The sequence below is a fragment of the Paroedura picta genome, chromosome 1 (genome assembly GCF_049243985.1).
Source record: "Paroedura picta isolate Pp20150507F chromosome 1, Ppicta_v3.0, whole genome shotgun sequence".
Taxonomy (NCBI): domain Eukaryota; kingdom Metazoa; phylum Chordata; class Lepidosauria; order Squamata; family Gekkonidae; genus Paroedura; species Paroedura picta.
The window spans coordinates 4,045,753-4,115,826 of record NC_135369.1 but is presented as its reverse complement, the minus strand read 5'-3'; the positions used below and the strand labels follow the sequence as shown (position 1 = coordinate 4,115,826).

Sequence of the window (70,074 nt, the reverse complement as noted above, 5' to 3'; positions counted from 1 at the left end):
AAAGCCGTCCACAGAGTTCTTCCACTCCACTCCCCTAGTCTAGTGTCCGTTGCATTCCTTAATGCAATGGGCTTGGCCCCTTGTACAATGAATAAAACTTGGTTGGTCTTAAAGGTGCCACTGGACTCCAAATTTGTGTGTGCTGCTTCAGACCAACATTATTATTATTATTATTATTATTATTATTATTATTATTATTATTATTATTGTTGTTGTTGTTGTTGTTGTTGTTGTTGTTGTTGTTATTATTATTATTATTATTATTATTATTATGTTTCGATTTATTTCCCACCTCTTCCGGAGACTCGAGGCGGGTGACAATGATCTTAACCCCATTAAAACCCATTAAAAACCCCGTTAAAATATTAATACCAACATGGTTGGACTTAAATTTTGCTCCTTTGCTTCAGACCAACACAAATATCCAACTGAAATTGCACATTGTTTGGAGGGTTAAGAAATAATATGAGTTTCATTGGATTTAGTCCATTAAATCTTCATCAGGATGATTGTAGAGGGGTGGGGGGGGGGATATATTTCTGAAGCTAAAAGTTTTCTGTGGGCTGGATCCATCCACTCTTCTCAGCCACGTGCCGGGCCTTTCTCTGGTGCAAGAAACCTTACTCTTATAGAAGGGGCCAAAAGAACCTTGAGTTGGAGGAAGGAACCACATTGAGCTAAATGGCGTCACCTAGCCATTGAAAGCATTAGCCATTTAATTAGCCATTTAATCTTGGTGGCCTGGAAGCACCTTTTAAAGTTCTTAAATGAACAGAGTCATTGTGTGAGCCCAGCATTCTGGATATCTATTGATCTGCCCAGATGTAGAACACCAATTTGTTTGGGGTTCCTCCACTTGCCTTTTCACCTCACCGTCCTTGGCAAGGAGTTCAGGATGGGGCTGCACATTTTTTAGCACGGATCTTCTCCTTCTGCCAGGTGGCTTCGTCCTTCTGGAAGAGGAGACCTTTGATGTGAAGGGGAACTGGGAGAGACCCACCCAAGCAGCCCCCATGGGGTACGACTTCTGCATTCAGCCAAGGCACAACGTCATGATGAGCAGTGAAGCAGGGATCCCAAAATACTTCCTCATGGGATTCAACCCAGCTGACCTGAGGAAAGGTAAGGCCCTGCTGCATGGAAATGCAGATGTTTATGTATTTATTTATTTATAGAGACAGAAGCACCGCACTGGAAAGGAACTCCAGGGTCATTCAGTCAAATCCCCCTCCCCCCAGGCAGGAAATTTCCCTGGCCTTTGGACACTCTGTTACAGAGTGCTGGACTGGAGCGCACATTGGCCTGATTCAAGAGAGCTTCTCAGATGTTCCCTCAGTTACCTTCCCTCTCTACACCCCCAGCCGAATGCCTTTCTTCCCAGTGCAGATCACCTTTCATTGCTCTTCTGTCCTGAGAACGTGTGAGCAGGGGGTGGACTAGATGGCCTGCATGGCCCCTTCCCACTCTAGGATTCTAGGAGTCTAGTTCAGCAGTGGAATGGGCTGCCTAAGGAGGTGGGGAGCTCCCCCTCACTGGCTGTCTTCAAGCAGCGGCTGGACAGATCCTTCTCCTGGATGCTTGAGGCTGATCCTGCACTGAGCAGGGGGCTGGACTAGATGGCCTTTATGGCCCCTTCCCACTCTAGGATTCTAGGAGTCTAGTTCAGCAGTGGAATGGGCTGCCTAAGGAGGTGGGGAGCTCCCCCTCACTGGCTGTCTTCAAGCAGCGGCTGGACAGATCCTTCTCCTGGATGCTGGAGGCTGATCCTGCACTGAGCAGGGGGCTGGACTAGATGGCCTTTATGGCCCCTTCCCACTCTAGGATTCTAGGAGTCTAGTTCAGCAGTGGAAGGGGCTGCCTAAGGAGGTGGGGAGCCTCCCCCTCAGTGGCCGTCTTCCAGCAGCAGCTGGACAGATCCTTCTCCTGGGTGCTTGAGGCTGATCCTGCCCTGAGCAGGGGGTGGGACTAGATGGCCTGCATGGCCCCTTCCCACTCTAGGATTCTATGGGTCTAGTTCAGCCGTGGAAGGGGCTGCCTAAGGAGGTGGGGAGCTCCCCCTCACTGGCCGTCTTCAAGCAGCGGCTGGACTGATCCTTCTCCTGGATGCTGGAGGCTGATCCTGCACTGAGCAGGGGGTGGGACTAGATGGCCTGCAGGGCCCCTTCCCACTCTAGGATTCTAGGAGTCTAGTTCAGCAGGGGAAGGGGCTGCCTAAGGAGGTGGGGAGCTCCCCCTCACTGGCCGTCTTCAAGCAGCGGCTGGACTGATCCTTCTCCTGGATGCTGGAGGCTGATCCTGCACTGAGCAGGGGGTGGGACTAGATGGCCTGCAGGGCCCCTTCCCACTCTAGGATTCTAGGAGTCTAGTTCAGCAGTGGAAGGGGCTGCCTCAGGAGGTGGGGAGCTCCCCCTCACTGGCCGTCTTCAAGCAGCGGCTGGACTGATCCTTCTCCTGGATGCTGGAGGCTGATCCTGCACTGAGCAGGGGGTGGGACTAGATGGCCTGCAGGGCCCCTTCCCACTCTAGGATTCTAGGAGTCCAGTTCAGCAGTGGAAGGGGCTGCCTAAGGAGGTGGGGAGCTCCCCCTCACTGGCCGTCTTCAGGCAGCGGCTGGACAGATCCTTCTCCTGGATGCTTGAGGCTGATCCTGCCCTGAGCAGGGGGTGGACTAGATGGCCTGCATGGCCCCTTCCCACTCTAGGATTCTAGGAGTCTAGTTCAGCAGTGGAAGGGGCTGCCTAAGGAGGTGGGGAGCTCCCCCTCACTGGCCGTCTTCAAGCAGCGGCTGGACAGATCCTTCTCCTGGATGCTGGAGGCTGATCCTGCACTGAACAGGGGGTGGGACTAGATGGCCTGCATGGCCCCTTCCCACTCTAGGATTCCAGGAGTCTAGTTCAGCAGTGGAAGGGGCTGCCTAAGGAGGTGGGGAGCTCCCCCTCACTGGCCGTCTTCAAGCAGCGGCTGGACAGATCCTTCTCCTGGATGCTGGAGGCTGATCCTGCACTGAACAGGGGGTGGGACTAGATGGCCTGCATGGCCCCTTCCCACTCTAGGATTCCAGGAGTCTAGTTCAGCAGTGGAAGGGGCTGCCTAAGGAGGTGGGGAGCTCCCCCTCACTGGCCGTCTTCAAGCAGCGGCTGGACAGATCCTTCTCCTGGATGCTGGAGGCTGATCCTGCACTGAGCAGGGGGTGGACTAGATGGCCTGCATGGCCCCTTCCCACTCTAGGATTCTAGGAGTCCAGTTCAGCAGTGGAAGGGGCTTCCTAAGGAGGTGGGGAGCTCCCCCTCACTGGCCGTCTTCAAGCAGCGGCTGGACAGATCCTTCTCCTGGATGCTGGAGGCTGATCGTGCACTGAGCAGGGGGTGGGACTAGATGGCCTCTACGGACCCTTCCCACTCTGGGATTCTAGGAGTCTAGTTCAGCCATGGAAGGAGCTGCCTAAGGAGGTGGGGAGCTCCCCCTCACTGGCCGTCTTCCAGCAGCAGCTGGACAGATCCTTCTCCTGGGTGCTTGAGGCTGATCCTGCCCTGAGCAGGGGGTGGGACTAGATGGCCTGCATGGCCCCTTCCCACTCTAGGATTCTAGGAGTCCAGTTCAGCAGTGGAAGGGGCTGCCTAAGGAGGTGGGGAGCTCCCCCTCACTGGCCGTCTTCAAGCAGCGGCTGGACAGATCCTTCTCCTGGATGCTGGAGGCTGATCGTGCACTGAGCAGGGGGTGGGACTAGATGGCCTCTACGGACCCTTCCCACTCTGGGATTCTAGGAGTCTAGTTCAGCCATGGAAGGAGCTGCCTAAGGAGGTGGGGAGCTCCCCCTCACTGGCCGTCTTCCAGCAGCAGCTGGACAGATCCTTCTCCTGGGTGCTTGAGGCTGATCCTGCCCTGAGCAGGGGGTGGGACTGGATGGCCTCTATGGCCCCTTCCCAGTCTAGGACTGCATGATGATCTTAACTAGTGTTCCAGGCTGTCTCTTCCCATGGAAGACCAGTCTTGTTTAGCAACGCCTCATCTGACTGGCCATGGCTCTTCTAGAGTTCAGACAGGGCTCCCTAGACCAAGAACAGCAGCCTGAACACAAAGCAACATTCTCATGGGTGTTTTAGGCATTGTGGCAGGAACGGTGCCTGCATGTTTGTTTCCATTGCAAAGACTTTAGGGGCTGCAATCTCCATCAACAGCCCTGACCCAAATGGCCTTGTTTGTCGGGTCTCTGAAATGAAACAGGGTCAGCCTTGGTTAGTGCTTGGATGGGAGACCATCAAGGGAGAGGACACGCAGTAATGGGTTTAAACTACAAGTATAACGATATAGGCTAGATATCAGGAAAAAGTTTTTCACAGTCAAGAGTAGTTCAGCAGTGGAATAGGCTGCCTAAGGAGGTGGTGAGCTCCCCCTCCCTGGCAGTCTTCAAGCAAAGGTTGGATACACACTTTCCTTGGATGCTTTAGGATGCTTAGGGCTGATCCTGCGTTGAGTAAGGGGTTGGACTAGATGGCCTCTATGGCCCCTTCCAACTCTATGATTCTATGAGTCCTGGGGCCCCACGTAGAGTCAAGCAACAGCAACCCACCTCTTTTCATCTCATCTCCTGACCTGGAAGGCAAACTTAATCTTGTCGTATCTCAGAAACAAAGAAGGTCAACCCTGGCTAGTATTTTCATGGAAGATCACCAAGAAATCTCTGGTTCACTATACAGACAGGCCTTGAAACAGAACCACCAGGGCCAGAATGGTTTCTCAGTGACTAGGAGCCATCTGTGGTGGATCACAGCAGCTCACCAGGTCTCTGGCCTTCTTCCCTGTCCATCTCCAGGGCGTTATGGTCGTGCCGTGAATGTCTGGGACTGGACCACCCGCTGCCTTATCCAGTCCATCGATTTAGGGGAGGACTCTGCCCCTTTTGTAATCCGGTTCCTGCACAACCCCAATGCAGCACATGGATTTGTGGCCTGCATACTCCAGGGCTCCGTCCATCACTTCTACAAGACACAGGTGAATGTCAGCAAGTGTCCTTAGATGGCAATAAAGTCGGCCAGCTGAGTTCTCTTGCCTGAAGTGGGTGTGAGTGTGTGTGGGGTGGACATTCCCAGTTACTCAAGTTCACCAACACCCAGGATTTCATTCCTGATCTTTAGCTGATAATAGAGGTGGTAAATCTTGTAGAGTATGTGTTAGCAGGGTAAATAAGTCATAGATATGCACACACTGTATTTTAGGATAAAGGAGATAAAAGGATTTATTTATGGAACGGCATACTGTGATAGGGCAGAGGAGAGATAGGGACAGGCGTCTGCTCTACATGGCTACGTAAGAAAAAGAGGCTGGGAAGCTTCCATGAAGAAGGAGGGAACTGCCCTAAGAGAAATTGAAAGGGTACAGAGGAGAGCGACGAAGATGATCTGGGGCCAAGGGACCAAGCCCTATGAAGATAGGTTGAGGGGCTTGGGAATGTTCAGCCTGGAGAAAAGGAGGTTGAGAGGGGACATGATAGCCCTCTTTAAGTATTTGAAAGGTTGTCACTTGGAGGAGGGAAGGATGCTGTTTCTGCTGGCTGCAGAGGAGAGGACACGCAGTAATGGGTTTAAACTTCAAGTACAACGATATAGGCTAGATATCAGGAAAAAGTTTTTCACAGTCAGAGTAGTTCAGCAGTGGAATAGGTTGCCTAAGGAGGTGGTGAGCTCCCCCTCACTGGCCGTCTTCAAGCAAAGGCTGGATACACACTTTTCTTGGATGCTTTAGGATGCTTAGGGCTAATCCTGCGTTGAGCAGGGGGTTGGACTAGATGGCCTGCATGGCCCCTTCCCACTCTATGATTCTGTGATTCTATGATTCTAATCAGTCTAAGGTCAGACAAGAAAGCACACTTAGTAAGTAGAAAGGTCCTGAACTCTCTGACCTAACAGTCTTCTTGCTGCCCCCTTCAGGGTCTTACTCTCTTCTTATCTTTGTATACCAGACATTGTCTGTTCCAACAACATGGGGGGCTACTACCTGGCATTCAGTATTTTGAAAAAAGTGGGGGTAGGGGTCATGTGGGCCTTTTGCCAAGTAAGGTTTCTGATTAGTCCAGTGTACAAGGTTTCAGACTCACTTCTTCAGATCCATCTGTCCTTATATCACTTTCTAGCTGTATCTGAATTATTGGGCAGTGAGCTTAATTATGTAATTTCTGTACCGCCTCATGTGCTGTGTGAATGCTAATGCTATTTGGTTTCTTTCCTGTGGTTCTAAACTTCTAAATTCGCAATGCATTGCTTATTGATTTTGTCATCTGTACTGGCTCACTCTTCACCACCCGCCTTGAGTCCCTGTGAGGAAGGAGGACTATAGATAAATTAAAAGAATATATGACCTCTATGAGCCTCTTGTGGCACAGGGTGGTAAGGCAGCCGACATTCTGTCTGAAGCTCTGACCATGAGGCTGGGAGTTCGATCCCAGCAGCCGGCTCAAGGTCGACTCAGCCTTCCATCCTTCCGAGGTCGGTAAAATGAGGACCAGCTTGCTGCTGGGGGGTAAACGGTCATGACTGGGGAAGGCACTGGCAAACCACCCCGTATTGAGTCTGCCATGAAAAGGCTGGAGGGCATCACCCCAAGGGTCAGGCATGACTCGGTGCTTGCACAGGGGATACCTTTACCTTTAACCTTATATGATCTCTATTTCTTCCACAGGATGGAAGTTGGACAGCAGAGAAAGTGATCCAAATTCCAAACAAGTGTGTGTCAGGATGGATATTACCTGAAATGCCAGGTTAGTCATAGAATCCTAGAATCACAGAGTTGGAAGGGACCCCTGGGTCATCTAGTCCAACCCCCTGCACTATGCAGTTTGCAAACTGCAGGTGGTTTTAGGAACCCCTTTTGGTAGCTTAGTGGAGAAGATAGGAAACTGTGCCCCCTGCTGGAAGAGCAGAGACTCTTTCTTGTGTCATTCATTCTCTTCACAGTGCACCCTAAGAGAGAGTATTTGGTTACACTCACGACATCATTGTATTGGTCTCCCTTGGCTTTGTCTTCCACACTTAAGTACTGGTTTTTCAGACCCTCCACATCCTGTTGTCCTCCAGATGTTCACCTTCCAGTCAGTCCTCCAATTTGCTCCAGTCTTTTATCATACCTGCGTTGACATGCTTTCTCTGGCAAGAACCTCCTGCCCACATTGGCACCATTTTCCCTGTTGGGTCATCAGTGAGCTTTTGACTGTATTTTGAGGATAACTGAGTTGTGATATTGCTATAGAACCATAACGCTATAGTGCTATAGCAGCTAGGAATTATTTAAAAGAATGCTGTGCTTCGGTTGGAAGGGGGAGGAATGGTAGCTACAGGGGAAGGAAAGGATGTAAGTAACTTTAATCTGGATGCTCCGTTGCTGTTGCCAATCTCTCTTCATTCTAGTATTGCTAACCTCCAGGTTACAACTGGAGTCCAGGCTACAGCAATGTGGAAGGGATGGCTGTTGGGGAGGGGAGCTGAAATCTACTACATTACACAGCACTGAGGTCCCTCCCTTATCTGGGGACCTATTCCCTTCCCAAACTCCACCCCCAAATCTTCAAGACTCCCCAGAAGGGAGTCGACGGGGATGTGGTAACTCATCCCTCTCTGCTACCCTCTGTGTCCGGTTCTACAAGAAGGAGTGCAGCCATTGAAGGGCCGTCCCCTGTAGCCCCACCCTGACAATGCAGCGGGCCAGAAGCTTGAGGTTGATCACATCGAAAGCGGCCAATGGATCAAACATCGTGAGAATGGCTGAACCACCCTGATCCAGCTGGCGACAGCCCACTTTCATTACGGCATTGTGTTCAGACCAGAGAATCAATGCTGCTGGTCCCTTTTTAGAAATTCATTTAAGTAAAAATTATTCAGGCACTTAAATATTATACTCTTAATTTTCAAAAAGATTATCAGTTGAGTGCCTTTGTTCTCACAAATTCACTACAAAACCCATCATGACGTGCGGTTTCCATACCTGGTCTTGAAATTAAAATCTGCTAGCTATTACAATAAAAGAGGAGGCATCAATGTTCTCACCTTCTCCTCCTCCAGCCATGACCAGCTACATTGTCACTTCCTTGGACGATCGGTTCTTGTACGTGAGCTGCTTCCTACATGGCGACATCCGTCAGTATGACATCACTGACCCTCATTGCCCCCGGCTTGTAGGTCAGGTAAGCGTCTTCATTCAAGGTTCCTTCTCTCTCTGGTGGGAGAGGCAGGCAAGCATTTGAGGTTGCATATCAGCATTAAAATCCTCTTGGATAAGAGGACAGCCCATAACCAAGTCATTTAGCATCTACTAGGTATGTAGAAGGCTCAGTCCCTGGCATTTCCAGGTAAACGGACCAGGCAGATGTGATAGACATCTTCCTGAGACCTGGGACAGCCCTGCCAGTCAGAGTAGGCAATGCTGACCGTGGTGGACCCAGGGTTTGATTCGGTATATGGCAGCTTCATTTTTCTGGGGAAGGGCTATGGGTCAGTGGCAGAGCCTCTGCTTGGCACCCAGAAGGGCCCATATTCATTCTTTTGCCTCCCCAGTTAAAAGGCCAGTCAGTATCTGTGGAAGACCTCCACCTGAGACCCCAGCAAGGGTTTCGAAGTCTCAGCAGGGAAGACTGAAAAGGTGGCGGACTTGTTAGATGGTGGAAAGTCAGTGGATTTTGTTTACATGGATTTCAGTAAGGTTTTTAAGGAGGAGGAGAAGGAGGAGGAGGAGGAGGAGGAGGAGGAGGAGGAGGAGGAGGAGGAGGAGGAGGAGATGATGATGATGATGATTCCCCATGACGTTCTGAAGGGTAAACTGGAGGACTGTAGACTAGATTTTTGGATGGTTACGTAGATATGTCTAGAAAACCGTACCCAAAGAGTGGTTATCTATGGCAGAGATGCCCAACCCCCGGTCCAGAGACCGGTACCAGTCCGTCGATCAGTCAGTACTGGGCCACAGCTCCTCCTTGTCCTCCTCCCAGGCTACTGCCTCGGGGGCTGCCCTGCCATGCTGCTGCTGGTTCACCATTGGTGCTTTCCAGCGGCCACCATGGATGGGGCTCCCCCTCGGCATGGCAATGCGCAGCTGCTGCTGGCAGTGCCCCCCAGCGGCCAGTGGGAAGTCAGGGGCGCTGGTGGGAAAGCAAGTGGAGCAGGGGCTCTGGCAGTGGCAACGACGTCCCTCGGCAAAAGACTACCCCCCTGGGCCTCAATAAAATTGTCAAGCATTGACCAGTCCCCAGTGATAAAAAGGTTGGGGACCACTGGTCTATGGTATGCTCTATCGCTGTCATGGGGTGACTATCTCCACTTTGACCTGCCTGTGAGCAATCTCTTGCTTGCAAAGGAAAGGAGGAAGAGGGGAAGTAATTCTGGGTCACCCTTCAAGTATCATACCGAGAAATGGAAGTTATCAGGTTGAATGAAGAGGATTCTATTTGCTAAAAGAATCCTCTTCTATTTGTTCCTGGGAAAAGACCATTGTTAGTTGAATGGATCTGCTGGATCCAACACTTTTTCTGCATTCTCATTTTAATTTCTTGCATGACCCTACTGCTTTGGGGTTTCTTATTCTTTTCCACATGTGTTTTGCTTTCCCTAGCATTCAATTCAATATCACATCGCTGTACGTCCAGCTTATTTCCAAGCCGTTTTAAAGTGTCGGGAAATATGCCGTACATACAGCAATGCAATATTGAATCAACCACTAGAGGGAGCAAAACACTTATGGAAAAGAATATTCAAATGGGTCGCCGTGTCGGTCTGAAGTAGCACAATTAAATCAGAGACCAGTAGCACCTTGAACCCATCTGTAGATCACTGGAATTGACACTTTTATTTCTGACATGTCTTCGTGAACTACATATGGGGGTCTGATTGGCTGGTTTGGCAGAGAGTTATCTTGTGGCTGTGTTTGGATGCTGTGACACAGTTTACTAATGTAACAGGATTAACCTTTGCTTATATATTCCTACTGTTATGGTGGTCAGTTCATAGTCTGAGGAAGATTGCTTGCACTCAAAAGCTCACGCCTTGAATAAATCTTTGTTGGTCTTAAAGTTGCTACTAGACTCTGATTTTATGTAAAAGAAAAAACCCTGAAGCAAAGATGGCCAAACTTTAGCTCTATGGATGTCCGGTGCAGGGACTCTAGTCCCTGGGTAATTCTAGTCCATGGACATCTGGAGAGCCATCCCTGCTAAAGAGAGATAGGTGACAAAAGTGAAAATACATAAGAACCATTGGTCATTATTTCAGTCCTTTTAACACCGTCTTTCCACTTGAACCATGGTTGTGAGAAACTCGTAATATGCTATTCTGCATCTCATTATCTCAGCATTTTACAGCCCCTCTGAACCACTGTCTCTTGCTTTTGACCAATTGTCTCTTTTTTTGGGGGGGGGGGGGAATCTTTGTGTCCTCACAGGTCTTTGTGGGGGGCAGCATACCCAAAGGCGGGGTGGTCAAAGTCCTTGAAGATCAAGAGCTGGACTGCCAACCTGATCCTTTTGTCATCCAAGTGAGTCAATCACAAACAGAGGGTGGGAAGGTTAACAGTTCTAGCTTGGGAAGTCCTTGGGATTTTGGGGTGGAGACGGAGGAGACTGGGGTTGGGGTGGTGGAGGACCCTCCCTGTGGTACAATGCTTTAGAGTACCTCCTTAAAAGCATTAATTTTCTCAAACTGAACTGATTTTGGGAATACTCCATTCCCTACTAGGAGGCGCGTGACCCTAATAAGTGAGCAGTACTTCCCCTCTACTGGGATCCTTAAGGTACTGAGTCTCAACTACCACAAATACTGAACAGAATGGGTTACAAACCCTTGAATTCTTTGTTTATTGGATTCATGCATTTAGTCACCTTTCTACATTATAGGCTTACACTGTAGAGAAATCCCAATACAACAAGAAAAATAAATTGTTAATTTTAAATGTCAGAACCGTTTTGATCCGCTGTCAACAGTTGTGAGCAGCCCCAAGCCCTTGGGGAAGGGCAGCCTATAAGGTTGAGCATAAATAAAATAAACAAACTATCTTCATCTGCTTCCTAAAGGCCAAGAGCGAGGGAACCAGGCTCACCTCCCTCGGAAGATTGTTCTGTAATCGTGGGGCTGACACCAAAAAGGCCATCTCTCATCTACCCACCAGTTGAGCTATTTTGTGGATGGACTAATCAAGAGGGCCTCTCCTCATTATCTCAGATCTTCGGGAAAACTTCTCCAAAGTCCCTCACATCTCTCCCTTGATTTTTTTTTTTTTTTGCCCCCAGACCAAAACTCATCTATAATGACCCCCAGAGGGTTTGGAAGGCAGGAGAAGAAGAAGAAGAAGAGTTGGTTCTTATATGCCGCTTTTCCCTACCCGAAGGAGGCTCAAAGCGGCTTCCAGTCGCCTTCCCATTCCTCTCCCCACAACAGACACCCTGTGGGGTGGGTGAGGCTGAGAGAGCCCTGAGATTACTGAAGAAGAAGAAGAAGAGTTGGTTCTTCTATGCCGCTTTTCTCTCCCCGAAGGAGTCTCAAAGTGGCTTACAATCACCTTCCCTTTCCTCTCCCCACAATAGACACCCTGTGAGGGAGGGGAGGCTGAGAGAGCCCTGAGATTACTGAAGAAGAAGAAGAGTTGGTTCTTATATGCCGCTTTTCCCTACCCGAAGGAGGCTCAACGCGGCTTCCAGTCGCCTTCCCATTCCTCTCCCCACAACAGACACCCTGTAGGGTGGGTGAGGCTGAGAGAGCCCTGATATCACTGCCCGGTCAGAACAGTTTTATCAGTGCCGTGGCAAGCCCAAGGTCACCCAGCTGGTTACATGTGTGGGAGCGCAGAATCGAACCTGCACTCCTAACCACTACACCAAACATGGCCTGTCATTGTCTGCTTCTGTCCCATGACCCTATTATTCTGCGCCATGGCTCTGATGTTCCTCGGAGGTCTCCCATCATACTAATCTGAAATGACACATTTAAGCTTCCGAGATCTGACAATATCATGCCAGTTTGGGCTACCCAGGCCAGGGATCCACCTTGTTTTAACTCAAAATAATCTCATGGTACCAGCAAATCCAGCAGGTCCTCCGACCTGAACTTTTCTCATGTGGTCTTTCCTCCTATCTGCCCTCTGGATCTCTTCAACCTGCCCCCTGTTCTCTCCCTATTTTAGGGAAGGAGAGTCTATGGGGGACCCCAAAAGCTTCAGCTCAGTTTGGACGGCAAGCGACTTTATGTCACGTACAGTCTGTGCACTCCTTGGGACATGCAGTTTTACCCTGAGTTGGTCAGGTAAGAAATCTTGACCCCTTTCCCTGTGTCCAGCTCTCTGCCCTCTTCACTCACCACTTCTTTACCTGGACTTCTATTTCCTTCCTTCTTTAGGGAAGGATCCGTCATGCTGCAGATCGACGTGGACACGGAACGTGGAGGCCTGTGCGTGAACCAAGACTTCCTGGTGGATTTCGGGAACGAACCCTTTGGGCCTGCCCGGGCTCACGATATGCGTTATCCTGCGGGAGACTGCAGCTCTGATATCTGGGTCTAGGTGGGGAGCATGGAGGTCTGCTCCAATGGGAGCTGTGGGGAAGGCTTGGGGTTCTTCTCGATCCAATAGTTTGTTTGTTTGTTTTTTATGTACATTTTGCTGCTTGGTGGCATGAAAGCTTCTAACTGTGGGCTGGGAAATTCTCTCTAGGACTTTTATTCCTCCTAGACTTGATGGTATACCATAGAGTCTACCCACCAAAGCTGCCATTTCCTCCCTGGGGGACTGAAGAAAAGAAGAGCTGGGCTTTTTATACGCCACTTTTTGCTACCCAAAGGCGTCCTAGAGCACCTTTCCCCTTTTCTCCCTACAACAGGCATCCTGTGAGGTAGTTGGGGATGAAAGAGTTCTAGGGAAACTACTCTGTGAAAAGAACTTTGAGAGAACTATGACTGACCCAAAGTCATCCAGCTGACCCCATGTGGGCGAGGAGTGGGGGAATCAAACCCAGTTCTCCAGATTAGAGGTTACTGTTCTTTAACAGTAATGGGGAGATACCTTGTAATTCAGAGAGATTGCCTGAATCCACCTGGGTGAAAATAACTGAGTGGAAAAATCACTTAGTTTGTTTCTCTGTCAAGGGCTCTTGGTTTTCCAAACGCTGCACTTAATGCAATAAAATATTTTCTTCCATATTGCTTGGAGGTCTGTGTCTTTCTCAATTTTCAAAGCCACAGAAATGCCCCTTCTCCCTTAAAATATTGCTGTCGTCAGGCTCGCTGCTGGAGAGTAGATGCAGCCTGCCATGCATGTCTCTTCTCTGCAATTCACTGAACATTTGATACCTACTATGCAAGGTTGTTGTGCAGAATAAACGGGTCAGAAAAACTACAAAAAAGGCACTTTTGTTTCTTTTATGAATATATTTATTGCATTGCCATTTTTTCTCTCTGTTTTGTTGTGCAGACGAAACTGGGTTCTGTTTTGGGTGTTCTTTTGCCTCCTGTTTCACCTCCACGACAACCCTGTGCAGTAGGCCTCAGGTGCTTCATCTTAAATATTTCTTCTGCGCCTTAAATATTTCTTCTGCACAACAATGTGCACCCTCCAAATCGGCTCTTTCTGCCTGGGGAGCTGATCTTTGTATTCTGGAGATGAGCTGTATTTCCTGGAGCTCTCCAGGCACCACCTGGAGGTTGGCTACTCCTTGGTTGGAAATATTCCTTGAGGTTTGGAGGTTGGATCTCAAAAGGATGCAATGCCTCAGAGACCTACCCTTCTGGAGAGGAGGAATTTTGGCCTGCACAGCTGATCATTATAGTCAAGAGATGAGCAGCAATAGTAGAGGCATCCCTTACCAGCAACAGTTTATATTTTTTGGAGCAAACAGACAGACAGACCAATCAGATAGTAAATAGGATGATAGAGGCTTGCAGGCTGAGGCTGGGGTGGAGTGGCACGGGCGTGTCCCACTTACTCTATGGGCTCTGTCCAGCCCTTACCAGCAAGTTTGTCTTTTTTTGGCGCAAACAGAAAGACAGACAGACTAGCAAGGATCCTGCGTGCCTGGAAAGTGCAAGAAGATCTAAATAAGAAATATTTAGACTCTGTAATGGTAAATGGTGAACAAGCAACTGGCTGGAGAGACATGAGGGCTGAAGTGACTTTGGTCAATCTTGGCCTGATAAATAAAAATCACGATTTGCCACGAAGGTCCTATGAAATCAAAGGCATAAGTAGCCTAGAATTACAAGTGGATTTAGCTTGGGAGTTTTCATACAAAGGGTTTACAGGAAAGTAGTGTTAAAAGTGACATCTTCAGAGACTTTCCATCGGATGAAGAAACACAGTGAAAGCTTCAGTGCCTTTCCGTCGGATGAAGAATCACACCAAGTTTAGGAAACAGCAAGGTTTATTTAACCAAAACACGGTTTCCAAAGCGTGCAGAGAAGCTCAGGGCAGTCCCGGAACCACTCTGAAATCTGCCTCACAGGGCAATCCATCTTAAGCACACACCTGACTCTGTCCAATTGACCAGTAGGTCATTGGGCTCACATTCTCATCCTATCACGCTACGCTTCTAACTTTCGATGCAGAACTTTACACTTATCATTATTAAATTGCATCTTGTTCTCACTGTTTACATTTCCTCCAAGTGACAACCTTTCAAATACTTAAAGAGGGCTATCATGTCCCCTCTCAACCTCCTTTTCTCCAGGCTGAACATTCCCAAGTCCCTCAACCTATCTTCATAGGGCTTGGTCCCTTGGCCCCAGATCATCCTCGTCGCTCTCCTCTGTACCCTTTCAATTTTATCGACGTCCTTCTTGAAGTGAGGCCTCCAGAACTGCACACAGTACTCCAGGTGTGGTCTGACCAGTGCCGTAAACAATGGGACTATGACATCTTGTGATTTTGGTGTGATGCCCCTGTTGATACAGCCCAATCAGCCCAATCACAGTCAACAGATGGGTCAGATGTTGTCCATTTCACTGCCGTCCACCAAATTTCAGGGGCTTTCCGCACCGGGATCCTTATAGCAAATTGTTTGCTGAACGAAAAATCGCCATTTTAAATAGTGGAATTCGTCGTTATGCATACCTGACTTTGTAGTGGAATCCAGTTGCGTTTCTATCGTTTCCCACAGGCTTCCGGTCTCAGCAAAAATCGCTAGAAAGGAAGCGCTCTTGCCAAGCTCGTCCCGCCCCTGGCCGTCAAGCAGCCAATGGGCAGCCATTAGCATGCTCCCAAACAGCCCCTTTCCCTTTAAGAAAGGTTTAAAAAAAAAAAAAAACAACACCCATTGCAATGAATCTGTGTTGATTCGTTGCAACGGAGAGACCCATCCAGCAGGCAGGTGTGTTTGAGCTGTCGTTTCATCGTTGCCACGCTCCTCCCGAGTAAACCCCCCCCCCCTCACGGGCCCGATTTTCGGCCAAAAACAGTGTGAAAAATAAAGGGAAAATACATCAGCAAACGGGCTTCTCTGTGCTTAGTGACTAAACAGCTCTGGGGAGGGACTGAAGCCGGGGAAGCCTCTAAACAGAGGCTCGCTGGTGGGTTGAGCCCCGCTCGCTCGGAGAAAAAAAAATGGCTATCGCTTTGCCGGAAGATCAGAGGAGAGAGCCAGGGGGAGGGACTTTGTAGAAACCACAACAATAGTAACGCACAGAACTTTCCCGCTAGTGTTGCAGATTGCTTGCAGGAGTGTAGCGCTTTCCGGAGGGTGAATCCACTTTTGGGGATTTCCCTGAAAGCGCTACAAGGAAGCGCTTTTTGCGGATCGGTTTCATAGAATCATAGAATCATAGAATCATAGAGCTGGAAGGGGCCATACAGGCCATCTAGTCCAACCCCCTGCTCAACGCAGGATTAGCCCTAAGCATCCTAAAGCATCCAAGAAAAGTGTGTATCCAACCTTTGCTTGAAGACTTCCAGTGAGGGGGAGCTCACCACCTCCTTAGGCAGCCTATTCCACTGCTGAACTACTCTGACTGTGAAAAACTTTTTCCTGATATCTAGCCTATATCGTTGTACTTGAAGTTTAAACCCATTACTGCGTGTCCTCTCCTCTGCAGCCAGCAGAAACAGCATCCTGCCCTCCTCCAAGTGACAACCTTTCAAATACTTAAAGAGGGCTATCATGTCCCCTCTCAACCTCCTTTTCTCCAGGCTGAACATTCCCAAGTCCCTCAACCTATCTTCATAGGGCTTGGTCCCTTGTCCCCAGATCATCTTCGTCGCTCTCCTCTGTACCCTTTCAATTTTATCTACGTCCTTCTTGAAGTGAGGCCTCCAGAACTGCACACAGTACTCCAGGTGTGGTCTGACCAGTGCCGTATACAATGGGACTATGACATCTTGTGATTTTGATGTGATGCCTCTGTTGATACAGCCCAAAATGGCATTTGCCTTTTTTACCGCTGCATCACACTGCCTGCTCATGTTTAGTTTACAATCCACAAGTACCCCAAGGTCTCGTTCACACACAGTGCTACCTAGAAGTGTATCCCCCATCCAGTAGGCATGCTTTTCATTTTTCTGACCCAGATGCAGAACTTTACACTTATCTTTATTAAATTGCATCTTGTTCTCATTTGCCCATTTTCCCATTGTGTTCAGATCTCGTTGAACTCTGTCTCTATCTTCCGGAGTATTTGCCAGTCCTCCCAATTTGGTGTCATCTGCAAACTTGATGAGTAGTCCCTCCACCCCCTCATCTAGATCATTAATAAATATGTTAAAAAGTACCGGGCCGAGCACCGAGCCCTGAGGTACCCCGCTACTCACCTCTCTCCAGTCTGATGAAACACCATTGACAACAACTCTTTGAGTGCGGTTCTCTAACCAATTCCCTATCCACCTAACTATCTGAAAATCCAGATTGCAGTCCTTCAACTTATCCATCAGAACATCATGGGGAACCTTGTCAAAAGCTTTACTAAAATCCAAGTAAATGACATCAACCGAATTTCCCCGATCCAGCAAACCTGTTACTTGGTCAAAAAAGGAAACTAGGTTGGTCTGGCAGGACCTGTTGGAGACAAAGTGTGTGTGGCAGATTTCAGGTGTGTGGCAGATTGTTAACGATGTTGTGCATAATGGCAAATCAGTAGCGTTTTCAATTGGCAACCATTGTGCGATTTTGAAGGCGTGCAAAAAGCCCCTCAGTTTTCAGGGCCTGTACAACTGTGCTAGCTCCTGTGCTAGCCCTGGGAGCTCATTCGACCAAGTGGGGGTCAGGAAAGAGAATGACTTGGCCATGGTTGTGGCCAAGTGGGCTTACTTGGGGCCAGGGAGCACCAGCCAGTTGGGGTTGGCTGAATGTAGTTCTCTTTCGGGTGACATAGGCAGAAAGGCTGACGCTCAGGTACACTGGGTCCAGACCACATATGGCCTTGAAGGCAATTACTAAGACTTTAACCATGATCTCTGATTCAACTAGTAACCAGGGCAGCTGTTGGTGTATGGGCCAGATGTTTGCCCTAGATGGGTCATCTAGTCCAACCCCCTGCACTATGCAGGACACTCCCAACCCTCTCGCTCCTCCACTGTCACCTGCCACCCCCTTGAACCTTCACAGAATCAGCCTCTCCGTCAGATGGCTCTCCAGCCTCTGCTTAAAAATCTCCAAAGAAGGAGAACCCGCCACCTCCCGAGGAAGCCTGTTCCACTGAGGAACCACTCTGACTGTCAGGAACGACTTCCAGATGTATAGACAGAATTTTTTTTGAATTAATTTCACCCCATTGGTTCTGGTCTGTCCCTCTGGGGCAAGAGAGAACAACTTTGCTCCATTCTCTGTATGGCAGCCTTTTTTCAAAAACGTTAATAGCAAGAAAAAACATCTCTAAAGTAAGCTTTCTCCTGGTGGCCCTGGAGGGGTTCCCAAATGTGTGGTAATAATTTATTTATTGATATATATTTTTATTTGTTAAACACTTATTGGGAGATATGACCATATATGGTGACATCAACTTGCCCTCCTCCCAAAATGGCCAATGATGGGCCATGTGATTTTTTACATTTTTAATCTGTTGTCATTTGACCTTTATGACACAAATTTGAAGATTTTGTGTTGAGTTTTTATCTCCCCTCTTTTGCTCTTTGCATCTTTATCACCCTCACGTGCAGGCGGGCAATCCGAGATGTTTCTGTTTGTTTGTTGATGTTTATTGAATTTCTGTATCAGCTATTCCCAAGCCAGCTGGCTCATGGCAGTTTAAAACAAGATAAAAACATTAGACGGCAAGAACATCCTCTCACTGATAATAAATTTCAATTCCCATATCTCAATTCGATCCATCTGTTCGTGCACCTCCCAGTTCATCGACCTCCAGCATTGTCTACCTTCCATGCTTTGGCTCTCCAGCATCATCTTCTGTCCACAGTCCGGCTCCTCGACCCCAGCTGTACTGGACCGTACTCCCCACATGGCTCTACAGTAAACTCTGACACCCCTAGCTCCCAACCTCACAGACTGGATTCTGACCTTTGGCAGGCTCTCTACTCCGCCTCAACCACCCAGCTGTGTTGGTGAAGCCAGGCAGGGCAGTAGAGAAGCCCTGGGATGCTGGGTCATCTAGTCCAACCCCCTGCACTGTGCAGGACACTCACAACCCTGTCGCTCACCCACTGTCACCTGCCACCCCCTTGAGCCTTCACAGAATCAGCCGTCAGATGGCTCTCCAGCCTCTGCTTAAAAATCTCCAAAGATGGAGAACCCACCACCTCCCGAGGAAGCCTGTTCCACTGAGAAACCACTCTGACTGTCAGGAACTTCTTCCGGAGGTTTAGATGGAATTTTCCTACCTAAACGCAGAACTTTACCTTTGTCCCTATTGAATTTCATTTTATTTTGTTTAGGCCAGTTCTCAAGCCTCTCAAGATCATCCTATATTCTGTTTCAATCTTCGGTTGTGCTTGCTACCCCTCCCAGTTTAGTATCATCTGAAAATTTAATATGTACCCCTCTAATCCCTCATCTAAATCATTTATAAATATGTTGAACAACACAGGCCCCAGGACAGATCCTTGGGGTACTCCACTTGTCTCTCTTCTCCAAGAAGATGCTGAACCATTAAGAAGCACCCTTTCAGTACGATCTGTCAGTTATCAATCCAACAATCCATACTGCATTTTACCAACTTGTCAACAAGAATATCATGTGGAACCTTGGTTCCAAGGTAGTCACTTTCTCAAAAAAGATATAAGTTTGGTCTGACATGACGTGTTCTTGCAAAACCCATGAAATCACAGCACTCTGTTCCAGCTACTCAAGGATTGACTGTTTAATTATTTGTTCCAAAATATTGCCAGCTACAGATGTCAAGTTGATGGGTCAGTAGTTAACCAGATCCTCCCTTTTTCCCCTTTCTTGAAAATGGTGACAACATTCTCCCACCTCCAATCATCTGGCACCTCACCTATTTTCCAAGAAGTGTCAAAAATAGAGAAACTGGTTGGCCCCTGTGTGAGATGGGAGGCTGGACTATATGGAGCCCTCCCTGGTATGACCCAGCAGGGCTCTTCTGAGGGTCTTCTCAGCGGAAGGCCTCAGCCTCTCTGCTCTGTGGTTGGCCCTGAAGAGGAACTGAAGAGGAACTGGCTGGCCCCTGTGTGAGATAGGATCCTGGCCTAAATTGGCCTCTGCTCTAATCCAGCAGGGCTCTTCAGAGGTTCTTATGCTGTAGCTGAAGACTGAAGCTGTGGCTCTGTGGTTGAGCATCTGATCAGTGTGCAGAAGGACCCAGGTTCAATCCTCAGCATCTCCATCTAAAGAACCGGGCAGGAGGAGGTGATGTGAAAGAGCTCTGCCTATGATCCCGGACAGCCGCTCACAGTTTGAGTAGGCAATACTGAACTTGATGGACTGAGGGTCTGATTCAGAAGAAGGCCGCTGCACATGGCCCTGGCTACCTGCTCAGAAGGTACTCAGCAGTGGGGGACCAATACAATTTTTCTTCCTTTTTCTTTTGAAAGTGGCCATGAGAATGAGCCAGCTGGACCACCCCGAATGTTGAGAAAGACACAGACATCGACGTGGTTTAGAGAAAAATGTTTTATTGCGCTGGTTCTCCTTTCGACACAGATGTGTCTTGAACCTATTTTTCCCCATTCCTAGGAAGCCACACTTGAATTGCATTGGGTGCTACATGCATTAAAGACAAGAGCCCTTGATAGGGACATGAACAGTCTTTCTCTCTCTCAGGACTTCAGCAGCAATGGAATCAGCTGACTCCTTTGAGAGTCCCGGGGCCTAGGAATGCCACCCTTCAGGAATATACAAGCAGGGAGATCTCCCAGAATTCCAAGCTCGCTCCACACTATGGAGATGAGTTCCCCTGGAGGAAAAGGTAGCTGTGGTGGGCAGACTGTATAGCTTACCAGTGAGTCTAGGAGAAATGGAAGTCCTAGAGTGCCATCACACCCCTGCTGAACTTCCTCACCAAACTCCACCCTCCTCAGGATCTACCCCACAGTCTCTAGCAACCCTAGAAAGCTTCAGATGTGGATTTTAAGAAGCAAATGAACAGAGAAGACCCCCAAGCTGCCATGTGCATGCCTTCTCCTTGGCCTGTCCAATGCTAGGACAGGACTTCATGTTCCCCACCTAGACCCAGATATCCGAGGTGCAATCCCCCCCAGGATAATGCATATCATGCGCCCGGGCAGCCCCATAGGGTTCCTTCCCAAAATCAACCAGGAAATCTTTGTTCACGGATAGACCTCCATTTTCCGTGTTCACATCGATCTGCAGCATGACAGAACCTTCCCTGAAGAAGGAAGGAAACAGAGTCCAGCTGATGAACAAATGTCGAAAGTAGAGGAGAGAGGCCCGGCCTCAGGAATAAGGTTCCTTACCTGATCAATTCGGGGTAAAACTGCTGGTCCCAAGCAGTAAATGAGCTGGTGGTGGCATAAAGTCTCTTTCCATCCAAGCTGAGCTGAAGCGTTAGGGGTCCCCCGTAGACTCTTCTTCCCTAAAAGATAGTGGAACCACACAGCAAGCTGAAGAGATAAGACCCGCAGAAGAGCCCTGCTGGGTCAAGCCAGAGAGGGTCCATCTAGTCCAACATTCTGCCTCACACAGGGGCCAGCCAGTTCCTCTGGAGAGCCCACAGTGGGGCACAGAGTCCATTCCCTGATTATTATAATAACATAGGAAGAGCCCAACTGGATCAGACAAGGGGGGCATCTAGTCCAGCATCATATCTCACACAGCAGTTGACCAGTTTATCTGGAGGGCCAACAAAAGGATATAGAGTCCGAAGCCGTCATAAGAACCTCAGAAGAGCCCTGCTTGATCAGACCAAGGAGGGTCCATCTAGTCCAGCCTCCCATCTCACACAGTGACCAACCAGTTCCTCTGGAGGGCCAGCCACAGGGCAGAGACGCTGAGGCCTTCCCCAGATGTTGCCTCCTGGCTTTGGGATTCTGAGGCTTACTGCCTCTTAATGTGGAGGTTCCCCTCAGTCACCATGGTTAGTAGCTATTGATTGACAGATCCTCCAGGAATCTATCTGACCCCCTTTGAAAGCACAGCCTCTGCTGCATCCTCTGTCAGTGAATTCCACACTGTGATCACCTTCTGTGTCAAGAAGGAATAGAGATGTTGATGACAAAAGCAGGGGAGACTGCATGGAACATATTGGGATGCTTGGACCCAATAGATTCAAATGAGTAGCTGTGTTGGTCTGAAGTAGCCCAATAAAATCAGAGGCCAGTATCTGATTTTATTATATCAGGGTCAGTAATGCAGGTGTCACAAGAAATGAAGGGGGTGGGGGGAGACGTTTTGGTAGCAAATTGGGGATTCAGGGGTCCAGGCCTGATTTGTGTTTTAAAAAGCCCAACCAAGGAAAAGGCTGAGACTGGGCTGTCTCAAGCAGCTAGATAGGGGACTACTGGAATGGGAGACCTCCAAGGCATACTAGAGTCATGGCACAGAGGCAGGTAATGGCAATATCATTGAGTGTAGGAAAATGGAAGTCCTAGAGGTCCATTTTGACCCACACTCTTCCGCCTTCATCCCCCAATCTCCAGGAACTTCCAAACCCAGAGCTGGTAACGGTCCCACCCAAGCTCACTCCCCCCCACCACCATCCCAATCCATTTGTAATTTACTCACCTGGATGATTAAAGGATCAGGTTGGCAGTCCAGCTCTGGATCTTTAAGGACTTTGACCACCCCGCCTTTTACGATGCTGCCCCCCAGAAAGACCTGTGGGCAAACCAAGATCCCCCCACCGCCCCAAAAGAGAGGATCAGTCTGATGCAAGAGCCAGTGGGTCAATGGAGGGGAAGGAGAAGAAGAGTTGGTTTTCATGCCCCACTTTTCATGGCCCGAAGAAGTCTTAAAGCAGCTGGCAATTGCCTTCCCTTCCTCTTCCAACAGTCAGAACCAGGTTGGTTCTGTCAAATGGTTGTGGTCCTAATGTATACGTTTTCATCATCCCCCCTCCTTCATCCTGCGTACATTTGCCACTATGGGCCTTTGCTGTGTGAATTACCCAACTTTTGTATTGTAAATCATATTGGCATTTTTTGATGCATCGGTGTATAAAAGCTGTGGAATCTCCAGTTCTCGCCTGGAGATATCCAGGTCTGGACTAGTTCTAATAATTGACTGGAATGTTGTTTCTCTTTCATCTGCATGCCTATGTTATTCAGTTTGTTGTGGCTTAGAGGGGTCAATGGACTCCAGGGAATTTACGGTTCGTCCCACCTACATTCTCACCTCCCTACAGATGGGTTTTGTCCTTGGGCACACAGGGAGTTCTCATGTGCCTGGACTGTTTTCCTTTGAGGTTTCCCATCTTAATTGGATCCCACAAGAGGAGTTGAGCAAAAGTATTATAAGTGGGGTAACCGCACTGAGAAATTCAGTGCTGACAATGCTCCTGTCTGTGTAATCTTTCTTGATCCGGAATAAACATATCCTTTGCACCTAGTCAAGGACTGTGTCTTTCCTGGCAACGAAGAAACCTGACACCAGCAACAGACACTCTGTGAGCCAAGTGCAATATAGTGGTTAAGAGCAGTAGCTTCTAATCTGCTGAGTTTCATTTCCTGCTTCTCCACAGGCAAGCTGCCATGGGGAGAGGAAAGGAAAACAATTGGAAGCTACTTTGAAACTCCTTTGGACACCGAAAAGTGATTCTTCTTCTTGAGAGAGCTCTGAGAGAAACTGCTCCATGTGAACAGCTTCTCATAGGATTGTGACACACCCAAGATCACCCAGCTGGCCTCATGTGGAGGACCGTGGAATCACTCCAGATTAGAAGCTGCCACTCTTAACCACTACACCAAGATAGCTGTCCGAGGGGCTGTCTGTAAAATGCTGTGATGATCTGATGCAGAATTGCTTATTAATAGTATCTTGCAGCATTGGTTCAAGAAGAACTGAATTAAAAGGACTGAAATCAAGACCAGCGGCTCTTCCACATTCCCATTTTCTTCAACATTCTCATTTTCTTCAACTGGGTGTCCTTATTGCTTCAGGGTTTCTTCTTTTCCATATGGTTTTTGCTACCTCTAGTGGTAGATTCCATGTTACATCACTGTACGTTCGCATATTTCCCTGCACTTGAAAAATGAGCATGAACTGAAGCTAAATACATAGGAAAGCAAGAGCAAACCCCAGAGCAACAGAGAGAGATACAAGCAATGAAAATGAGGCTGCACAACAGATATTGGATCCAGCAGATGCATTCCACAAACAGGGGAGGTGTCCAATGGTCCTGCATGACCCTGAAAGGGGACCCAGCATGACTTCGCAGGACTCTTCCCCTCTCCCTTTGCAAGCAAGAGATGGGATGCTCATAAGCAGGTTAAGGTGGAGGTAGTTGCCCCATGCCTCTGCCTCAGGGGTAGAGCATCTCCTTGGCATGCAGAAAATCTCATCTACTGCATCTCCAGTTAATAAAGGAAAAAATAACTGGAGATATGAAAGGCTTTACCTGAGGACCTGTAGAGCAGCTGCCAATCTGAGTGGACAATGCTGGCAGTAGACAATGATGCATGGATCAAAGGTCTGATTCATTAGAAAGCATCTTCATGTATCCTGCAGTCCAGGCCCAGCATACCTGAGAGACCAGGTCTACCAATATCTTTCTCAGAGGGCATTGAATTGAGCAAACACCAGCATGTTGAGCCAAGCAGATGCTTTACGACTGAACCATGGGTCTCCCCTTGGCCATGAGAGCATATCCTACAGGATTTTAATTATGGTGCACAACCTCACTTGTCCACCAGGGAGAGAAGGACCCTTGAATGACAGAGCTTACCTGGCCAACCAGCTTGGGGCAATGAGGTTTGGTGATGTCGTACTGACGGACATCGCCATGTAAGTAGTTGCTCATGTACAGGAACCGGTCGTCCAAGGAAGTGACAAAGAAGGCGTTAAAGGCTGGAGGAAAACAAGGCGGGAATACTTAAATTTCCTCCGTTATCCCATTTGCTAGCAGCTTTTCAAGGGCAGGGACGGGTTTTGGAGTGCGTTAGTGGGAAGGCTGAGTTCCTTTTGGGAAATTAACGGACTGCTATTTAAATGATAGAACGCTTTATTAATTAAATGAATGCATTAAAAAACATACCCAAGAAACAGCAACATTGATTTTGTGTCCTGAACACCTTGCCTCAATGAAAGACATAAGGCTGCCAACTATGCATTGGGGAATTCCTGGAGATTTGGGGTAGAGCTAGTCATTTATCAGAAATGTTGATTTTATGAACTTAGATTGTAAGGGGGTGAGCAGGAAGGGATGTGCCAGGGTTCGTCTCTTGTGGCCCTTCCTTGCAAATCCAGGGAATTGTTAATCTCCCCTGTGGAATGGTAGGTGCATTTCATAGAATCATAGAATCATAGAATCATAGAATCATAGAATCATAGAATCATAGAATCATAGAATCATAGAATCATAGAGTTGGAAGGGGCCATCCAGGCCATCTAGTCCAACCCCCTGCTCAACGCAGGATCAGCCCTAACCATCCTAAAGCATCCAAGAAAAGTGTGTATCCAACCTTTGCTTGAAGACTGCCAGTGAGGGGGAGCTCACCACCTCCTTAGGCAGCCTATTCCACTGCTGAACTACTCTGACTGTGAAGAATTTTTTCCTGATATCTAGCCTATATCGTTGTACTTGAAGTTTAAACCCATTACTGCGTGTCCTCTCCTCTGCAGCCAACAGAAACAGCATCCTGCCCTCCTCCAAGTGACAACCTTTCAAATACTTAAAGACTTTCCTCCAGGCCAGGCTGGATTCTGGAGATTTTTGGTGGAGAGATCACTTAGGCATGAAACTGGGGTCACTGTGGGGTGGCAGGTAGTTGTGAGTTCCTGCATTGTGCAGGGGGTTAGACTAGATGACCCTGGAGGTCCCATCCAACTCTATGATTCTACGAGTCACTTGACTTGGGAAGACAAAAACCAAGAGAGAGCAAAAATCTAAAGGTAAAGGTAAAGGTATCCCCTGTGCAAGCACCGAGTCATGTCTGACCCTTGGGGTGACGCCCTCTAGCGTTTTCATGGCAGACTCAATACGGGGTGGTTTGCCAGTGCCTTCCCCAGTCATTACCGTTTACCCCCCAGCAAGCAAGCTGGGTCCTCATTTTACCGACCTCGGAAGGATGGAAGGCGGAGTCAACCTTGAGCCGGCTGCTGGGATCGAACTCCCAGCCTCATGGGCAAAGTTTTCAGACGGCTGCCTTACCACTCTGCACCACAAGAGGCTCTAAGACTCACTCAGGTTGTGCATGAATGACACCAGATGGATCGATGCTTTAGACTCCTCTCACCTTGAGCAGGGGGGTGGACTAGATGGCCTGAATGGCCCTTTCCCACTCTATGGTTCTATGATTCAGAAAGAGTCTCTGATTTTTCAGGAGGGCGTGTCATTGCCAGCCTCCTCCACTAAGCTAAGAAAGGAATTTGCTAAAACTAAATGCAGCTTGCAAAGAGCAAAGACCAGAACAGACCCAAACATCATCCTTTTGACCCACCTGGCATTAAGGGTAATAACCATCCTGATACTTTCTTGGGTGGAACCTGGATCACTTTTTCAGCTGTCCAACTTCCATCCTGCAAAAGAAATATATATCACTTAATTGCACTTATCTATTTCCATTATTTATAGTTCTTATTTATATTATATTTATAGAACCAATTTAGAGTCCAATTTTATTCAAGACATGAGCTTTCGTGTGCATGAACGCTTCCTCAGATACAATGTCATGGAATGAAAGTAATCCATTCAAACTTATAGGAAGAGTGTGAGGGTAAATGTACATACAGCATAATGAACATGAGTAACAAATTCTAAAGATAAATAGGAAAAAAACCAACAACAGCAATTTGGATTTGCTTGCATTGACTTGAGATTGAATTGCATGGGAAACATTTTGTGTACAGTAAAGATATCCACATTAAAATGAGCAAATACATAGAATAGAATCCTAGAATCCTAGAATCACAGAGTTGGAAGGGACCTCCTGGGTCATCTAGTCCAACCCCCTGCACTATGCAGGACACTCACACCCCTATTGCTCATCCACTGTCACCTGCCACCCACTTGAGCCTTCACAGAATCAGCCTCTCCGTCAGATGGCTCTCCAGACTGTTTTAAAATCTCCAAAGATGGAGAACCCACCACCTCCCGAGGAGGCCTGCTCCACTGAGGAACCGCTCTAACTGTCTGGAACTTCTTCCGGAGGTTTAGATGGAATTTAGAATCATAGGGTGGGAAGGGACCTCCTGGGTCATCTAGTCCAACCCCCTGCACTATGCAGGACACTCACAACCCTCTCGCTCACCCACTGTCACCTGCCACCCCTTTGCCTTAATCAATTCCTGACAGCAGTTAGCCAAGACCTTTATTGTACATGAAATGATTCACATACAATTCAGTTTCAGGTGAATACAAACAAATCCAAATTGTTGTTTTTATATTTTTTAAAAATCCAGCTTTTAAACTAGCCACCTTGAGGCGGTTTACAACATGAATCTAAAATGAGACACTGGTCTTACCTGAATATCTCTTCTCTTCAGAGGGGTGAAGTCCTACAAGTCTGGTTAGGTGCTTCTGTGCCTCTCTGAAGGGCCATTCCGTTCTCTTTAACACCCCTCTGACTGTAGCGGGGGCTGCAGAGGAGGACTCCACTCTCCCAGAAGACTTAGAATCATAGAATCATAGAGTTGGAAGGGGCCATACAGGCCATCTAGTCCAACCCCCTGCTCAACGCAGGATCAGCCCTAAGCATCCTAAAGCATCCAAGAAAAGTGTGTATCCAACCTTTGCTTGAAGACTGCCAGTGAGGGGGAGCTCACCACCTCCTTAGGCAGCCTATTCCACTGCTGAACTACTCTGACTGTGAAAATTTTTTCCCTGATATCTAGCCTATATTGTTGTACTTGAAGTTTAAACCCATTACTGAGTGTCCTCTCCTCTGCAGCCAGCAGAAACAGCATCCTGCCCTCCTCCAAGTGACCTTTCAAATACTTAAAGAGGGCTATCATGTCCCCTCTCAACCTCCTTTTCTCCAGGCTGAACATTCCCAAGTCCCTCAACCTATCTTCATAGGGCTTGGTCCCTTGGCCCCAGATCATCTTCGTCGCTCTCCTCTGTACCCTTTCAATTTTATCGATGTCCTTCTTGAAGTGAGGCCTCCAGAACTGCACACAGTACTCCAGGTGTGGTCTGACCAGTGCCGTATACAATGGGACTATGACATCTTGTGATTTTGATGTGATGCCCCTGTTGATACAGCCCAAAATGGCATTTGCCTTTTTAACCGCTGCATCACACTGCCTGCTCATGTTTAGCTTACAATCCACAAGGACCCCAAGGTCTCGTTCACACACAGTGCTACCTAGAAGCGTATCCCCCATCCCCATAGAAGCGTATCCTTCTTATTTCTTAGTTTGTCCTTTTTCTTAGATGTTGTGTTCTGGTTGGGACTCTTCTTTTTTGGACTTGTAGAGTCCGTTTCCTTTACTTTCTCTCTCTCTCTCTCTCTTGCAAATCATGAAAGGCCCCAGGCTAGTCTTGCAGACCAACAGAGCTGGCTATGTAGGTCCTTCTTGATTCTGGCAAGGCTGCAAGATTAGAAAGGACAGCCTCCAAATGATCCTAGAAAAGCATAGAAATTTGGACAAACCTGCTTGGAGAGAGTGGAGACCTTACCAGACCTGGAGGACTTCCCGTACTGAAGGAGAACACACAAGAATAAAACAATGAAATATATTGAAAACGTGATCCTGTTTCCAAGAAGCTCAACCCAGCAATATAGACCACACTCCGTACTGTTTTTTTTCTTTGAAATTCTGAAACAACATGGTGGGTTGAAGCACAAGATGGCTGACAGAAAATGGCTGCTGTAGGCGGCCGATAAGGAAACAAAATGGCTCCTCCAGGCAACTTTCCATCACACAGCAAAGACACTGCTGCTGTGGTGGCAGCTGATGACAAAGCACAGTTTGGAGAAATCTGTATTCCTAATCAAATCTCCCATGAGTAATCAGAAACCCCTCTAGGCCGAACACCCATCTGTCCTTGCTCACTTTCTGAAAATAATTGCTGGGCGGCAGGAAAGGTGTTGGGAGGCACCAAGCTAGAATCATAGAATCATAGAATCCTAGAGTGGGAAGGAGCCATAGAGGCCATCTAGTCCAACCCCCTGCTCAACGCAGGATCAGCCCTAAGCATCCTAAAGCATCCAAGAAAAGTGTGTATCCAACCTTTGCTTGAAGACTGCCAGTGAGGGGGAGCTCACCACCTCCTTAGGCAGCCTATTCCACTGCTGAACTACTCAGACTGTGAATTTTTTTTCCTGATATCTAGCCTATATCGTTGTACTTGAAGTTTAAACCCATTACTGTGTGCCCCAATGGTCACCACACTGGGGGCCCACGCTCTGCAGGATTTAGAACTTCTGTTACGGGCCACAGATCATGTCAAGATCAGCCGTGAGATCCTCAGTGCTGGTGACCTCGAGTCCCTGGGACTACCCTCCCCCACCTCTCTCTACTTCAGGCCAGGAAACTCAGTTGGCTGTTTCATTACTTTGAGAAAACAGTTGCTGATGCACATTTGTGACTTGTAGAAGTGATGGATGGAGCCCTGGAGTGCGCAGGCCACCATTCCGCATGCCGCGTTGGGGTTGTGAAGGAACTGGACTTCAAGGGGGACAGAGTCCACCCCTAAATCGATCGACTGGAGAAGGCTGCGGGTGGTCCAGTCCCAGACGTGAATGGCACAGCCGTAGCGCCCTGGAGGGGGACAGAGAAGGAAACCAAGGACAGACAGCTGGTTAGCAACTGTGAATCCATGAGAGATAACAGGCTTCTGGTCATTGAGAAACCATTCAAACCATTGCGTAGAGAGAGAGGGTAGTTGAGAGACTCTATGACAGGGGTAGTCAAACTGCGGGCCTCCAGATGTCCATGTACTACAATTCCCAGGAGCCCCTGCCAGCATTCGCTGGCAGGGGGCTCCTGGGAATTGTAGTCCATGGACATATGGAGCGCCGCAGTTTGACTAACCATGCTCTATGAGAAGCCATGTTGGATTCGGGTAATGGGCCATCCAGTCTAAAATTATGTGTCACAGAGACCCATGGGAATTTACTGTGCTATGTGGGGGGGAGGGGGCTTGAATAGATGACACTTGAGTTCCAGTTCTATGTTTCTATTTGTATAAATAAATAAATGGCTGTATTCCTGTACAGTGAGGCCTCACCTTTCGCAAGGTCAGTTGGGTTTAACCCGGTGAGCAAGAATTTCGGAACCCCGAATTCAGTGCTTATCATGACATTGTGTTTTCGCTGGTACCAGAAACTGTACCCCATCGGGGTCGCTTGAGAGGGTCTCTCCCAGTTCCCCTTCACCTCGAAGGTCTCCGCATCCAGAAGGGCAAAACCACCTGGCAGAAGAACAAGATCCGTGCTCAGAAACAGACACTCTACCTGAACTCCTTGTCAATGTTTGCAACCTGTTACAAAGCCTGGTTTCAAACTCTACATTGAAAGTTAACCCTGGTTAACCATGTGTGGCATTGGGGCATCCATCACAGTGGGCCATAGCTAGCCATCGATTTCATAGAATCATAGAATCATAGAGTTGGAAGGGACCTCCTGGGTCATCTAGTCCAACCCCCTGCACTATGGAGAACCTACCACCTCCCGAGGAAGCCTGTTCCAGTGAAGAACTGTCAGGAACTTCTTCCTGTTTTTAAGACGGATCCAAAGATTGGATCTGACTACACCAGGGATGCTCGACATTTTGAAGCCTGCAGGCAACTTTGGAATTCCGACACAGCGTGATGAGCACAGACACAAGATGGCTGTCCCAGGAGGCGGAGCCAATCACAGTATGGCTCCTGTCATTTGCCTTCATAATGTTGGGTCAGGCCAATGGCCCACCTAATCCAACACCCCTTAGGTCACAAAGTGGCCAAAATCCAGGTGCTATCAGGATGACCACAGTGAAAATTGTTGTCCTAAGGTAGTAGCTGATGTGAAAGCAACATTTAAAAAAAAACCTGGACAACTCGTTAAATCTCCAGTAGCCTAGATGAGGAAAAGCCCTACATCAGGGATAGTCAACCTGTGGTCCTCCAGATGTTCATGGACTACAATTTCCACGAGCCCCTGCCAGCATTTGCTGGGAATTATAGTCCATGAACATCTGGAGGACCACAGGTTGACTACCCCTGCCCTACATGAACCAACCCACTTCTGGAAAGCCCTTGGTAGACTCCTGAAAAGGTCGCCCATGGACACCTCGCTGGGGTCTCCTGGTCTAGACCATCTTCAGAAGGGATTCCATGTGGGAATCCATGTTGCGAAATACCTTTTCCGTTGCCACGCGGGTCTCCTATAGAACTGATCATGACATCCCCGCAGCCCAGGCAGTGAGGGGTGTGTGGCATAGCCAGGTCACATTTCTTTAACATTTCTTTTGGCTCAATCACCTGTCGGAAACAAAGGAAAGAACATTTTCAAGAAAGTGATGTTGAACTGAAGCTTGGTGTCGTCCTCCCCCCCCCCCCATAATCAGGGAGTCCAAAGCCATGAGAGAGAATCTAGGAAGGATGGTCTAATAATTAAACCAAACAGAGAGAAAAAAGACCTATCCTATACTTGCAGTTCTTATCTTTAAACCGCCCGTGGCGTCACGGGCGCCACGGACTATATAATTCGGTAAGGGGTCTGGAGGTGGGATTAGTCCATGATGAGGAAGGGTCCGGATTGGACCCTTCCTCATGACAGACAATTCCCAGCTCCAGCAACTGCGAGCCGCGCGCAGCGCGGCTCGCAGTTCCTCCTGACCTGACGCGGCGAGAGGCGCTTCGCGCCTCTCGCCGCATCAGGCCGCCGACCCAGGGAGCCCCCGGCAGTCGCGCGAAGCGCGGCTGCCGGGGGTTCCCTGCCTGGCGGGCTGACGCGGCGAGAGGCGCGACAGGCCGCCGCCCGGGGGAGTCCCCGGCAGTTGCGCGAAGCGCGGCTGCCGGGGGTTCCCTGCCTGGCGGCTGACGCAGCGAGAGGCGCGAAGCGCCTCTCGCCGCGTCAGCCCGCCCATGCCGAAAGAAGCTCGGACCAGCCTGCAAGAAGCCCGGACCTCCGCCGCCGCCGCTGCCTGCCGCCGCGCCGCCGCCTGCCGTTCCCCCGCCGCCGCCGCCGCCGCCCAGCTCTCCCCGGCCCGCCGCCGCCGCCGAGGGGCCGGGCCCGCTGGCCAGCAGGGGCAGGAGCGTCGGCGTCGGCGGACAAGCGGCGGCCGAAGGGGACGCGCAGGCGGCCGGCAGGAGCAGCAGGAGGAGGCGGCGCCGGAGGAGGAGCGAAGCCCCGGCCGCTGCCATGCCTGGCCGCGAGAGCGCCGAGAAGTCGACCCTCGGACCAGCCTGCAAGAAGCTCGCTGCCGCCGCTGAAGGAGCCGCAGACCAGCACGCTGAAGACCACTGTAAGGTCCTAGCACCCGCTGCATTCCCCTGCAGCGGGCTTGATTACTAGTTACCTATAAAACTGATAAAATTACTGAAGACTCAGAGGTAGGGAGCTTTCTTTACTTATTGGATTTATTGTAATAATTTATTTTGATATTGTAATAATAATTCTTATTTAATGTTCAGTACTTGTCAGTGATGAAAGCATCTCACTGAAAACGGATATTACCCAGATTCCGTTTTGACAGAAGTCCTACAGAATAAACAGATAAGGAAAACTACAAAAAAGTATACTTTTCTTTCTTTTATCAATATATATATATTGTGTTGCCATTGGATAGGTCTGTTTCTCTCTGTTTAGTTTCAGGAGAGTACCTGTCTTCGTCTGCAGAAGAAGGCATAGATTTGAGTCCTATAGAGGAGACTAGCTAGATTTATTAGTATCCATCAGAGACTGAAGTCTGACTCTCCCAAACTCACACCCTGAAACGCCTGTTGGTTTCTAAGGTCCTGCTGGACTGGAAATCCAGCGAAATCATAAGCTGAACCCTGGGATTTCCATGACCAGAGACCCCTGAGCGACTGAAAGAGATGAGATCCCTCCCTCTGTCCCTGCTTCTCTTATTCCTGCTGCCCCACCTGGACCTAATTCTTTTAGAAGAACAACATCTGTGCCCAGTTAGAGCTTAAAAAACAACCAAAATTTGTAGACAGAACAAGTTTTTTTGGCCTGGACTACTGCAAAGGTGGTTCTACTTGGGGCTACCCTTGAAGATTATTCAGGGGCTGGAGTTAATACAGATCCCTGCAGCTGGACTGTTGGTGAGGACCAGCTCCTGGCAGCACGTGACCCCAAACTGACAATGCTTATGCTGGCTAGTGATCTATTTGAAATAATAAATAATAATAATATTCCCAAGCCCAATCCAAGTTGTTGGTTTGGAGTTGAACCTTTAAAGCCCTATGTTTGCAGGCTGCCTTAATTTCCATAGAAAGAAAGTCAGAGAATAAAAATGTTTTTTTTTTAATCCAAAATAAATGTTGCTATTGCATTACTATAAATTACTATATATATCACTACTACATACTAACAAGGCTACCCACATGAAACTCTCCTCTTCCAGAAGGGTCGCTGAGCCTGCCTGTTGCATCGAATTTAAACAGGAGTCCCGTGGCACCTTAAAGACTCCCAATATTGGCAGAAACTGTTCTGGTTCTGAGCTTGGAGCATCCATATACAAGCACAAGCTGCTCAATCATCTATATCCATGGGAGATGCGTTTATTCTTGCAATTACAAGCAAGAGGCTCAACTCACATCACTCCCCCTTCCACTAATTGAGACAACATCTCAGAACAGAGGTAGGAGAGGCTGAGAGAACTTTCTGCAGCCCCCTGTAACTCCCTCCCCAAGTCCCGTGCCCTCCTCCTCCAGCTCCCTCCCATCCCCAGGGCTACTTTGCACTTCTCCAATGAAGACGTACCTTGTGGAGCCTGGGGGCTCTCTGGTCAGTCCCTGTGTCCACCACATAAATGCGAGAGGAGCCAAAACAAGGAAGGACCAATCTGTCCCGCTTCTTGGTGGTATCTCTGAAGCAACTGCTGCAGGCGTTCCACCCAAAGCGGTGGAGTTCGTCGTTGATGTACGGCATGGGCAGGCGGTGGATCACCTGTGGAGGAAGGGGAGAAGTTAGCTACTCTCCAGGGGTCCCCAATATGGTGCCGGTAAACACCATCGCCCCTGCCAATACCTAGGGACCTTGAAGGTCATCTAATCCAACCCCCCCCCCCCCCGCAGAATGCAGGAACTCACAACTACCTGCCCATCCACAGCGACCCCAATTTCATGACCAAGTGATCTCCCCCACTGAAAATATCCAGAATCTCCAGGAAGAAATTCACCTACCATTCCACAGTGGCGATCAGCAATATCAGGACTATGACTGCACTAAGGACTGTGACTGGCTGCATGCAGAGGAGCGGGGAATCAAAGGTTAGAAGTCCACACTCCTAACCACTACACCAAGCTGCCTTATTGTTTATGGCTAAATCCTTATCCCAGTTTTTGTAGGGAGCTCAGCTGGGGCTACACAACAACTTGCTCATGCTAGAGAGAGTCCAATAATTTTCGCTCCAAGCCTTACTGAATGTCCCTAAATGTATATCAAATGCTGTACTCAGACAGGAAAGGGAAAAGAACCTGTTCCCTGGCTTCTAACAACTGGTAATACTACGAAAAAGTTTTTTTCCAAAATATAGGAATAATTTTTAAATTATACAGAATAAAGGTAAAGGTAAAGGTATCCCCTGTGCAAGCACCGAGTCATGTCTGACCCTTGGGGTGACGCCCTCTAGCGTTTTCATGGCAGACTCAATACGGGGTGGTTTGCCAGTGCCTTCCCCAGTCATTACCGTTTACCCCCCAGCAAGCTGGGTACTCAATTTACCAACCTCGGAAGGATGGAAGGCTGAGTCAACCTTGAGCCGGCTGCTGGGATTGAACTCCCAGCCTCATGGGCAAAGCTTTCAGATGGCTGCCTTACCACTCTGTGCCACAAGAGGCTCGTTATACAGAATAAAGATATGCAAAATGAGAAACTTGTCTGTTTTCTTTTATTATGAAGGGTCCAACCAATGAAGGGTCCAACCCAAACGTTTTCAAGAAGTAATTTTCTTCAGTGGTTGTTCTCTCCACGTTTGTTCAGAATAACTGGTTCCAAATAAGGATATAAGCACCTTGATTAGGCAGTTTAATACATATTAAGTATAATGTGGCCCTCGGCTCTGAATGAGTTTGGCGACATTTGTTATTTGACCCGTCTAGAGACCCAAGATTGCCTTCGCTGGTCAAGGACTGTAATAAACTAACACAACTCAATGGCGTTTGAAGGGTTAAGCCCTCTCTCCCTTCCCTGCATGGCCCTGAGGCAAATTGAGGCTGCATTTTTCAGGAGAGTACCTGTCTTCATCTGCAGAAGAAGGAATAGATTTGAGTCCTACAGTGGAGAGTAGCTAGATTTATTAGTATCCATCAGAGACTGAAGTCTGACTCTCCCAAACTCACACCAACCGTTTACGCACTGGGAACTTCACTGCCCCAGGTCCCATGCAGGAGCACAAATCCTTTGTCGGGGACCTTCTGCAGGCAAAGCAGGTTCCACACCACTTATGCATAGCAGCAAGTTGCTAATAAGATAGTGGGTTACAAACAAATATAGTTTCATTCTACTTATACCGTACACAGCCCTGGGCATTATCCTGCTAATTTTCTTTTTCACTCTTATCTACTCCACTGACATGGCAGATATCAAAACACCCAGCTTGACATTACAAGTTTGGATGATTCTTGACAAGTTCAGGATTGCTTCTGGCTGGGTCTTAAACTGTCATGCCAGCAACGTTCTCTGCACCTTTGAGGAATTCATCGTCTTTTGACTGGGACATTGCCCAAAATCTTACTAAGCATTTTACAAAATTAATACGACAGTTTCCACTGCAATGCTATAAGTATGGACTTGCAGCCAGCCCAGACCGTTTTCTCAGCTTGAATAACACGACCCACTTGCCAAGAAGTGTGAAGATAGAATCACACAATCATAGAGTTGGAAGGGGCCACACAGGCCATCTAGTCCAACCCCCTGCTCAACGCAGGATCAGCCCTAAGCATCCTAGAATCATAGAATCATAGAATCATGAGATCATAGAATCATAGAGTTGGAAGGGGCCATACAGGCCATCTAGTCCAACTCCCTGCTCAACGCAGGATCAGCCCAAAGCATCCTCAAGATGGTTTTTCCTTGTTTCCTTCTTTCATGGCCTACTCTGCACGTTGCTCACGAGCTAAACAGAGAGTGGGCATCAGCTCCAAATCACAGGTCCATTCCGAAAAGTTGGCCTTTTTCATTCCCTTTTTAAACAGACCCAGTTGCACTGGTAATGTGCAGAACGGGTTACTCCCAACACCCTGTGTGTGTGTGTGTCCTGGCAAGATTTTGTGGGTGTGTCCTGGCAAGTTGTAGCTGACTTGTGACGATTGTGCAGAGTTCTCAAGAGAAGAGGTGTTCAGAGGAGGTTGGCTATTGCCTGCCTCCTCATCACAACCTCGTCCTCCTTTAGTGGTTTTCTATCCAAGTATTGTCTAGAGCCAGCCTTCCTTACTCTGAGATCTCATGAGATCAACCTACCCTGGACCACATGGCTCAAGGCAAGAGACTAGCAGAGGTCATTTGCAATCGTCTGGCTCTAAGTAGTAAGAAAGAGCCTCTTGTGGCGCAGAGTGGTAAGGCAGCAGAAATGTTGTCTGGAAGCTCTGCCCATGAGGCTGGGAGTTCGATCCCAGCAGCTGGCTCAAGGTTGACTCAGCCTTCCATGTCGGTAAAATGAGTACCCAGCTTGCTGGGGGGTAAAGCGGTAATGACTGGGGAAGGCACTGGCAAACCACCCCGTATTGAGTCTGCCATGAAAACGCCAGAGGGCGTCACCCCAAGGGTCAGACATGACCCAGTGCTTGCACAGGGGATACCTTTACCTTTTAAGTAGTAAGAAGAAGAAGAAGAAGAGTTGGTTTTTATACCCTGAATTCACTACATGAAGGAGTCTCAAAGTGGCTGACCATTGTTTCCCCTTCCTCTCCCAACAACACATAAACCTCTGGTGGGGCGGAAACATTCTAAGAATTTATATGATTGGCTTCTGCATACTGATGACAATCCCCCCCCACCACCAAAAAAAGGAAAAAGTAGCATGGTGGGCCACTTTGAATGGACTTTATGTATGGCATGGGGTTATATTATAAAAACATGCTTTCCTGTTTAAAAGTGTTAACAAAACACCTAACCCCATGAACAAATTACAACACTAAGAATGCCATCGATCCAGTGTTATGCCCTTGTGAAAGAATATATGTAGGTTCAAGCACAAGACCTATTAAAACCAGGTTTCTGGAAATTGATCTTGCATCAAAAACAAAATATTAGACACGCCCATGGATTTGTAATACAATCCCACCTTTGTGAAAGTAACCATCTCTCCTTACCCCCCCCCACCCAGGGCGAACCATGTCCACAAGTGGAAACGGTCCCCCGTTTGTAAACAAGAAGCAGAAGGGCATGCTGCCTCACTACAAGAAACCCACGGCCATACCGGGCTGCCATCATGCATAATTGGTCTCAGTTGTCTTTATGGGGTGGATTTTGCTTTTTGTTTAACTGTTATTCACTGTGTATCCTATTTCGTATTTTCTGGTTCCTACATGGAAGCTGGCAATCCTAATTCACTTGAGCAAAACTCCTACTTTTACAAAGTTGGCTTCCCTTTAAGAGTTGCTTTGTGTTTTTATCTTGTCACACCCATCACTCCTGGCTCCTCACGTGTAACTCATTAGACCAGCGACTGTCAGCCAGGTCGTTGCTTGAGGCCCTGGATCATGTTCTGGCTTAACGTCGTGGGAGGTGTGGTATGAGGGAAGCCAGAAACCTATTATGAAAGTCTTCAAGAATCAAAAGGCTGGCCTCAGGAGAGAGGTGCAAAGCCAACAGAAGAAGAGCGTCTCATCAGAACTTTGGAGCTTTGTTGGGAAACTCAAAACCCCTTCAAATCACAAGAATCCGGTCTCATCTGGGACAGTCCAGGGCTACATAAAATCAAGACAAATCCACCCACAACTGGAATAGCATATCAGAGTATGAATATCAGAGTATCAGAAGAGCCCAGCTGGATCAGACCAATGGTCCATCCAGTCCAGCACCCTGTCTCTCTCAATGGCCAGCAAGTTCTTCTGGAGGTCCAACAATAGGTCATATATGCCATGACCATCATAATAACATCAGAAGGGACCTGCTAGATCAGACCAATGGTACATCCAATCCAGCAACTTGTCTTACTCAGTGGCCAACCAGTTCGTCTGGTGGTCCAACAACAGGCCATATAGGCCATAACCTTCATAAGAACATGAGAAGGGCCTGCTGGATCGGACCAATAGTTGCTAAGCAGAGGCACACTATGGCAAATTGCCTCTGAAGGTTTCTTGCCTTGAAATCCCCAAGTTTGCTTTAAGTTCGCTGTGACTTGAAGGCACACCTCCCATCACCACCACCTATAGGCTTGGCCTTCATGGCTTTGATGAATAATCTGATGCATTAATTTGTATGGATCGGGGCTGTCAAAGGATATTGGCTTTGAAAGTTCAACAGAACCTCCATGTTCCCACTGAGAACTTCCAAATACAGAGAGCAACCCACACTGACCTCTTTAGGACTTGTTTGTGATTGCCTCAAAAACATCTGGGAGGTCCTTGAGAACAGAATGGATGACCCGACCCACCAAGGGACATTCTTGTGTCCATTTCTGGTGGTGGAAATAGCTGTCGAGTTGCAATCAACATATGGTGAGTTGGAACCCTTGTGTGGTTTACCAGGGAAGAGACAACTCTGGACTTCCTTCATGCTCTCCCATCCAAGTCCTAGCCTGGGCCCAACTTGCTTAGCATCCAATATTTGATGAGATTGGGCTACCTTGGCCTATCCAGGTCAAACTGAGAGACATTCCAAAGTGGTTTCCCATTGCCTGCCTCTGCAGACCAACCCTGGACTTCCCTCATGGTCTCCCATCCAAATACATGCCATGGTCAACCCTGCTTAGCTTTCAAGACTGAACGAGATCAAGTTAGCCTGATGAACAGAACATGTTCATTTCCAGCCTCTCTTCATCCATCCTTGGAATCCGAGGGGAGGAACAGCAAAGTAAGATGAAAAGATCTCTGGTCAGAACCTTGCAATAATTTGGGGATTCTGGATCTACGTCCACCGTAGACAGGTAGTCAGGTGCTTGGGTGCCAGTGCCAGTTAAGACGCATGTGACGTACATGAGTTTCTCTCTGGGACCTGGGAAAGCAAAGAGGACTTTTAGCAATCAAGTGATCGGACTGTTGGAAAGGCTACTACAGCTTTTATAAAATTTAAGGCCCCCTCTCCAAGGAGCAGACCTTTGATTTCAATGAAACATGATAGCCCTCTTTAAATATTTGAAAGGTTGTCACTTGGAGGAGGGCAGGATGCTGTTTCCGTTGGCTGCAGGGGAGAGGACACGCAGTAATGGGTTTAAACTTCAAGTACAACAATATAGGCTAGATATCAGGGAAAAGGTTTTCACAGTCAGAGTAGTTCAGCAGTGGAATAGGCTGCCTAAGGAGGTGGTGAGCTCCCCCTCACTGGCAGTCTTCAGGCAAAGGTTGGATACACACTTTTCTTGGATGCTTTAGGATGCTCTGGGCTAATCCTGCATTGAGCAGGGGGTTGGACTAGATGGCCTGTATGGCCCCTTCCAACTCTATGGTTCTATGATTTTATGAATTTCATCTAGAAAGGGGGTAATGTTCTGTCACAAGGATGTTTTTCGTGAGGCAGCTGAGCTTTTGATTCCAGAACTCTTTGATGTTCCCTCCAACCCCAGGCAGAAGATAAATGAAATAACTGACTTACTGCCATTCTTCTCCTTGAGGGGAGAAAATGAAAACTTCCCAGAGGGGCTGATGCCAGAGAAAAAATTTCCTGTTCCCACTCAAGAACAGCTGCATTGTGGGAAGGAGGGCACTCTCTAGGAGTCCCCACCGTGAGCCCACAGATGCCAGTGCACCTTTTCTTGTGAATGCCACGTGTTTGGAGAAAGTGACTGGGGCCAGGTGAGGCTCTTGCCCTCCAAGGCTTCCAATTGGCTGTCCTGATGTTCAAAATCTGGCTTTCACAACAGCTGCCAGCACCACTCAAGGATCTGTACAGTGTGAATGAAGGTAAGCTGTAACAGCCATTTTGTGGCTGGCTCCTCCTCCTGTGGAAGCCATTTTGTGGCTGGATCCCTCTCTTGTGGAAGCCATTTTGTGGCTGGCATCCACTATGCTGTGTCAGTTTTCCAAAGGACCCCACAGACTCATAAAAGTTGGGGACCCCCTTCTCCAGAAAGCACCTTAAGCTGAGGCTCAAGCAAACTCGGTGGCAAAAGGACTTACCTCTCATGGCTTCCAGAGGGGTCGCATACCCAGGCCCAGTTCCACATTCACAGTCCCCTGTGCCATTTAAAGGGGGTGAGGAGAGAAGAGAGAGAGAGAGAGAGAGAGAGAGAGAGAGAGAGAGAGAGAGAGAGAGAGAGAGAGAGAGAGAGAGAGAGAGAGAGAGAGAGAGACTCATATTATTTCCATAAGAGCATAAGAACATAAGAATCTCCCGACATGACCAATAGCCCATCCAGTCCAGAATCCTGTCTCGTGCAGTGGCCAACCTGTGCCTCAGGAGGTCTAACAGTTTGGTGAGCCAGTTTGGTGTAGTGGTTAGGAATGCAGACTTCTAATCTGGCATGCCTCACTCCCCCACATGCAGCCAGCTGGGTGACCTTGGGCTCTCCATGGCACTGATAAAACTGTTGTGACCGAGCAGTGATATCAGGGCTCTCTCGGCCTCCCCTCCCTCTGTCGGGAACCCGCTTGCTAACTGAAAAAACAGGGTGCCCCTTTGAAGAAAACGTCACGCCAGGCCTGGTGAACGATACAACAGGAACAAGCTTTATTTCAGCAACGTGGAGTCCGCTGGTATGGAGTAAGAGCTTCCACCGAACTCCAGGTGGAAGCTCCCTTTTATACAAAACCCACCTCCTTAGGCTGTATTGCCCCACCCAGTACTTGCGGAGGGAACATGCTGATACAATCATGACTCATGCACATATGCGAGGTTTTCCGGGGTTCCTGATGGCCCATTTTCCTGGAACAAAGGGCCATCTCCGGGCCCTTGTCAAAAGGTGGAGGGGGACATTGAGGTTCTTTAGCGGCCATTGCCACCTCAACGATCGGGTGGGGCGCCCAGCTGCCGGCTTGCCTATAATCACCATGCCCTACCTCCGTGATCGCGGGCGCCTCTGATGGCGGGGTTCGGTCCCGTTCCCAAGCCACCAAGGACCGAACCACGACATTCTGCCCCCCCAAAGGTCCATTCTCCAACCCCCCGGGACGGCCAGGATACCGCTTGTGGAAACGTTCAGTGAGTCGGGGCGCAAGGACGTCCGCTGCCCAGACCCATTCCCGGTCCCCCAAAGCGAAGTCCTTCCATTCCACGAGGTACTGCAACTTCCCCCTGTGGAGTCTAGAGTCCAGGATATCCGCCACCTCGTGGTGCTCCCCCCCCGGCAGGACCTCGGGCGCTGGCGGGGAAAACACGGGGTGCCAAACGTCACCGTCCGGAGTTTTTTTTAGAAGGCTCACGTGAAAAACGGGATGGATGTGCCGGAGGTTCTTGGGGAGCTTGAGCTTGACCGAAACTTCGTTGATCGGGGCCAAGACCTCGAAAGGCCCCAAAAACCGAGGGCCTAGCTTCTTGCTGGGCAAATTCAACCGTAGGTTCCGGGTGGAAAGGTAAACTCGATCCCCCGGTCGGATCTCCTCAGCTGGTCGTCTCTTCCGGTCGGCGTCCTCTTTCTGCGCTGCCTTGACTTTGTGGAGCTGCTCCTGCAGCGACTTCCAGCAGCTCCCGGCACGCTTCCCCCACTCGCGAAGGTCGGCCGATTCCCGGGCGGGGACCTCTCCAAGCTCCGGGAAGTGTCTCAGGTCTGTCCCGTAGACGACGGCAAAAGGCGACATCTCCGTGCTGCTGTGGTCTGCGTTGTTGTACGCGAACTCGGCCAGGGGGAGCAGGGGCACCCAGGTGTCTTGATGATAGGAACCGAAACACCGCAAGTACTGCTCCAGTACTTGATTAACCCGCTCGGTCTGCCCGTCCGTCTGGGGGTGGTAAGCGGAGCTCAGCCCTTGCTCGATGTCTAACAGGCGCAGGAAAGCTTGCCAAAACCGGGACACGAATTGTGAGCCCCGATCGGAAATCACCTTGTCCGGCAGCCCGTGCAGTCGGAACACGTGATCCAGGAACATCCGAGCCAACTGTGAAGCACTGGGGACACTGGCGCAAGGGATGAAATGGGCCTGTTTGGAAAATAGATCTACCACCACCCAGATCACCGTTTTCCCCTTGCTGGGAGGCAAGTCTGTTATAAAGTCCATGGAGATCACTGACCACGGCCGGGTCGGGACCTCGAGCGGGTGCAGCAGACCTTTCGGCTTGCCAACCCCCGGCTTGCAGGTCAGGCAGACAGGACAACCACTGACGTAAGCTTTTGTGTCCCGCCGCAGACTGGGCCACCAAAACCGCCGCCGGGCCAACTTCCAGGATTTTACGAAACCGAAGTGCCCGGCGGTCTTAGCATCGTGGCAGAGGCTGAGGGCTTCCCGTCGTAGCCCTTCCGGGACGTAGACAGCCTCCCCCCTCCGCCAGAGACCGGAGTCCAAAATCAAAGAGTCCCGGAGCTCAGCCAGCTCCTCGTCTGTCCCGTAGGCTGCCACTAGGCGGTCTCGGAGCGGGGCGGTCGCCGGGTCGGGCTCCCATTCCTCCCTGGCCCGACGCCTAGTGACGACCCCCCGTCCCAGCTGCTCCTCACCAAACACGGACCTGGTGCAGGGAGCGTACCCCTCCCCATAATGCGGCAGACGGGAGAGGGCGTCCGCGAGGAAATTCTCTTTGCCGGGGATGTGACCAAGCTTGAAATTGTACCGCGAAAAGAACTCCGCCCACCTCATCTGCTTGGCGTTCAGGGATCGCGGTTGCCGGAGCGCCTCCAGATTCTTGTGATCTGTCCAGACCTCGAACGGCTCCTCTGTTTCCTCCAGCCAATGCCGCCATTCGGTGAGGGCGAACTTAATCGCAAACGCCTCCTTCTCCCAGGTAGACCAGTTCCGCTCCGTTTCGGCGAATTTTCGTGAGAGGTAGGCCGCCGGCCTCAGCTGTCCCGCCTTGTCTCGCTGCAGGAGAACCGCCCCGGCTGCTGCGTCGCTGGCGTCGACTTGTACCACCATCGGCTGGGTTGGGTCGACGTGCAGTAGCGTGGGCTCAGACGCGAAAGCTTGCTTGAGGGCCAGGAACGCTGCCTCCGATTTCTCATTCCAGCCGAGCGCTGCGCTGGGCCGCGTGGCGCGAGGACCTCTCCCCTTGGTACCTAGCAAGTCCGTGAGGGGAGCCACTACGGAGGAGTATCTGGGGATGAAGCCTCTAAAAAAGTTAGCAAACCCCAGGAAGCTTTGTAGCTGTTTCCGGGTGCGGGGCCTTTCCCAGGCCAGCACCGCCTGCACCTTCTCGGGGTCCATAGCTATGCCCTGGGCTGAGATGCGGTAGCCCAAATAGTCCAGGGAGGGACGGTGGAATTCGCACTTAGCCAGCTTCACGTATAGGTGGTTTGCCAGCAGGCGCTTTAACACCTCCCTCACCAGGGTCACGTGCTCTTGGGGATCTTGGCTGTAGATCAGGACGTCATCCAAATAAACCACCACCCCCTGAAACAGAAGGTCCTGCAACACCTCATTAATTAGACTCATGAAAACCCCAGGTGCCCCGCTTAAGCCGAACGGCATCACTTTAAATTCGAATTGTCCCAATTGACAGTTAAACGCTGTTTTCCACTCATCCCCCTCCCGGATGCGTACCCGGTAGTACGCCTCCCTTAGGTCCAGCTTAGTGAACAGAGTCCCTTTGCCCAGCCGGGCCAGCAAATCCGGGATCAGCGGGAGGGGGTAAGCGTTCCCCGCTGCGATGGCGTTGAGGCCCCGGTAGTCCTGGCACAGCCGTCGGGACCCATCCTTTTTCCGGACGAACAAGACTGGAGCTCCCATGGGACTGGAAGCGGGCCGGATGAAACCTCGGGCCAGATTTTTATCCAAAAACTCCCGGAGGTCCTTGAGCTCGCCCTCACTCATCTTGTAGATGCGCCCTTTGGGTAGTACCGCCCCCTCTGGGATGTTGATAGCGCAGTCCGTGCGGCGGTGTGGGGGTAGCTCGTCCGCTTCCCGCTCGCTGAAAACGGCTGCGAGGTCTCGGTACTCTGGCGGGACCTCGGGCTCTGGTTTCTCCTGCTGCGCCGCCGCCGCTCCCCTGGGACGCGCCGCCGTCCTCTTGTGGCTGGAATTCTCGTGGGGGACCCGATGCCGTGCACCCACCGTCAAGTCGAACTTCAGGGTCCCCGCCCGCCAGTCCACCACGGGGTTGTGTTCCTTCAGCCAATCCAGGCCCAACACCGCCCGATATCCCGCTACGGGGACCTGGATCAGCCACCGCAGCTCTTGGTGGTCCCCTATGTGGATGGCGATAGGACCCACCTCCTCCCCGAAAGGTCCCCCCTGAATCGGGCTGCCGTCCATCTGGACGAAAACCAGGGGAACCTTCCGAATGCGCTTCGGTAGCCCCAAAGCCCGGGCTATCTGGGGGTGGACCATGCTGTGGTCGCATCCAGAGTCCAAAAGAGCCTCCCCCACCCAACTTAGTCCGTTCTCCGGGTTCCGGAGCTCTAAAATTACCACGTTCGGAGGTCGCGCCTCATGCTGCAGGGGTTTTCCCTCGCACCGCGGGACCTGCTGCCCGGCGCCGTCTACAGCAGGTCCTGGCCGTTTCCCGTCGCCTGGGCGCTTCCCGGTTCGTTGCGGAGGTCCTCCGCCCGGCGTGCCTGCTGGGGGCGTGTCGCACCTCCCCCCTGGGAGAGCCCGCGGTCCTCCCCCCCTTGCCGTTGGCACGCTGCTGCGAAATGTCCTGACCCCCCGCATTTCAAGCACAGACCTTCCCGGCGTCTCCTTTCCCGCTCGGGGTTCGGGGGTCGTTTGGGGCGAGAGTTGTCGGGGCCCGGTCTCGGCGCCTCGGCTGACCCGCCTTTGGCCTCCCGGGGGGGTGCGGCGGCCCAACCCAGGCTGGCTTCCAACTTGGCGACCACAAAACACCACCCCTCCAGTGTAGACAGATCTTCTTCCGTCCCCTTGATCACGGCCCATTCCCTGAGCTTCGGGTTAAGGCCCTCCCGGAAGTACTCGATTTGGGTCTCCTCGTTCCAGGAGAACACCTTGCCTGCTTCCCTCCGGAAAATGTCTATATAGTCCATAACCCCCCTAGTACCCTGTCGAAGTCCCTTGATCCGACTCTTTGCCTTGTCCTCAGCCTGGGGGTCCTGGAATCGTCGGCGGAGCGCGACCACGAAGTCCTGCAGGTCCCGAGTTGCCGGGTCGCCGCGCTCGGCCAACCCTAGGTACCACTGACCCGCCTTGCCCTGGAGACACGAGGCCACCCCCCAGACCAAGTCCTCGGAGTCCTCATACCGGTCTCCATACCTCCGGGCATGCGTCAGCGCGTGGAGGAGGAACTGCGGGAGGTCGTCCGGCGTCCCGTCGAAACGCGCCTTAAGCTCTGGGGGGGAACGTTTTGGAGAGTAGTCCGACCCCCTCCGGATCCGGGATTCTCGGCGTCCGCCGTCTCGTCCTGCTCCGCTCCACCGGCTACCAACTTGCCCAACGACGCCGTGCCGCTCCCTGCCTTGCACGTCGCTCCTGCGTTGGTCCGGCTCTCGCCGCCCCGTCGGCTCACCCGCTCCCCCGAGATCCTCTGCTATCTCGCCTCTCCGCTGGCCGTCTCGCCTACTCGGGACTGAAAACTGCTCCGGGTCGGGGTCCGGGGCCCGCTCACCAGTACCGGGCTCGTCCTCGTCGCTGGAGACGTCCTCACTCGACGCGATCACCTCCGCCGTTGTATTACCAGTCCCCCCGGGCCCGGCCCGAGCTTGCTCACGGGCTTCAGCTGCCTGCAAGCGCCTGGCCAAGTCCGCCATGGCCCGCCGCAGGTCCTCTAGGGATTCCTCAGGTCCTACCGGGCGAAGCGCCTGCCTCAGCTGGGTGTCCCAGGTTGGGGCCAACCCCCCAGACCTCGGCGCGCTCCCCGCCGTGCTTGGGAAACCCATGGCCCGGCGCCTTCCCTTGGCCGCCGCTGCCGAGGGTCTCGGGGTCCCGGACAGCTGCTCCTGGCCCCCCGATTTTCGGAGGAAATCTCCCGGGGACATTAAACTCATGTTCCCGGGGTTCGTGGGGGTCGAGACCGCCCCGTTGCTTGAAAACGCCATCTCTGGATCCGTCCCGATAAGCGCTCGGATGCGATGCCGACCCTGGAGTTCGGTGGGAAGCTCTTACGATGTCGGGAACCCGCTTGCTAACTGAAAAAACAGGGTGCCCCTTTGAAGAAAACGTCACGCCAGGCCTGGTGAACGATACAACAGGAACAAGCTTTATTTCAGCAACGTGGAGTCCGCTGGTATGGAGTAAGAGCTTCCACCGAACTCCAGGTGGAAGCTCCCTTTTATACAAAACCCACCTCCTTAGGCTGTATTGCCCCACCCAGTACTTGCGGAGGGAACATGCTGATACAATCATGACTCATGCACATATGCGAGGTTTTCCGGGGTTCCTGATGGCCCATTTTCCTGGAACAAAGGGCCATCTCCGGGCCCTTGTCAAAAGGTGGAGGGGGACATTGAGGTTCTTTAGCGGCCATTGCCACCTCAACGATCGGGTGGGGCGCCCAGCTGCCGGCTTGCCTATAATCACCATGCCCTACCTCCGTGATCGCGGGCGCCTCTGATGGCGGGGTTCGGTCCCGTTCCCAAGCCACCAAGGACCGAACCACGACACCCTCACAGGGTGTCTGTTGTGGGGAGAGGAATGGGAAGGCGACTGTAAGCCGCTTTGAGCTTCCTTTTGGTAGGGAAAAGCGGCATATAAGAACCAACTCTTCTTCTTCTTCTTCAGTAATCTCAGGGCTCTCTCGGCCTCCCCTCCCTCACAGGGTGTCTGTTGTGGGGAGAGGAATGGGAAGGCGACTGTAAGCCGCTTTGAGCCTCCTTTTGGTAGGGAAAAGCGGCATATAAGAACCTTCTTCTTCTTCTTCTTCTTCTTCTTCTTCTTCTTCTTCTTCTTCTAACAGCCAGACTTAGAGGCCGAAGCCTTCATAAGAGTCCTGCTGGGTCACGCCAGTGAAGGTCCATCAGCTCCAACTTAAACAGTTCCCTAGGACCAGCAAAACAGGGCTCTTCAGCCAGGCCTTCAGCTGAATGCCAGAATAGGAGATTCTCTGCAACCAGATCCAACTTTGTCAGGCAACTTTAACATTATATATCATGGTCTCCTCCTCTCCCAATTAGCATAGTTACTGTCTCAAGGTTTCTAAATTACGCTCTTTATGTTGAGACCATGCTTGTTATGCCTAATTGACTTGATCTGTTTTTACGATATCAGAATATCTGATGTGTTTCCAACATCACGGGTTCTATCTCTACCCTCTCCCCCGCAAGATGTAATAATGAGGGGCGGTGTATAAATTAAATAAATAAATAACAATCCTCAGTCTTGGTTCCCTCTAGGAGGGTGTGATGTCTTGAGCTTCACTATCGGTTCTAATTCAGCAGTGAGCCATGACTCACAAAAGCTCATCCTCCTGATCCAGAAGTTGTTAGTTTTAAGGTGATCCTGGTTCTTTTTTTGGAGTTGGGTCATCCTAAAATTCAGTGAGCTGCAATCCCCCCTCCCCACACAGAATCACAGAATCATAGAGTTGGAAGGGGCCATACAGGCCATCTAGTCCAAACCCCCTGCTCAACGCAGGATCAGCCCAAAGCATCCTAAAGCAAGATGAAGCTGCCTTATACCAAATAAGGTGATGGAACATCAAGGGCAATTTTGTCACCTACCGCCTGGTCCTTTTAACTGGAGACATCGGGGATTGAACCATGGACCTTCCGTATGCAAACCAGATGTTCAGCCACTGAGCCACGGTCATCTCCAGCAAAGTCCGCCTGTTATTTATCACCTTTCTAATCTGGAAAATGATTTATTCCCCTCTCCTCCTCCTGAATCCTGCTGGGGGACCCTGGACCAGCCCTGGGTCTCTCAGAGCTCTCTCAGCCCCATCTGCCTCCCAAAGTGAGTGCTGTAGAGCAGGGGTAGTCCACCTGTGGTCCTCCAGATGTCCATGGACTACAATTCCCATGAGCCCCTGCCAGCGAATGCTGGCAGGGGCTCATGAGAATTGTAGTCCATGGACATCTGGAGGACTACAGGTTGACTACCCCTGCTGTAGAGGGAGGAAGGGAAGTAGAGTGTAAACTGCTTTGAGATCCCTTGAAGGTAGAGGAAAGCAGCCAGCCAAGCCCAGCTCTTCTTCTTCCCCAGCAGAGTACGACGGTTTGGGCCAGCCTCTGTCACTGGTTCCCCCCAGCCATTTGTCAGACGGACTCTTCTTACCTTTACTGGGCATCTCTGGGTCCTGTTCCTTCACAGTCTCTGATTCTTTCAATGTCTCCGATTCCTTCATAGTTGGCTGAGCTACAGACATCTCTGCCATCTGGGCTTGTCCGTTTGGCAGTCAAAAGATACTCAGTGTCATTTGCCCAAACCCGAAGGAGTCTTGTATACAGACTGATGTGGGAGGAGCAAGAGAGAAGGTGGGGTCTGTTTCCCTCCCTCTCGAAGAGGCTGGGGCTCCCACACCCTCTGGAGAGATAAAACTGAGACAATTCCCTCCCCTTTTTGGAGCTAGAAAGTTAGAAACAAGACTGATATTCTGGCCAGGCAAGTTTCCCCCTTCTTAATGCACCGAGGAATGGTGCTGTAGGCAGATGTTGCAAAGAAGGCAAATGCTTTGAGTCCCTGGCACACTCCAGATGCCAACTTCCAGGGGAGGAGGATAACTGACAAGGAGGGCTTTGACTCTCCAAAACTCATGTCCCCAAAATTGTGTTGTCTCAAAGGCTCCCCTGGACACAAATCTAAATTCAGAACGTCAGAACCGAAGAGTGGCCGGACCAGAGGTCCATCCAGCCCAGAATTCTGTTTCCAGATGAGGATGCCCCTTGAAAGCTGTGCCAAAATCCCCGCTTCCCTTTGGAGGGCTGGTTCTGAAAACATTTTTTATTATTATTACCACTTCCGCACGTGGGGCAAAATCACGGGATTCTCCCTATCCTCAGTTGCATGATAATAAATTCAGCCATTTCTCCACACTCTGCCGCGGTGTCTTGCATTTCCCCTTTCTCGCTCGGGGTGAAAAAGGCAGCAGCGAGAACAACGTGCTGTTTTAGTCACCGCTCCACTGCCTGTCAATCAACGGGGGGAACCAATAGGAGGTTTGTGTGCCTCCAAAGTTTGTGTGCCTCCAACAACAACAACAACAAGCCTTAAATAGCATATAAAAGTACAATATAGCAGGGGTAGTCAACCTGTGGTCCTCGAGATGTCCATGGACTACAATTCTCATGGGAATTGTAGTCCATGGACATCTGGAGGACCACAGGTTGACTAACCCTGTAAGATAGGGAGGGAAAGTGCAAAAGGATCCACTGCTATACAGAGTAAACAAAAGCAGAAATCATGCTTTAGAGTAGGACAAAATACATTCACAGTCTCTCATGGCAAGATATAAAAACTTTGCAACTGGTTCGATTATATCAGGGTTCTGGAATGTTAAAAGAAACTGAATTTTACGTTCGTCTGAATGCAGTTCTCTTTTACACAGCAGTGAGTTAAGAAATTTAGCTCGGATCGAGAAACGAAATGGACAGTGGGGAAAAAAACCGTGTGTAATTGATTCTATACAGCAGTGGTCCCCAACCCCCGGTCCGGAGACCGGTACCGGTCCGTATATAAGTCGGTACCGGGCCGCAGCTCCTCCTCGTCCTCCTCTCCGGCTGCTGCCTCAGGGGCTGCCCTGCCACTCTGACACCGGGGCTGGGCTCCCCCTCGGTGTGGCACTACGCAGCTGCTGCTGGCAGTGCCCCCAAGCGGGCAGCGGGAAGTCAGGGGCACCAGCGGGAAAGCAAGTGGAGCAGGGGCTCAGGCAGTGGCGGTAACATCCCTAGGCAAAAGACTACCTCGCCCCACCGGGCCTCAGTAAAAATGTCAAGCATTGACTGGTCCCCGGTGATAAAAAGGTTGGGGACTACTGCTATACAGCATTGTCCACATGGGCACAACCTAGCTGAATGCGGGATCTGTTGAAATCTCCCCTATAGCACAGCAGAAGGTAGAGTATCTCTAAAGTTTTCCGGAGCACAATATTGTTTTAAAAAATAATTCCCACGCAAGACGCCCCCCCCCCCCAAAAAAAGAAGTACAGTAGACCAAGGGAGGCAGACTCCCACCCCTGCTGAAATTCAACCACTATCTTTATCTCCAAATCATCCTAGGTAGCTGCTGCCACCATGGCTGTCTCACTGCCCAAACTACCAAACCCTTGTCCCTTCTGCTCCTCTACTCCCCGCCCACCTCACTGGTCCGTCCACCTGTCACTCAGCCTTCCCCACTCACCTTGGCCCTCTTCCTCCACGGCCACTTCTGAAACATGGGCACAGCCCCCACCACTTCATGGGGAAGCTTAGGGCTGATCCTGCGTAGAGCAGGGGGTGGGACTAGATGGCCTGTATGGCCCCTTCCAACTCTAGGATTCTAGGAGTCTATGATTCTATGATTCTATAGCCTGTATGGCCCCTTCCAACTCTATGATTCTATGATTCTATGATTCTATAGCCTGTATGGCCCCTTCCAACTCTATGATTCTATGATTCTATGATTCTATGGCCTGTATGGCCCCTTCCAACTCTATGATTCTATGATTCTATGATTCTATGGCCTGTATGGCCCCTTCCAACTCTAGGATTCTATGATTCTATGGCCTGTATGGCCCCTTCCAACTCTAGGATTCTATGATTCTATGATTCTATAGCCTGTATGGCCCCTTCCAACTCTAGGATTCTATGATTCTATGATTCTATGGCCTGTATGGCCCCTTCCAACTCTATGATTCTATGATTCTATGATTCTATAGCCTGTATGGCCCCTTCCAACTCTATGATTCTATGATTCTATGATTCTATGGCCTGTATGGCCCCTTCCAACTCCATGATTCTATGATTCTATGATTCTATGGCCTGTATGGCCCCTTCCAACTCTAGGATTCTATGATTCTGTGATTCTATGAAGTGCTCATGCTTCAGAAGTGTTCGTGGAGGAGGAGGGCCAAGGTGAGTGGGGAAGGCTGAGTGGCAGGTGGACGGACCAGTGGGGTGGGGAGAGGGAAGAGGAGTGGAAGGGATGAGGGTTTGGCAGCTTGGGCAGTGAAAAGGCCATGGCGGTGGCGGTTACTTAGGTCGATTGGAGATAAAGATGGCAGTTGAACAACTGCAGGGCAGGAAATGGTGAGAAAGCATAGAGAGCGGGACAGCGCTCAAAAGACCATCGTGCGTTTCCTTTTATCCCTGGCTGTTGGCTGCTTGCTCACGCCTGGGACGCGCAATAAACCAACTTCCTTGGATTTCCCACATGGCACTTTCAAAAAGGCTGCAACGAGAAACAGCCTTTGAACGTCGTCAGTGCCATTTGGAAGGGGCTCAAGAAGCCGACAGCTTTAGGAGGCTGTGATGCAAAAATTACCTTGTGCGGAAATTGTCTATGTGTTGGGAGGGGGGGCGACATCAGCCCACCTGCTTACCTTGCTTCAAATGCTAATTCATGGATCCAGGAAACAAAGGAATGCTCCCAGATCCTCCCATTATAGAAGAAGGTATGGGTGGGGGAGACAACATCTTTTCAGAAGGCTCCCAGTGTGGGTCGGACACCGAAGGCAATTATAATCCCCCTGAACCAGGGGGAGGGCTCTTCCTTGGGCAGAGAAGGTCTCTGACCAGAATGCCCAGGACAGCCACTGTTAGCCGTATGGTCTGCTGCAGAACTACACCAAGCTAGGGAATTCCCTAGAACATCTGTAGTCAGGGGCCTACTCTGTTTTTGACATCTGAGAGTGTCTGTTTTAGCCGGAGGACAGAAGGATTGGGTGCAAACCATCTGGATTCTTGTGCTGAGCTCATTTTTCTTTTCATCTACTTGAAACCTGGCAGTGGTTCTTTGATCTGTGTAGTGCTTTCTTATCTTGGAAAAACTCTTCCAGGACCTGAGAAAACCCCTGAGCCGAGGGAGGGAGCCTGGCAGGCAGCTACTCCTCCAGGGGTGCACCCCACAGTTAATTGTCCCCGCGGGCTCACGTGCTGAATTTTGGGAGACAGAATGGTGAGTCTTAGGAACTGGAAAGGGAAGCTGGGAGTCCTGATCCTCCCAGCAGAGAGCCCTGTGCAATGATCAGCTCCTGGTGGCCAGAGAGACAATAGCCAGAGAGACAAGTTTATAGCCCCTCCCGGTGGTGACAACCAGGAAAAAGGGAAGTGGGCAAGGCGGAAATGGGATGGCAAAGCTAAAGCAGTCCTGTTCCCCCACAAATCTGTTCCAGTAGTACATGTGGATAGAAGAAGAAGAAGAAGAAGAAGAAGAAGAAGAAGAAGAAGAAGAAGAAGAAGAAGAAGAAGAGGAGGAGGAGGAGGAGGAGGAGGAGGAGGAGGAGTTGGTTCTTATATGCAGCTTTTCCCTTTCCTCTCCCTTTCCCACGGACCGCTTCTCAGCAGCTTACCATCACAGATATTCCATCTTTTGGTCCAGGGCTTCCTTTTGGATAGTGTCACTAAGAGCCAGGGATGGGTTCTCCTCGACTCTTAATGGGCCCATTCAAGGTTGACCTCCATCTGTTTGAACTCACATTCATGCTGGGAAAGCTCACTGGGGGAGCCTGGGCCGGTCAACCTCCCTCCTCTCTCACAGGTTCATTTTTGTTGGAATAGGCATGCTCTGTGGTGTGTATGATTCAACAGCCTAAGAAGACTATTCTGCTGGGGTCATGGGAGGAGATGGGCACTTCGCATAGATAGATCAGGAACCTCCTGCTACAGTTCATATAATCTTCTCCCGGGTCCTGCTTGGCTGAGTTGGAGGCTTCCTGCTTATTTTTTGAGGCCACTTCCTCCCGAATAACCTCGAGAAGAGCACAGTCAGTCAGGTAGACAGTTAGGTCTAACTCCTTCCTTTCCTACTTAAATAGAAGTCGGAATTCTCAGTGAAAGTATTCTATTCCTTAAGCGGCTCTACCGCTCCGTTGCATAGTTGAACTCTAAACAACAATGTTGAGGTGAAAATAGATGGCAGTGGGAATGGCGTAAACCAGGGGTAGTCAACCTGTGGTCCACCAGATGTCCAGCAATGCTGGCAGGGGCTCATGGGAATTGTAATCAATGGACATCTGGAGCAGGAGTAGTCAACCTGTGGTCCTCCAGATGTTCATGGCCTACAATTCCCATGAGCCCCTGCCATCAAACGCTCTACCCCTCCGTTGCATAGTTGAACTCTAAACAACAATGTTGAGGTGAAAATAGATGGCAGTGGGAATGGTGTAAACCAGGGGTAGTCAACCTGTGGTCCACCAGATGTCCAGCAATGCTGGCAGGGGCTCATGGGAATTGTAATCAATGGACATCTGGAGCAGGGGTAGTCAACCTGTGGTCTTCCAGATGGTCATGGCCTACAATTCCCATGAACATCTGGAGGACCACAGGTTGACTACCCCTGATCTGCAGGACCACAGGTTGATTACTCCTGGTGTAAACTAATTTGGATTCCTCGTTGGAGAGAAAGGGGGACACAAATGTCCCCACTTTCAGTGGCTAGCTTCCACGCCCCCTCCAGGCCCATCTCCTCTTCTGAATTTCTGCACTCCCCTCTTTTAGGGACTGAGGAGGATCTCTTGAATCAGCCTTTCTGGTTGCAGAATCTGCTGAACTCCCCAGGGGAAAAATGGCTGCCGCCAAGCAGGGAGAAAAATGAGTTGGAAGCCTTGCCAAACCACAGCCTTAGGCAAGAGGCTGCTGGGAGAGGAGACAGAATCTGGAATGCATGACTGTTTGGGGTGGGAAGAGGCCCAGGAACCCAGGCAGCAACGGAAGAGCTGCTCCGTACAATGCAGCTGCCATGTGCAACCTTGTCAGCAGGAATGTCTTTTGGATTTGTTCCCAAGGGTAGGCATGGCTGAGAAGGACTCTGTGTTAGTGCAGGGGCCCCTAACATGGCGCCTGTGGACACCATGACACTAGCCAGACTCTTCCTTAGGGCCCACCAGAGGTTGGGGCTTTTGTCAAGCAGGGCTTCTGATTGGCCACAGAAGATCTGATTGGCTATGTAGCTTTTGGTGTAGTGGTTAGGAGTGTGGACTTCTAATCTAGCATGCCAGGTTCCATTCTGCGTTCCCCCACATGCAACCAGCTGGGTGACCTTGGGCTCGCCATGGCACTGATAAAACTGTTCTGACCGAGCAGGAATCTCAGGGCTCTCTCAGCCTCACCCACCCCACAGGGTGTCTTTTGTGGGGAGAGGAAAGGGAAGGTGACTGGAAGCCACTTTGAGTCTCCTTCGGGTAGAGAAAAGCAGCATATAAGAACAAATTCTTCTTCTTCTTCTTCTTCTTCTTCTTCTTCTTCTTCTTCTTCTTCTTCTTCTTCTTCTTCTTCTTTTGTCAGCACAGCACAAGGATCCTTCTGAAGAAGAAGAGTTGGTTTTTATACCTCTCTTTTCACTTCCCCAAGCAGTATCTAAGGCAGTGGTTCTCAACCTGCCTGATAGTGTGACCCTTCTTTGGGTTGCCGAGGCCAGCGCCGCTGATGCTGTGGTGTGGTGGCAGCCTCAGTGACCCAAAGGGAGTCATGGGGTTGTGCACTCTGGCAATCACAGAAGCCCAAGGCGGGCAGTGCCAAGGCGCAGAGGGGAGGGGCGGCCCAAGTGCTACAGCAGGTGCCAGCCACATTGGGCTTCCATGATCGCCAAAGCAGCTGAGCGCAACCCTCGTGCCATTAGGAAGGTGCTGGCAGCATCCCCTGGGAAAAGAGGTAATTGACCCCTCTAGGGGTCACAACCCCCAGGTTGAGAACGGCTGCTCTAAGCAGTTTCCAATCTCCCTTTGCTCACAATAGACAGCCTGTGAGGTAGGCGGGGCTGAGAGAACTCAGACATGACGGCTCTGTGAGAATATCTCCAACCAAGACTGTGCCAAGAATGTCGGTGACCACTTTTGACAAAGCTCAGCACAGAACAAGAAAAGAAAACAAAGCACCGGTGAAAAATAAATGTATTCCTGATAATCCCCAGTATCCAATCTTATTCATTCATATGTATGGATACAAAAAATACAATGAAATTGTTACCAAAAATGCTTGTATTTTGCAAAAATGGTAATTGTTTGGTAGCCAAAATGAGGTGCGGATTAAGAATACCCGTTTTCAGGTAAGCACCTTTTCTTCAGTGGCTATTCCCTATCAAGGAAAATTTGTTTTACTATGTCAGAATCTTCAATCCGTATATCAATCATATAAATATAATTTGTATGCTTATATATTCATAGAATTGTAGAATCATAGAGTTGGAAGGGGCCATAGAGGCCATCTAGTCCAACCCCCTGCTTAACGCAGGATCAGCCCTAAGCATCCTAAAGCATCCAAGAAAAGTGGGTATCCAACCTTTGCTTGAAGACTGCCAGTGAGGGGGAGCTCACCACCTCCTTAGGCAGCCTATTCCACTGCTGAACTACTCTGACTGTGAAATTTGTTTTCCTGATATCTAGCCTATATCATTGTACTTGAAGTTTAAACCCATTACTGCGTGTCCTCTCCTCTGCAGCCGACAGAAACAGCATCCTGCCCTCCTCCAAGTGACAACCTTTCAAATACTTAGAGGGCTATCATGTCCCCTCTCAACCTCCTTTTCTCCAGGCTGAACATTCCCAAGTCCCTCAACCTATCTTCATAGGGCTTGGTCCCTTGGCCCCAGATCATCTTCGTCGCTCTCCTCTGTACCCTTTCAATTTTATCTACGTCCTTCTTGAAGTGAGGCCTCCAGAACTGCACACAGTACTCCAGGTGTGGTCTGACCAGTGCCGTATACAATGGGACTATGACATCTTGTGATTTTGATGTGATGCCCCTGTTGATACAGCCCAAAATGGCATCCTGCCCTCCTCCAAGTGACAACCTTTCAAATACTTAAAGAGGGCTATCATGTCCCCTCTCAACCTCCTTTTCTCCAGGCTGAACATTCCCAAGTCCCTCAACCTCTCTTCATAGATGACTGAGAGGGGATCTGATTCCCACCTCCTTTTCAGATTTTCATTCAGGTTTTCATTAATGGTACCTACTGAACAAATCATAAATGGTTACAATGATATACCCCTGTGTTTGAAGAATACACAGGCCATAAATCAAAAATCTAATTAATTCCAAGCCTAGTTCCATGATTACCATTGCATGTTCCTTATCAGCCCTTCCTAGGCGAGGGTCACCTCCGATTGGGTGAATACAAGAAAAGGGGTCGGCTCTGAGTCATCCTGTTACAACTTCCAAAATATATTATTTCGTGACATGATGAGATTTATTTATTTAATTGATATACCGCCCTCCCTAACAGCTCAAGGCGGTTGACAACAATGCAAACAAAGAAAAGTACATTAACTTTGAGTAAGTATTAATAAAGCCACAAAAAAACATTAACAATAACCTCGATATAAGCACATCAGTATAAACCCTAGATATAGCCTGGTTGCAGCATTTGTTGGGGGCTTTTTCCTCGGGGTGTCCACATAATGTCACTGATCACTGGCCCCAACCAAAAGCTTGGTGGAAGAAAAAGAATAAGGACACCAGGCCCGTCTTCCAAGCCCTGCAAAACTAAGCTAGTTCCAGCAAGGCCCAGATCTCCTCCGGGAGCTCATTCCACCAAGTAAGGTCCAGGACTGAGAAAGAACCGAGGGATTGTCAAGTTATTGTTGAAGTGCCGTTCTAATTGTTCCAGTTGATAGTTTGTTGTTATTGTTATATTGTTATATTGATTTTTGGTATTGATTTCGATAGGGTTCTACGTGAATGTTCAAAATGTTTTATGTAAACCGCCCGGAGCCGTAGGGAAGGGCGGTATATAAATATAAATATAAAATATAAATATAAATAAATAAATAAAGTCTTGGCCTTGGTTGAGACCAAACATATTTTCTTGGGGCCAGGGACCACCACCAACCAGTTTTAATTTACATTATTCTGCTCTGCTCTGCTGTACTCTGCTCTGGTTCGGCCTCCCTTGGAGTCCTGTGTTCAGTTTTGGGCACCCCAGTTGAAGAGGGATGTAGACAAACTGGAGGGTGTCCAGAGGAGGGCAACAAAGATGGTGAGGTGTTTGGAGACCAAGACGTAGGAGGAAAGGTTGGGGGAGCTTGGTCTGTTGAGCCTGGAGAGGAGACGACTGAGAGGGGATCTGATTACCATCTTCAAGTATTTAAAAGGCTGCCATATTCAAATTCAAATTTATTTTAATACAGCACTGCGGCCGGATAAAACAGATAGCAAGAAAAAACATTTCAGAGTAGAAAACTGCATAAAACTGCAAAATTTAAAATATATAAAATTGTATAATTGATGGGTACATTATAAAAAATGCATAGTAAAATTCCTCTAAAAATCTTCACTTAAGCTTAAGTTGTCTTTCCCGTGTGCTAAGCACATGCGCTCAAAATTTGGCAACCTTCTTAATAATATGGCCCCTACTATTCCACAGGAGGAATTTTACTTTTTCTTTGTTTGAGCTGGTGGAGGAATATAGAGGATGGAGCAGAGTTGTTCTCTCTTGCCCCGGACCGATGGACCAGAACAATTTGGGATGAAATTAATTCAAAAGAAATTCCACCTAAACATCCGGAAGAAGTTCCTGACAGTCAGAGCGGTTCCTCAGTGGAACAGGCTTCCTCGGGAGGTGGTGGGTTCTCCTTCTTTGGAAATTTTAAGCAGAGGCTGGAGAGTCATCTGACGGAGAGGCTGATTCTGTGAAGGCTCAAGGGGGTGGCAGGTGACAGGGTGCTATTAATGTGGCTTGGCAAAGGTGGGAAAATGTCACCCAAGCTACTTCTCATGACCTGTACCTCCATTGTAACAAAAGTATCAAGAATCACAAAATTCCTGGCTTCGTGGACAACTGTAAAATGAATGCTATCCAGGTAGGGTAGGTGGGCTTCCTCATGTGGCCCTTTCCTACTCAGCCTCTGACTTCGAGCGGTTGAGATTCAGATAAATCGGCTTGATCCCCCCTCGTCACTTCTTCCAGGCAGCTGGTAATTTACTCTGGGGGTGAGTCTGGTCGGCCACTCATCAGGAGATAGAGCTGGGTGCCATCAGCATGACACCCTGGACCAAATTCTCAGACAAGCTGGACAAGAGAGTGTATGAAGATATTAAATAGAGTTGGGGAGGGAAGCACACTCTGTGACCTTCCACAAGGGAGCGTGCAATGGTGTGAAATCTACTCCTCAACTTCAACCCTCTGTCCATGACTCTGAAGGAAGGAGATCAGCCACTGAAAGGCTGTCCTTTGTGTCCCCAAGGCTGCAATCCAGCAAGCTAAAATCCCATAATCAACTTTACTGAATGCTTCCATAAGATCTAACATCATGAGCAGTGCCTATCTGCCTTGATCCAGCTGTCATTGAAGGTCATCCATCAGAGCGGCCAACACCATCTCTACCCCATGGCCAGGTCAGAAACCAGACTGAATTGGATCCAGGACCGAAGCTTGCTCTACAAATGTGAATAAATGGTCCATGGCGGCCTTTTTGACCACCTTCCCCAGAAACGCTAAATGCAAGACAGGGCGGTGACTAGAACCTATTTTCCCCCATTCCTAGGAAGCCACACTTGAATTGCATTGGGTGCTACATGCATTAAAGACAAGAGCCCTACATGCATTAAAGACAAGATAGGGACATGAACAGTCTTTCTCTCTCTCAGGACTTCAGCAGCAATGGAATCGGCTGACTCCTTTGAGAGTCCCAGGGCCTAGGAATGCCACCCTCCAGGAAGATAAAAGCAGGGAGATCTCCCAGAATTCCAAGCTCACTCCACACTACGGAGATGAGTTCCCCTGGAGGAAATGGTTGCTGTGGTGGGCAGATGGTATCGCTTATCAGCAAGTTTAGGAGAAATGGAAGTCCTAGAGTGCCATCACACGCCTGCTGAGCTTCTTTGCCCAATTCCACCCTCCTCAGACTCCACCCCAAAATCTCTAGGGATCTCCCAGTCTACAGTTAGCCACCCTAGAAAGCTTCAGATGTGGATTTTAAGAAGCAAATGAGCAAAGACCCCCAAGCTGCCATATGCATGCCTTCTCCTCAGCCTCTCCAAAGCTAGGACAGGTCTTCATGTTCCCCACCTAGACCCAGATATCTGAGGTGCAGTCCCCCCCAGGATAATGCATATCATGCGCCCGGGCAGGCCCAAAGGGTCCCTCTCCGAAATCGACCAGGAAGTCTTCATTCAAGCTCAGGCCTCCACGTTCCGTGTCCACGTCGATCTGCAGCATGACGGAACCTTCCCTGGAGAAGGAAGGAAACAGAGTCCAGCTGATGAACAAGCATTGAATGTAGAGGACAGAGGCCTGGCCTCAGGAATAGGGGAAAGGATTTCTTACCTGACCATTTCAGGGTAAAACTGCTTGTCCCAAGGAGTGAATGCACCATTGGTGACATAAAGTCTCCTGCCGTCCAAGCTGAGCTGGAGTGTTTTGGGTCCCCCATAGACTCTTCTTCCCTAAAAGACAGAGGAACCATGCAGCAATCTGACGAGATAAGAACCTCAGAAAAGCCCTGCTGTATTGGACCAGGGGTTTATCTAGTCCGGCATCCTGTCTCAGATGGGGGCCAGCCAGTTCCTCTGGGAGGCCAACAACAGGGCAGAGAGGTTAAGGCCTTCTCCTGATGTTGCCTCCTGGCTCTGGGATTCAGAGGTTTAGTGTGGAGGAATACCAGGGTCGTGGCACACATGGAGATAATGGCAATATTACTGAGTGTAGGAGAAATGAAAAAACCTAGAGGTATATCTCATCCCAGTGAGGTATACCTCAGTCCCCAATTCAAAGTCTCCAGGAACTTCCAACCTCAGAGTTGGTAACCATCCCACCCAGCCTGCATTTTCCCCGTCCGGTTGTGGTCTACTCACTTGGATGACAACAGGATCAGGTTGGCCATCCAGCTCTGGATCTTCAAGGACTTTGACCACCCCGCCTTTTGGGATGCTGCCCCCCACGAACACCTGTGGGCACACCAAGATCGCCCATGGCCCCAAAAGAGAAAGGATCGGTAAGATACAAGAAGCAACAGGTCAGAGGAGAAGAAGAAGAAGAAGAAGAAGAAGAAGAAGAAGAAGAAGAAGAAGAAGAAGAAGAAGAAGAAGAAGAAGAAGAAGAAGAGAGTTTGTTTTATATCCCACTTTTCACTGCCTGAAGGAGTCTCAAAGTGGCTTCCAATTGCCTTCCCTTCCTCTCCCCACAACAGAAATCCTGTGAGGGAGGGGAGGCTGAGAGAGCCCTGAGATTACTAAAGAAGAAGAAGAGTTTATTCTTATATGCCGCTTTTCTCTCCCCGAAGGAGTCTCAAAGTGCCTTACAATCCCTTTCCCTTTCCTCTTCCCACAACAGACACACTGTGAGGGAGGGGAGGCTGAGAGAGCCTTGATAAAAAGAAGAGTTAGTTCTTAGATGCCACTTTTCTCTGCCTGAAGGATGGCTACCCACTTGTGTTATAAGGCACTTTCATCGTTTTTCATTTTCCTCTGACTGGAAATTTTACCTTTTGTTGTCTATGCCATTGAATTTTATTCAGGTTTTCAGAATCTGAGTCCACTGACAATAGATGAATGATGGATCAAAGGTCTGATACAGTCGAAAGTATCTTCAGGTATTCATGCAGTCCAGGCCTGGCATATCTGAGGGACCGCCTCTCCCAGGGCATTGAACTGAGCAAACACCAACAACCTGGTCATCCCTGCTCCTTCTACATGCCCAGTGGGTGATCTACGACTGAGCCATGGGTCTCCCCTTGGCAGTGACAGCTTATCCCAGAGGATTTTAATTATGGTACAAAATGACTTAGGCCTGGCCTCTTCTCCCACCAGAAGATAGAAGGGCCCTTGAGTGAAGAAGCTTACCTGGCCGACCAGCCTGGGGCAGTGAGGGTCAGTGATGTCATACTGACGGACGTCGCCATGTATGAAGCTGCTCAAGTACAGGAACTTATCGTCCAATGAAGTGACCATGTGGGCATTAAGGGCTGGAAGAAAAGACAAGGGGGGATATTGAGGTCTCTTCTGCTCTTCTGTTTTCTGGCACCTATTCAAGGGCAGGTATGGAAACCCGACTTGATGGTGGGTTTTGGAGTGAGTTGGTGGGAAGGCTGAGTTGCTCAGCCAAGTTTCTTTTGGAAAATTAATGGTCTGATATTTATATGCTGGAATCCTTTATTACTTAAATAAATGAGTTATTTTAAAACAGTGGTCCCCAACCTTTTTATCACCGGGGACCGGTCATTGCTTGACAATTTTACTGAGCCCCAGGAGGGGAGTAGTCTTTTACCGAGGGACGTCACCGCTGCCACCTGAGCCCCTGCTCTGCTTGCTTTCCCTCCGGCGCCCCTGACTTTCCGCCGCCCACTGGGGGGCGCTGCCAGCAGCAGCTGCGCAGTACCACGCTGAGGGGGAGCCCCAGCCATGGGGGCCACTGGAGAGCACCAAAGGTGAGCCAACAGCAGAGTGGCAGAGCAGCCCCAGAGGCAGCAGCCGGGGAGGAGGACGAGGAGGAGCCGTGGCCCGGTACCGACTGATCCATGAAGTGGTACCGGTCCTCGGACCGGGGGTTAGGGACAGCTGTTTTAAAATACCAAAAAAACTGCTGCATTGATTTTGTGTTCTAAACACATTGCCTCAGTGAAAGTTTTCGGGCTGCCAACTATGGGATGGGAAATGCCTGGAGATTTGGGGGTGGAGCTTGCAGAGGGCGTGATTTAGGTAGGGAAGGGACCTTGGTGAGGTATAGTACAATGGAATCCAGCCCCCCTCCCCAGCAGTCATTCCCTCCAAATCTCTGTAAGTATGGACTTTAGTACTAATTGCAGATCCCCAGGCTCCCCCTGGTGGTTGGCAACCTTAGAAGAGAGATTGGCCATCTTGCTCAGTGCCAGGAAGGTAACTTATAATACAGGATTTTATCATTGCAAGAATTTTAATGATTTTTACTACTATTAAATACTCTAATGCCCAATTATCCTTCTGCCCGTCTTCCCATCCAGTGAGCCTGAATGGGAACAGTTGTTAATTATTATATCACCATCTTTTTGAGTTATTATTCTACGTGGTTTTAATGGGTAATTTTAAGGGTTTAATGTATTGATTTGTAAACCGCCGTGAGCTGGTTCTCCGAGAGCAGCAGTCATAAAAATCTAAATAATAATAATAATAATAATAATAATAATAATGATAAGACTTTTTTAGGAATGTGATTATGTTTGGTAATTCATGTGGTAAGCCACCCTGAGCCCTCCCCTTGTGGCTACCCTAATGTTGTAATGTTATTTTTGTAAATGCTAGTTGCCGTATTGCTATATCGCTAAACCATTGTGATAGTGAAATCACAGCTATCGATAAACTTCAAAAGCCCACTGGCGGCAAGCAGGGAAAATGTGGGACTGAAGGTTGTGAAAACAGGAAAATGATGCCAGTGTGGGCTGAAAATGTGTAAGGGATGACGTTCTTGCCAGAGAGAGCACACCCAAGCAAGGAAAGATTGTAGAAAATTAGGAGACCATCTGGAAAGTGGGCAACTGGAGAACAGCAGTATATGGAGGGTCCAAACACACAACTTGTGTTGGGAAGACAAAACCAATTGAACAAAACAGTGTTGATCTAGGGGGTTGGACTAGATGGTCTGTACGGTCCCTTCCAAATTTATGGTTCTACTAGTATGAAAGCCCATTTTAAAAATGGGATTTGAAAAGGGCGGCAGGCAGCAGGGCGTGGAAGAGTGGTTGCAATTCCCTTTGCGGTTCCCTTTGGCCTGCAATGTGAGTAAAAGGGAGTGGAAAGCCCCCCCTTCCACCGCGACAGGGCTTTACAGCCTGCAGGGAAGCTACAAACTCCCCCCCCCACCGCTCCCTCCCAGCAGGAGCGTACCTGTGGGCCGCAAAACCCTGTCACTGCCTCTGTCCTTGTGGGTGACAATGGAGGGCGCAGGCACAACGCTTCTAGCAGGCAACGAGGGAGGGGGGAGCTGGAGGGGGAGGGCCAATCAGGCTGGACCTAGACGGACAGGGCCCCGGACAGTCTCCTCCCAGGAGGCTGTTTCCCAAATATGTAAGGGAGTGAAATAGTGTTAAGGATGATTCAGTGACAGTCTCTGCTTTTCCAGTAGGGGCGCAGTTGCCCGTCTCCTCCACTAAGCTAAGAAAAAGATTTGCTAAAACTAACTGCAGTTTGCAAAGAACAGAGATGGAGGAATAGTATTCAGAAAAAGACCCAAACTCAATTCTTTTGACCCACCCGGCATTTCGGGTAGTAGCCAGCCTGACACTTTCTTGCTTGGAATCTGGATCACTTTCTTTGCTGTCCAACTTCCATCCTGCAGAAAGAATACATATCACATATTTACAATTATTTATTTACATTATTTATAGCTCTCATTTATATTATTTATAGAACCAGTTTAGAGGCTCAAGAGATTTTGTGTGCATGCACACTTCTTCATTGTCATCTGCCTGACAGACGGGTCTGGAGGGAGATGGGGTGGGGAGGCAAGGAAACTCAGCTGGCTTTCTTAGATTACTATGAAAACACAGTTACCCATGTTTATTTATTTATTTTATTTATTAATTGCATTTATATCCCGCCACTCCCACAAGAGCTCGTGGTGGCTAACAAGATAAAACCGCAATACATAAAAACCCCAATAAATTAAATAACAATTTCGATCAAACTAGCTAATCAACTAAAAATCATCCATTCGATAGCCAAAAACTCATACTAATCATTATTTAAAAACCTCAGGGTGGACAGAGGGGCTGATCTCTCCCTTTAATCCACCCTTAGGGCTTAATGGCAAGGGGGGGGGTCCAGCTGTCTGCTCACCTGTCTCTTGTAGAAGTGATAGACGGACCCCTGGAGCGCACACGTCACCATTCCGCAAGCAGCATTGGGGTTGTGAAGGAACTGGACTTCTAGGGGGACAGAGTCCTCCCCTAAATCAATTGACTGGAGGAGGCAGCGGGTGGTCCAGTCCCAGACGTTCAGGTGACGGCCGTAGCAACCTGGAGGGGGACAAAGAACAAAGCTCAAATCAGGCAGCTGGTGACCAACTGTGAATCCTCCAGAGATAACAGGCTTATGGTCACTGAGAAACCATACAAGCCAGGGTGCTGACGTAATGGTCTTGGGAAGCAGTTGACCTTGAACAGCCAATCCTTTGCCGAGGTTGACTCTATAACTAGTGGCCTCAGGGGATCAGAGAGGCTCAAAGAAACACAAGCTTAACCTCGATAAAATGGAGGTAAAATGGAAACTGGGAAAGGAAAAGAGGACAGATGCTTTAGAATGCTTAGGGCTGATCCTGCGTTGAGCAGGGGGTGGGACTAGATGGCCAGTATGGCCCCTTCCAACTCTATGATTCTATGATTCTATGATCCTGCGTTGAGCAGGGGGTGGGACTAGATGGCCAGTATGGCCCCTTCCAGCTCTATGATTCTATGATTCTATGACAATGTAGAAGCCGGGACAGGCCGGAACGGGCATTAAAAAAACGTACTGATGCCAGAAGTAGGATGCATTATAGACACCCAAGAACAAAATTTTTGCAAAGAAAATGTGAAACTCTCACACCATTGTTAACTCCTTCCTGGCCAAAATGTTTCTGGAATATTCCAGAGCGGGCTGTACCGATCCAGCTGTACTGATAAGGGAGGTTTAAAAATTTAAATCTAAATAAATAAATAATTCAACAAACAACAGTACTGCAAAAAAAAAAAACAGTGGGTTGTGTTACAGATACTCAAGAAAAGTATTTAAGAGATGAAAACACTGGACTTTCACACCTTTATTAAACTGTTCTCGGTCAATATGCCTCCAGACATAATGGATAATAAATAAAGAATAGTACTGGGAGGGGGGGGGGAATGGGAGGCATTGCAGACACTCCGGGAAAATATTTTGGAAATGAAATATTCTTGGAGAAGAGTGACAGAGTGGAGTGCCCCAAGGATCTCTCCTGGGGCCTGCATTGTTCAACATATTTATAAATGATTTGGATGAAGGAAAAGAGGGGATGCTTATTAAATTTGCAGATGATACTAAACTGGGAGGGGTAGCAAACACAACAGAAGGCAGAATCAGAATACAGGATGATCTTGACAGGCTCGAGAAGGGGGCTAAACTGAATAAAATGAAGTTCAATAGAGAGAAATGTAAAGTTCTGCATTTAGGTAGGAAGAACCAAATACACCAATATAAGATGGGGGAGACTTGTCTTGGCAGAAGCATGTGAGAAGCAATCTATGAAAAGCAATGCTGGATTGGCTAATGGCCCATCCAGTCCAATACTCTGTGTCACACAATGGCCGGGGGAATTTACTGGGTTGTCCATTGAGGGTTGACTAGATGACCCTTGAGTTCCAGCTCTATGTTTCTATAAGTAAATGAACAAACAAACAAACAAACAAATAAATAAATGTATTCCTGTACAGTGAGGCCGTACCTTTCCCAAAGTCAGCTGGGTTTACCCCGGTGATGAAGAATTTCGGCACCCCCATTTCAGTGCTCATCATGACATTGTGTCTTGGCTGGTACCAGAAACCATATCCCATCTGGGCTGCTTGATCGGGTCTCTCCCAGGTCCCCTTCACTTCAAAGGTCTCCGCATCCAGAAGGACAAAACTGCCTGGCAGAAGGACAAGATCTGTGCTCAAAAGTGTGGAACCCCATCCTAAACTCCTGGCAAAAGGGTGAGTTTGAAGCCTAGACAATCAATAAAGTAGTCAAAAACCAGATGCCATCAGGAGGTCCAGAGGAAAGATCCTTGAGCTTTGGAGGCAGCTGATGCCAAAGCAATGTTAAAAAAAAATTGCACAGCCCCACAAATCTCCAGTAGCCAATCAGAAGCTTTGGTGAGCAAAGCCCCACCTGACCCCACTCACTTCTGGAAAACCCTTGGTGGGCTCCCAAAACTTTGTCCAGGGGTGACCATGTCTCCCACAGATACCATGTTGGGATCCCCAGTCCAGTCTGTCTTAAGCCAGGAATCCATGTTGTGAAATACCTTTTCCATTGCCACGCGGATCCCCTACAGAACTGATCATAACATCCCCACATCCCAGGCAGTGAGGGGTGTGTAGCATAGCCAGGTCACATTTCTGGAAAACTTTACTCGGCTCAATCACCTGTGGGGATGAAGGAAAGAATGTTCACAAAGAAGTTATATTGAACTGACTCTTGGTACTCTCCCCCCTCATAATCAGGGAGTCCAAAACCATGAAGGTAATTTCAGGAGGGTAGCCGGTCTGTAGAAGAAGGCCTCGATTTGAGACCCATGGAGACCAACAGGGCCTCAGTAGCCATCAGAGACAAGTCTGGCTCTCCAAAACGCATGCATTTGGAGATCCATAGGAGATTCATTTATATTTTAATTACAAGCAACAGGCAGCAACTCACATCACTCCTCCATCTTCCAATTTATCCTCAGAACAACAGCTCAGAACAGAGGTAGGAGAGGCTGAGAGAACTTTCTGCAGCCCCTTGTAATGCCCTCCCCAAACCCCATGTTCCCCTCCTCCAGCTCCCCCCATTCCCAGGGCTAGTTTGCACTTCTCCAATAAAGATGTAATGGTAATGACTGGGAAACGCACTGGCAAACCACCCCGTATTGAGTCTGCCATGAAAACGCTAGAGGGCGTCACCCCAAGGGTCAGACATGACTCGGTGCTTGCACAGGGGATACCTTTACCTTTAATAAAGATGTACCTTGTGGAGCCTGGGGGCTTTCGGGTCAGTCCCTGTGTCCACCACGTAAATGCGAGAGGAGCCGAAACAAGGAAGGATCAGCCTGTTCCGCTTCTTGGTGGTGTCCCCGAAACAGCTGCTGCAGGCGTTCCACCCAAAGCGGTGGAGTTCATCGTTGATGTACGGCATGGCCAGGCGATGGAGCACCTGTGGGGGAAGGCAAGAATCAGGGGGTACACAACATGGTGCCCTTAGACACCATGGCCCCCGCCAACATCCGGTGCCTGCCAAATGTTTTTCAAAAGTAGGTGGGGCTAGGTTGGGATTTCACTTAGCAAGCTTTCTGATTGGAGATTTAATGGACTGTTCAGATTTCTGAAAATGTTGTTTTGGCAGCAGCTGCCACCACAGCGCAAAGGTCTTCACGGAATGACTGAAGGCCATATTTGTTTGTTTTGTTTGTTTTGTTTGCTTTGTTTGCTTTGTTTGCTTTGTTTGCTTTGTTTGCTTTGTTTGCTTTGTTTGCTTTGTTTGCTTTGTTTATTGCTGAGATTTATTTCCCACCACTCCCTGAAGGCTTGTGGCAGGTTACAGTGTTAGATAAAAACAAAACAAAAAGATCCCCATTAAAACCTCTGACATAAAACCATAAAATACAACAATATCAAAACTATACAATTAAAAACAGAGCAAAAACATCATCCCATCTATAGCAATCCCCAGCAATACCTCTAGGGGGAGAAGGGCACAGACGGAACTCACAAGCCGCCACTCCTGTAAGGGGGGCAATGATCTTTCTTGCCACCCAACCTCAACCGTAGATTTGGCGGAAGAGCTCCGTTTTGCAGGCCCTTGCGGAATGCTGAAAGCTTCTGCAGGGCCCACCGCTCACCCAGGAGCTCATTCCACCAGGTCAGGGCCAGGACCGAAAATATCAAGACAAATCCACCCACAACTGGAATAGCATAAAAGGACAATGAGTACCAGAAGAGCCCAGCTGGATCAGAGATCCAAAAACAGGTCATACAGGCCAAGACCTTCATCAGAATGTCGGAAGGGTTCTGCTGGATTAGACCAATGGTCCATCCAATCCAGCCTCCTGTCTCTCAAAATGGCCAGCCAGTTCTTCTGAAGGTCAAACAACAGGTCATACAGGCCAAGACCTTCATAAGAATGTCAGAAGGGTTCTGCTGGATTAGACCAATTGTCCATCCAATCCAGCCTCCTGTCTCTCAAAATGGCCAGCCAGTTCTTCTGAAGGTCAAACAACAGGCCATACAGGCCAAGACCTTCATAAGAATGTCAGAAGGGCTCTGCTGGGTCTCACCAATGGTCCATCCAATCCAGCATCCTTTTTCTCAAAATGGCCAGGCAGTTCTTCTGGAGGTCCAACAGCAGGCCACACAAGCCAAGACCTTCATAAGAACGTCAGAAGGGCCTGCCAGATCACACAATAGTTGGTAAGCAGAGGCAGACAACGGCAAATTGTCTCTGAACGTTTCTTGCCTTGATCACACTTTATCGTGTGAACCGCCACAAGACCTGTCAGGGAACAGTAGTATATAAATTTAAAAACAATCCTCCCAGATTTGCCTTAAATTGGTAGTGACTTGAAGGCATATTCCATCACCACCACCCCTAGAGGCCACCTATGGCATTGACTTCCAAGGTTTTGAAGAAGGACCTGATTATATAATTAGTGTGGATTGGGGACATCAAAGGATATTGGCTTTGGAAGTTCCGACTGAGGACTTCCAAGAATGGAGGGCAGCCCACGCTTTAGACCTTGTTTGTGACTGCTGCCTCAGAGACATCTGGGAGGTCCTTGTTGAGAACAGATGCTCTGACCCAGGGAGGGACATTTCTGGGGGTAGAAACTGCTGTTGAACCCTCATGCTGAACCCTCATGGGGTTTTCCAGCCCCAGACTTGCATGGTGGTCTCCCATTTAAGTATTAACCTGGGCCCACCTTGCTTAGCTTCCAGTATTTGATGAGATTGGGCTACTTTGGTTTCCTGTTCCTGCCTCTGCATAGCGACTCTGGACTTCCTGAACGGTGTCCCATCCAAATTCAAGCCCTGTTTAGCTTTCAAGACTGAATGAGATCAAGCTAGCCTGGGCCATCCAGGTCAGAACATGTTCATTTATGGCCTCTCTTCAGCCATCCCTGGAATCTGAGGGGAGGAACAGCATACTAAGATGAAAAGATCTCAGGTCAGAACCTTGCAATAAGTTGGGGATTCTGGATCTACGTCCACTGTAGACAGGTAGTCAGGTGCTTGGGTGCCAGAGCCGGTCAAGATGCAAGAAACGTACATGAGTCTCTCTCTGGGACCTGGGAAAGGAAAGAGGACTTTTAGCAATCAAGCAATTGGAAAAATGGTCAAATGAGAACAAGATGCAATTTAATAAAGATAAGTGTAAAGTTCTGCATCTGGGTCAGAAAAATGAAAAGCATGCCTACTGGATGGGGGATACGCTTCTAGGTAGCACTGTGTGTGAACGAGACCTTGGGGTACTTGTGGATTGTAAACTAAACATGAGCAGGCAGTGTGATGCAGCGGTAAAAAAGGCAAATGCCATTTTGGGCTGTATCAACAGAGGCATCACATCAAAATCACAAGATGTCATAGTCCCATTGTATACGGCACTGGTCAGACCACACCTGGAGTACTGTGTGCAGTTCTGGAGGCCTCACTTCAAGAAGGACGTCGATAAAATTGAAAGGGTACAGAGGAGAGCGACGAAGATGATCTGGGGCCAAGGGACCAAGCCCTATGAAGATAGGTTGAGGGACTTGGGAATGTTCAGCCTGGAGAAAAGGAGGTTGAGAGGGGACATGATAGCCCTCTTTAAGTATTTGAAAGGTTGTCACTTGGAGGAGGGCAGGATGCTGTTTCTGCTGGCTGCAGAGGAGAGGACACACAGTAATGGGTTTAAACTTCAAGTACAACGATATAGGCTAGATATCAGGAAAAACATTTTCACAGTCACAGTAGTTCAGCAGTGGAATAGGCTGCCTAAGGAGGTGGTGAGCTCCCCCTCACTGGCAGTCTTCAAGCAAAGACTGGATACACCTTAAAATATTTATCTACAGCCCCACTACTCAAATAAGGGTCTCCAGAGGAGCCAGAGTCAAAATAGTCTAACATTAAAACTCCATTTTATGTGACCCCATAGGTTTTTTGAGATCAGCAGGTTGGCCATTGCTTTCCACTGCAAAGGCTTCCTTGGATGTCTCCCATCCAAGTACAGGCCCTCCTTAGCTTCTGGGATCCAAGGGGACTGGCCCATGCTATACCATTCACATCCCATCTAAGGTCCTGTTGGACTCAAATCCAGCTGCACTGCAGCCTCATTTCCCTAAGCAAAACAGAGCCCCATTTGCTGATTCGTATTAAGTCCTTAGAAGGCCAGATCCTGAAGATGAAACTCAAGTACTTTGGCCACCTCATGAGAAGGAAGGACTCCCTGGAGAAGAGCCTGATGCTGGGAGCGATCGAGGGCAAAAGAAGAAGGGGACGACAGAGAATGAGGTGGCTGGATGGAGTCACAGAAGCAGTCGGTGCAAACTTAAA

The 70,074-nt window shown here is 49.3% G+C and overlaps 3 protein-coding genes and 1 long non-coding RNA gene across 4 annotated transcripts in view; 2 read left to right on the top strand and 2 right to left on the bottom strand.

Annotated features, from left to right (window-relative positions):
• LOC143844785 (methanethiol oxidase-like) overlaps positions 1-5,016 on the top strand; it is a 12,311-nt gene extending 7,295 nt beyond the window's left edge. Inside the window, exons 5-6 of the mRNA XM_077352845.1 lie at positions 940-1,122; positions 4,814-5,016. Coding sequence (XP_077208960.1) covers positions 940-1,122; positions 4,814-5,016 — 386 coding nt within the window. The remainder of the gene's footprint in view (positions 1-939; positions 1,123-4,813) is intronic.
• Positions 5,017-6,674: 1,658 nt separating this feature from the next.
• Positions 6,675-10,486, top strand: LOC143829352 (uncharacterized). The gene is made up of 3 exons (XR_013228103.1): positions 6,675-6,754; positions 8,052-8,173; positions 10,420-10,486. It is a non-coding gene; the product is annotated as an uncharacterized LOC143829352 (long non-coding RNA).
• Positions 10,487-20,170: 9,684 nt separating this feature from the next.
• LOC143829418 (methanethiol oxidase-like) lies at positions 20,171-39,961 on the bottom strand. The gene is made up of 11 exons (XM_077320274.1): positions 39,909-39,961; positions 38,675-38,787; positions 33,391-33,576; positions 30,818-30,938; positions 29,706-29,888; positions 29,031-29,236; positions 25,972-26,050; positions 24,258-24,379; positions 22,100-22,192; positions 20,833-20,951; positions 20,171-20,744 (listed from the first exon to the last, which is right to left on the bottom strand). Exons 1-11 carry the CDS (start codon positions 39,913-39,915, stop codon positions 20,582-20,584), a joined length of 1,392 nt encoding a protein of 463 aa, XP_077176389.1. The 5' UTR covers positions 39,916-39,961; the 3' UTR covers positions 20,171-20,581.
• An 18,937-nt stretch (positions 39,962-58,898) lies between these two features.
• Positions 58,899-70,074, bottom strand: part of LOC143829407 (methanethiol oxidase-like) — a 16,677-nt gene continuing 5,501 nt past the window's right edge. Inside the window, exons 3-12 of the mRNA XM_077320231.1 lie at positions 68,719-68,831; positions 66,518-66,703; positions 65,817-65,937; positions 65,256-65,438; positions 63,638-63,816; positions 63,053-63,131; positions 60,671-60,792; positions 59,684-59,776; positions 59,157-59,275; positions 58,899-59,061 (exon numbers count right to left, since the gene is read on the bottom strand). Coding sequence (XP_077176346.1) covers positions 58,899-59,061; positions 59,157-59,275; positions 59,684-59,776; positions 60,671-60,792; positions 63,053-63,131; positions 63,638-63,816; positions 65,256-65,438; positions 65,817-65,937; positions 66,518-66,703; positions 68,719-68,831 — 1,358 coding nt within the window. The remainder of the gene's footprint in view (positions 59,062-59,156; positions 59,276-59,683; positions 59,777-60,670; positions 60,793-63,052; positions 63,132-63,637; positions 63,817-65,255; positions 65,439-65,816; positions 65,938-66,517; positions 66,704-68,718; positions 68,832-70,074) is intronic.

What these genes read in the sequence shown, in the direction of transcription:
- LOC143829418 (XM_077320274.1), bottom strand. An exon ending in TCAGCAACTGTTTTCTCAAA is followed by an intron (nt 26,051 to 29,030) that starts GTAATGAAACAG and finishes TTTCTTTTGCAG; the next exon opens with GATGGAAGTTGGACAGCTGA. An exon ending in CTGATCCTTTAATCATCCAG is followed by an intron (nt 20,952 to 22,099) that starts GTGAGTAAATTA and finishes ACTATCTTTTAG; the next exon opens with GGAAGAAGAGTCTACGGGGG.